This window comes from Gossypium raimondii, chromosome 5, assembly GCF_025698545.1.
Source record: "Gossypium raimondii isolate GPD5lz chromosome 5, ASM2569854v1, whole genome shotgun sequence".
Lineage (NCBI taxonomy): Eukaryota > Viridiplantae > Streptophyta > Magnoliopsida > Malvales > Malvaceae > Gossypium > Gossypium raimondii.
The window spans coordinates 8,562,369-8,623,316 of NC_068569.1; the positions used below are offsets into that span (position 1 = coordinate 8,562,369).

Genomic DNA, 60,948 nt, shown 5'->3' on the forward strand with positions numbered 1-60,948 from the left:
GAGAAGCCATAAAAATATGTGAACTCTTTGAGGGCCTTAAAACTTTCCAGCAAAATTTCAAGTCGCATCTCTTAGATGCCAAGATCACTCTTGAAGCAGCCAATACACACTTTTAATGGAAAAAGAATCCGTTGAGATACAAAGCCAAGCAACCGCTATTTTGTGTCTTTAGTAAATATAATTTAGTAGTAAAATATCAAGAGGCTAGTTAAAGAGTTAAAAAATATTTTAATTTATGTTTATCGTGTTAAAATTTTACAAAATGAATTATTTATTTGTATAAAAGTAATGAAGAATTTCACTATATTTAATGAACTTCAAGATAAAATTTGAATATTTCAAAAAAATTCAAATTCCACCTAAAAAAATTCCTTTTAAGTTTTCATAATTTTATTTCATTTAATGTACATGAGGTAGCAATTGTCTCGTTTATTTATATTTGAATATAGAAGGAGTTTAAATCTATTTCATTTATCTATTCTCAATTTTTTACTTTTAATTTTTACCAAATTTAAATATAATAACTAACTCATTTTACAAATTGTCACAATATGGTATATGCAGTTTCTTAAATATTTTGTTTTGATAATATACTATAATTTTAAGATTGATATCTCTTAACCAATATGAATTATAATAGGAAAAATAAAGGAAAATTAGAATTTATAAGTATATAAGATCTAAATTCATTTTTTTACAATCTAATATTGTTAGAGTTGTGTGACCTAAATTCTAAGAGATTGCTTGCAAGTCAAGTTAAACAAAATATATATTCTTTCTAGAAGATTTAGTATTTATGAGTATAATATATTTAGCATTTATTAACGTAATATATTTGACTTTGATTAGAATAAGGTTTTTTCAACCTATAAATAGATGAAGTCGAAACTCCTCTTGTAATTATTTGAATTTGACATAATAAATTTTCTTCTCCTCTGCCCGTGGTTTTTTTCCTGAAAGAGTTTCCACGTAAAAATCTGTGTTTTTTTTTATTTTTATTTCTCTTTTCTTTGCGATATATTGTCATTACCGACGTTCTATTTTTACAAATTGGTATCGGAGATTCCGAGTTGTTCATCTCGATCACGGTAATGCGTCTTTGAAGTATGAAATTCTGCTGTTGGATCGCAACACCAGATTTACGTTGTGGCAGATTAAGATGCAAGCAGTTCTTGCGCAGATGGATCTGGAGGATGCCCTGCTACGGATAGATAAGATGCCTTCGACATTAACGGATGAAGAGAAGAAGCGTAAGGATCGAAAGACGTTAACACAATTACATCTGCATTTGTCTAACGAAATTTTGCAGGATGTGATGAATGAGAAGACTGCCGCTACATTATGGAATAGGCTGGAACAAATATGTATGTCGAAAACTCTAACCAGCAAGTTACATATGAAACAGCGTATTTATGTTCATCGTTTGAAGGAAGACGTATCTACGCACGAATAGTTAACAGTGTAATAGCCCGATTTTAGGCCTAGTCGGAACAGTGGTTTCGGGACTACAAATCCGACGAGAAAAAAAATATAATGGCCTGAATTTTCAGAGGTGTCGGAACGGTGATTCGAGATCACTAAATTCAAAAAATGGGTAGAAAATATTATTAATTTAGTAAGTATAAGTTAAATGTGAAGTTAGGAAAATTTTTGAAATAGTGAATAGTGCACTAGAAATAAATATTAAAATAATTAGAATCGAAATGAGGTATCAATACCTCGGGGATTTTAAACCGAGCCATAAACATTTTTATAAATATTTATGGAGTGTTAAAAAGTTAGTATTAAAGTTTCGTTAAGAAATTTTAAAGTTCCGATAATTAATTGAACAAAAAGGACTAAATTGTAACAAATGCAAAATTTTGGGAAATGATTAAATAGCTTAAATGATAAAAGGAAGAGGGCTTAAAAGGCAAATAGACCCAAGGTCTATTTGGGCTGGACGGCAGAGGCATGAAATCAGCAAGAAAGTAAGGAGAATTAAGGGCAAAATTGGAAAATTGGAAATTTTGCTTAATAAAGTTAGGACCCAAGTGGAATTATCTAGATTTCTCTTCATTTTTCTGAATTCTCATCAGCTAAAACACCATGGAAGGGCTTCTTGAGCTGGTTCTTCATATTTTTATTACAAGTAAGTTCAATTCTTGACTATTTCTTGAAATTTTGTACTTTTATGACTTTTACAACTAGGCCCACTTGTTAAATTCATTAGTTTTGATTTTATGAAAGAATTTGAAAGTTGATATGAATATATGCTGGAATTATATGATGATTTAGCATGAAATTAGAGTTTTAAATTGTTCATATGCTGATTTTATTGAAAGAATTGAATAGAAAGTGAATGTTTGGGACCTAATAGTAAAAGATTTTGAAGATAGAGTTATATGTGGAAATTCTGAATTTCAATAGTTGTGTAACAACTTATAATGTCTAGTAAATTATTAATTGAGAAAATTAGATTAATTGAGGGGTTAATTGAGAAAGGACCGAATTGTATAAACTGTGAAATTTGGGGCAAAATGGAAATCAACATTTTGCATTAAAGCAGTTTTGGACAGCAACAGTTGTGTGACTTTGAAAAATCACCAAAAATGGTGGAAATTTAATTAGAGGCTGAATAATATATGAAATTGAAGCTTAATGAGTCTATTTTCACATAAAAGAAATAGAAAAAGCAAAAGAGTTATATATTTTGAGATATTTGAAGTTTAATTAGACAGAGTCAAAATGAGTTTGGAATCCCCTGTTTTGACTTTGGAAAATTGTAAAAAATTGTACAAAAATAATTATGGGATAAAGTTTATATGTTTAGAATTATCAGTGAATCTATTTTTAGGAGAAACAAACAGAAACTATATCCGAATTCTGTACAGTGAGATAATTATTTTTTAGTGAAGAGAGGTCAGAACTGTCAAACAGTGAAACAGGGGAAACTTTAAAGAATAAACTGTACTATTTGGCTAAACCAAAAATTATGAAAATTTTATGGTAATAATATATGTGAATCTAGTTTTGGAAAAAATTTACGGATCTTAATTTGGAGTTTTGTATCTCCAGGTAAAAATAATTTAGTGACTATGACTCAAATAGACAGCTTTGAATATACATGTTAGTGAATAGTGAAATTATAGTTAATGTTGTTTAAATGTGATATACACATAAAGGATGTGGAATGGAGAGGAGGAGGAGGACAATAAAATGTAGGAAATAATTGTGTATAATGGTCATATGCCCGATTATAATCGGTAAATGTTAAATTGAATGGTAAATACGTATTGGTACCGAAGGAACTATTGCGGTTTTGAAAAGCAATTGACCAAATGTATAAGAAATTTAGTCTTGATATATATATATATGATAATAATGATATATGGATGATTATATCATTGAGTTGCATTGATTAATTCGGTTTATGTGATGGAAATGTCAAGAACATTTGTCTTTGATATGTGATGATCATGGTTTAAGCTCATATGGGAAAATAAAGTTTCATAGTATAAGAGTGTGGTATTGAAATATATATATTGGATTGAGAAATTAATTTGAATTGTGAACACGAAATATTGTGAATTGAATAAAATGGAAATGGAGCTTTGAATTACATAAGTAAGTATCGGGTCTCGTAGGCCCTATTTGTTATGAATATAATATTTTGAGGATATGTTATAAAGAATTATAAAAGCATGTTAAAAATTTGAAGAGTTTAAATTTGAATGAAATTTTGTAACTCGGTTTAATACGTTTACATGTGTAAGTGTTCTAGTAATGCCTCATACCCTATTCCAGAGTTGAATACGGGTAAGGGGTGTTACAAACAGTGTTTAAAAAAATTCTCTCAAACTTGGAGGCCATGGAGGTTCATTATGATAAGGAAGATCTAGGGTTGATTTTACTTTGTTCGTTATCCTCGTCTTATTTAACCTTTAGAAACACGATTTTATATAGCCGCGAGTCTCTCACAATTGATGAGGTTTATGATTATTTGACCTCGTATGATAAGATAAGCATCTTATGGTTAAACCCGACTTTAAAGGAGAGGGTCACATTGTTCATGGGAGACAAGATCGGAATGTTGATGATGATCGTGGAAGGACACAAGAACAAAATCCTCGCGATAAATCTAAGGGTAGATCGAAGTCTTTAAACAGAGGTAAAACTTGTAACTTCTACAAGAAGAAAGGGCATATTAAATCTAAGTGCTATAAGCTACAGAACAAGATCAAAAGGGCTACGAATCAAAAGGGAGGCTGCGAATCAAAAGGGAAAACAACCAAAAGATTCCGGTGAAGCTGATGTTGTAGAAGACTATAGCGATGGTAAACTTCTAGTCGCTTCTGTCAACAATTCTAAAGTGAGCGAGGAGTGGATCATTGATTCGGGCTACACCTTCCACGTGAGTCCCAATCGGGAATGGTTTACAACTTACGAAATAGTGTTTAAATGTGTTATTTTGATGGGAAATAATGCTTCGTGTAAAATTGCAGGTGTTGGAACGATTAAAGTTAAGATGTTTGACGGAGTTGTCAGAATACTTAGTGATGTGTGACATGTTTGAAGAGAAATTTAATTTCGTTGAGTACTCTTGATTCAAAAAGGTACAGATACACAGCTGAAAGTGAGGTTTTGAAGATTTTCAAAGGTTCCCTCGTTGTGATGAAAGGGCAAAGAAAGACTGCCAAGTTATATGTTTTGTAGGCTTCTACTGTTACTGGTGATGCAACTGTCACTTCCTCTTCCTTGTCAGATGATGATATTACTATACTTTGGTATATGCGCCTAGGGCATATGAGTAAGAATGACATGGCAGAATTGAGCAAAAAAGGACTTCTTGATGGGCAAGGAATTTTCAAACTAAAGTTCTGTGAGCACTGCGTTTTTGGGAAGTAAAAGAGAGTTCGATTCATTAGAGGAATCCATAACACGAAGGAAACGTTGGAGTATATTCATTCTGATTTGTGGGGGTCATTCAGAGTGCCTTCGAGAGGTGGAACTAATTATATGCTAACTTTTATTGATGATTTTTCCAGAAAAGTTTGGGCGTTCTTCTTAAAGCAGAAAAGCAATGTGTTTTCCGCATTTAAGTCTTGGAAAACTATGATTGAAAAATAGATGGAAAAAACAAATAAAATACCTTCGCACAGACAATGGCTTAGAGTTTTGTTCTGATGAGTTTAATAAATTGTGCAAGTTAGAAGGGATCGTGAGACACTTGACAGGTCGTCATACTCCACAGCAAAACGGCATTGTAGAATGAATGAACAGAATGATCATGGAAAAGATTCGATGTATGTTGCCAAATGCCAACTTACCAAAGTTGTTTTGGGCCGAAGCAACCTCTACTACATGTTTTTTGATCAACCAAGCTCCATCCGTTGCCATTGAGAAAAAGACTCCACAAGAGGTATGGTCTGGTAATCCTGCTGACTATTCTGATTTAAAGATCTTTGGGTGTCCTGCGTATGCTCATATTAATAATGGAAAATTGGAACCGAGATCCATTAAATATGTTTTTCTTGGTTATAAAACTGGTGTAAAAGGTTATAAGTTATGGTGTCCTGAAAATAGAAAAGTTGTGATTAGCAGATATGTTGTTTTTTATGAAACTGCTATGCTACCTAACTTATCTCTTAAAGACTCTTCCAATAAAGAAAATTAAAAGCAGGTGGAGCATCAAATTAATCCAGAATCTACAACAAAGTCGACTCCTCAAGCTAGTACAAAAATTCAGAATAGAGTTGCTTCTTTACCACAATACTCTATCGCTAAAAACGGAACTAGAAGAGAAATTAAACCTCTAAAGAAGTATACTGAGGTTGATCTAGTTGCTTATACTTTAAATGTGGCTGAAGATATATATGCAAACCAAGAGCCATCTAATTATTCTGAGGCGGTTAGTTGTGAAGACTCAAAAAAGTAGATGTTTGCTATGCAAGAGGAGATGGAATCACTCCACAAAACAGAATATGGGATATTGTAAAACTTCCTAAAGGTAAAAAAAGTTGTTCGTTGTAAATGAGTATTTAAAAAGAAATAAGAGACTTCAGGAGTTGAAGAACCCAGATATAAAGTAAGGTTTGTTACAAAGGGTTATAGTCAAATTCCAGGAGTGGACTTCAGAAATGTGTTCTCCCCAATTGTGAAACATAATTCGATTCGAGCTTTGCTTGGTATTGTGACCATGCATGATTTGGAGCTTAAGCAGTTAGATGTAAAAATTGCATTTTTGCATGAAGAACTTGGGGAGGATATTTACATGCAACAACCAGAGGGTTTTACAGTCTCAGAAAAAGAAGGCTATGTTTGCTTGCTGAAAAAGTCCCTTTACGGTTTGAAACAGTCGCCAAGACAGTGGTACAAGAGGTTTGAGTCCTTTATAACATCTTATGATTTTAAAAGAAGTAGTTTTGACAGTTGTGTTTATTTTAAGAAAAATAGTGATGGTTCTTTTGTGTATCTACTCCTTTATGTTGATGGCATGTTGATAGCAGCAAAAAATAAATGAGAGATAAGAAATGTCAAAGCCCAACTAAGTGAAGAATTTGAGATGAAAAATTTGGGACCAGCAAAAAAAAATACTTGGTATGAAGATTCTCAGAGATAGAAAAGTAAGTAAATTGTACCTAAGTCAAAAAGGGTACATTGAGAAAGTTTTTTGCAGGTTTAATATGCAGAGTGCTAAGCCTGTTAGTACTCCTTTAGCAACCCATTTTAGACTTTCATCGGCTTTGTCTCCACAATCAGATGATGAGATTAAGTACATGTCACATGTTCCATACTCTAGTGCAGTGGGATCTCTCATGTATGCTATGGTTTGTTTACGTTCAGATTTATTATATGCAGTCAGTGCAGTTAGCAGATACATGGCGAATCCCGGTAAAGAATATTGGAAAACAGTTCAGTGGATTTTAAGATACTTATGAGGTACTACTGATGTTTGCTTACAGTTTGGAAGAACTAGAGATAGAGTCACTGGGTATGTTAATGCTAATTTTGCTAGAAACCTTGATAGAAGAAGATCTCTCACAGGTTATGTCTTTAGAATAAGAGGTTGTACAATTAGTTGGAAAGCCACTTTACAAATTACAGTCGCTTTGTCTACCACTAAAGCTGAGTACATGGCGATTATTGAGGCTTGTAAATAAGCTATTTGGTTGAATGGACTGTTTAGTGAACTCAATGAAGACCTTTAAATCAGTACAGTATTTTGTGAAAGTCATAGTGCCATCTTTCTTACAAAAGATCAAATGTTTCATGAGAGAACAAAACACATTGATGTTCGGTATCATTTTGTTCGTGATAATATTGCTTATGGTGATATTGTTGTGAGCAAAATTAGTACTCATGAATATCTTGCAGATATGACAACTAAGTCACTTCCTATAACCAAGTTTGAGCATTGCTTAGACTTGGTTGGTGTTCATTGTTGAAGTCAAAACCTTAAGGGGTTTTATGAAAGAGGTGAAAAACTTGTTCATTGAGAACTTATGTTAAGGTGGAGATTTTTAGAGTTGTGTGACCCAAATTCTAAGAGATTGCTTGCAAGTCAAGTTAAACAAATATCTCTTCTTTTTAGAAGATTTAGTATTTACGAGTATAATATATTTAGCATTTATTAACATAATATATTTGACTTTGATTAGAATTAGGTTTTTTCAACCTATAAATAGATGAAGTCGAAACTCCTCTTGTAATTATTCGAATTCGACATAGTAAATTTTCTTCTCCTCTGTCAGTAGTTTTTTCTCGAAAGGGTTTTCACGTAAAAATCTGTGCGTTCTTTATTTTTATTTATTTATTTTTGCGATATATTGTCATTACTGACGTTCTATTTTATAAATCTAGTATGATAATGACAAATAATGTCTTAAATAATCCCTCATTTCAATCGTATTATGGATCAGTTTAGTATTGTTTCTAAGAAATATTATTGGGACACAAAACACTTTGGAGATAAAAGCATTGTTAAATAAGACGTTTTGAGCTGTTCAAAAGTATTTTTAAAATTAAAAATACTTTACAAAAAATATAATATGAGGTAAACAAAAGTGACCATGGGTTTAATTTACTTTTTAAAAGAAATTAGAGACCATCAACAATTAAAAACAATAATAAGTAAATAATTGGAGGGTAAAAGTGCAAAAATCCTGACAGCACAAAGCGCAAGGCTTTTTGCGTTTTGCTTCGGTGTTTCCAAGTCGGCCGAATCCTAACGACAGTTTTATGAAAACCAAAAATTCAACCAAATCTCCTAATTGAAGAGAGGAAAAACGTAAATTTACAGGATTCCTAATTTACGCGGATCTCATCATATTTGTAAATTTCCCCCTTTTCAGAACATTTTTCTTTTCCCCTGATTTCAACCTCTCCGCCTTCTTCAAGGTAAAAGTTAACCTCATTATTTATTTATACATATTTTTAAAAAATTGCCTCTTAATTACTTTTAATATTTGTTTTTAATTTGTCTGGCAGGAGCTTTAAGTCTCAAGTGGTTTGCTCCTTGAAAGATCGGAATTGGTTTCTTGTTGAAGGAGGTGAATTCGGGTATATCTTTTTTTTTTTCGAATTCAAATTATAGTATTTTAATAAAATTCATATTAGGATTTTAATTGAAAATGAAAGAATTTTAGAAATGCTGTACTAATTTTGCCGACGTGTAACGAATACACGATTAAAGGGACAAAAAGAGGAAAAAAAATACTTCAGGGAAAAAGTGGCTAAAGAAAAAGACTATGCACCAGATAATACTATTTCTATTTGAATGCTTGTTATTTTGAATCTCTTGATCTCGATTTTTGTTCTATAGTGATTGCGATGCATATTGCAGTATATCTATTATTGTACTTTTAGGTTGCCATTGAATGCTAGTTGTTAAACGAATCTTGCGCCTTCTTTGATACATATTTTTATATCTATTCGATTTATTTTTACTAGTAATTTTGGCGTTTTTGAATGTTATGGATATTGACCTCTAGATGTCGTGTTGCTACGTGGAGGTTGCCTAGCAATTGTAAATTGCTATAATGAGGTTTATGAAGAGCAGCTTTACATCTTTCTTTACAATGATTGCAGATATGCAGAGCGAGGTCGTTTGTAGTCGGTGTAGGAACATTCTTCTTTATCCTAGAGGGGCTACAAATGTGTGCTGTGCATTGTGCAATACAATTACCCAAGTCCCTCCTCCTGGTAAGCTTGAGTTCTCATTCTTATAAATTGACAATTTAAAATCATCATCAGTTTTCTGAGGTTGTGACTTGTTAATAGTTGCTAGTTTCCGGTATTTTCAACATGAACATGATTATTATAAGCTGAAACTCAAAAGAGATGTACATAGTAAAATTAGTAAATTTTTCTCTCGGCTGTAGCTATGATCTGCGAGTGGCATTGAAAACTACTTCATGTCAGAAAGAATACTTGGGCTTACCGGGTCCCTTTTTACCCCTTAATAATTTCACCTAGTTATTCCTATGCATTAGGCTGTCTCCTTGAATAGTCCTCTTAGAAACTACTGTACCTCTTCATTAAATAAATAATGACTTTGGTTATCAAGACCATGGACATCTAACTGACCATATTTATAATCGTACTAGAATCTTATTTGAAAATTAAAAATTTACTAAATTTGCCCCCTTGACAAAATATTGGTCATTGGCGTTATAACGAAATGTGGGCCTAAATGCTGAAATGAGAAACGAATTGATTGGTACAAATGATGGAGCTGGGTTTTTGTTTTCGCTATGGTTGGATTTAATCTGTTGTGAGCTACGCATAGCAGCTATAGTATAAGTTTGCTTGAATGCAATTTATCAATGTAGTAAGCCACAAGCCTTGTTCTTACTTATTGTGCAATTTGAGATCGCATTGCCTTACTTGTAAGTTGATATATGTTTGTTACTATTATCACTGATATGTATGTGTCAAACCTGAGAATAACTTAGTACTGACTTCTTCACCCTCCAACGGCCTATAAACTGTCAGAGGCCTATGATTCCTGATTCTATTCTCTTCCTTTTGTTCATTAACCATTGGATGGTCACCTATTTTGCGGAATTGCCAATGTGTTTGATTCCTGCAATGATTTTCCGACACTTCCTGTATTTCTCTAATCACTTAAGCTTGTAGGATGCCAACATTTGTTAGTTCTTAATTTTGTAAGTTATCTTCTGGTTCATACTTTTGCTATTTCAATTTTGCTTTCAGAGGAGAAAAAGCAAAGAACATATTCTGAAGAAATAAATACTATGTAATCTTTTAGATACCAAAATTTATTGTTTTACATTTATGCAGACTAGAAATGTTAGACTGGTGAGACATTTTAGGCCTTTGTTCATCTTTTAATCAATTATCCTCTGGTTTTTAACCATTTGTTTTTGCTTTATAGAAGCTTTTGGAAAGTTTACCCAAAAGTAAATAGTAAAAAGGAAGTAGAAAAGCAAAGCAATTACTGAAGAGTTCTTAAGTTTTTTCTTAGCTACACTTTTAATAACTGTGATTGGATTTGGGTGGGTTGGCTGCCCAAGAATTCATTAAGAATTTCGAATCCAATGCCATACTAAACAAGCTAACATATTATATACCTCAATTTGGTACAATCTGAATTGTTAACTTGGGAGTGAAGCATTGACTCCACTAAACTCAATTCAACTTGATAATAAAACATAGTAAAAGCAAACTTGTGACAGTTCATTAGTGAGAACTTACTGCTATTTGTTTTAGGGATTTTGATGTTATGTTCTTGGGTAATTGTTCAATATACTTTTAGTTAGACATAAGTCATTCCATTGTAGAGTTTCTTTCTTCTATAGTTACTTCTTTATGTAAACTTCATTGTGTATATGCTAGATAACAATTAAGTTTGAATGGCATGAGCACACCCAATAAACCTCAAGCATTTTTTGTGGTCCCTAAACCATACTCCATCGGAACTGTTGTTAGCATGACTCCATCTTGGCAAGCTGCTAAAATCTACCATTCAACTTGGTTTGATTGTAGCCCACCCATATTAAGGTTGTTACCCATAACATTTGGCCATTTTGGCAATATTAACTTCCTTTTATCTGGTACTCGGACATCAACATGCAACTGGCTTTGGACTATAATATCTAAAGGTTTGTTTATCAGAACAACTTGTCCAGATTAGTGATGACATTCTTTAATTTCAGGGTGATAATCTGCTAACTAGTATGGCAGTTCTCTTGGCACTAGTTTTCCTTGTCCTTTTAATAGACATCTGATTGCAATCCACTGTATTTTATATTTAAATGAGTTATCTTTTTTCTTTTTCATCGGGTTGCCTTGATGTATACAAACAATCTGGTAATGCTAATAGTATTGGTGGTGTTATATAGAATTTTCTACAGAAATAATAAATTAATTTAAGGCAAAGAAACAATAATATAGGGTGAATGAGTAACAGTCCTCTTATTTAGATATGTAAACAAAGTAAGTTCAGCATCTGATAAAAATCTTATGGCTTGATAGTCCATGTTTTAAAATTAAATCTTATGGCTTGATAGTCCATGTTTTAAAATTAACTCTGTAGGAATGGAAATGGCTCAACTCGTATGTGGAGGGTGTCGAACATTGCTAATGTATACATGTGGAGCAACAAGTGTAAGATGCTCTTGCTGTAACATCATTAACCATGTGACAGGTATACTATACTTATATGTGTATATGATTTAAATTTGTGGTTATAACATTTGGAAGTGCACAAATGTTGCTATTAGGGGTGAGCAAAACTCGATTCGACTCGAAAAAATCGAAAAAAATTCGAATTTCGAGTTAAACGAATCGAGTTATTCGAGTTAATCGAGTTATTCGAATCAACTCGAATTTTTTTTTTCGAATTTCGAGTTCGAATCGAGTTGAATTTTCAAATTCGAATAACTCGAATAATTCGAATATCAAACTATAATATTTTACATTTTTACCCCAAACTCCTAAACCTTTTTACTTTTCCCTCAAAACTTTTACTCCTTCCCACTTTCCCCCCAAAACTTTTACTCCCCTCTCCTCCCAACCCCCCAATCTACCCAAAATCCATTTCCCACCAAAATTTTACTCTCCCATTTATTTTTTCTCAAAATTTTACTCCCAAAAGGCAAAAACCCTCAAAACCTTTTATTTTCTCCCAAAATTTTACTCCTCCCACTTTTCCCTAAAACTTTTATTCCTTCCCATCTCACCTCCCATCTACCCCAAACCCTCCCCTCCAATTTTTTAATATTTTTCCTCCAAAATTTTACTCCCCTATTTACTTTCCTTAAACTTTTATTCTCCAAAACTTTTATTTTCCCCTAAACTTTTACTTCTCACCTTTACCTCAAATAAAAATTAAAATTATTCAAAAAATTCACTAAACATAAATAGTAATAATTTTATTTATATCTGCTATTTATATTATTAAATTAAATTTCACATTTTATATTATTTATATTATTTATATTATTGAATTGTTTAGTCATATTGAATATTTATATTAAAATTGAATTATTAATTATGCCATAAAATATTCGTGTTAAAATTTTATATTGATATCAATTTCACATTTTATTTTTAAAATAACTTTTATTAAAAAAATCATATTTTTACATTTAATATATTTTTAATTCCAAAATACATAGTGACAAGAATCAAGATAATTGAAACAACTAAGCAAGCAAAAAAGCTAACCAATATGTAAAAAATTAATAAATAAATTATGAGGTGATGAAAGTTAATAAAAAATTTGATTAAGGTGGACAATTTTTATTATGATGGGTGACAGTGGTTACAAGGACCCAAAATTATTTTTTAAAATTTAACTCGAACAAATATATTCGATTCGATTCGAATTCCATCTCACTCGACTCGATTCGAGAAAACTTCAAATAAAGTTAGGATGATAAAATGAGATTCGAAAACTCGATTAACTCGAAAATTTTCGATTCGATTCGATTCGAACGAATGCTCACCCCTAGTTGCTATTAAATGGTAAGTCATTTTGGGCTTTGATGAAAGTTTAATACTTGTGGATCGATCCTTATACTACTTTCTCTAATCTAAACAAGTTTAAGAGTGTTGCTCGGTTTATTGGAAAAAAGTGAGTTGCTCTGTTTGCTGATTAGTGCTTCCCCATCCTGTATTCTGTTTCCAGGCATCACAATGCATTCCTCATGGATCCATTTTATATTATCATTTTCTTTTACTAGCAGTCTGAGCTGCTTCAAGTAGTTAAAGATCTTAGAATGTTACTAAACTTTGTCTGCCATCTGGAGTATTTGCTGTTCTGATCATATTACGAACACACCTTACATCATTTAGCATACGATTGCAGTTTTATGTGCTGTGGATTTTTTCAGTTGGACCGTGCACTTTTAGGTTCTGTGTTTGTGGTTGTTAATCATAGGTTTGTTTGTGACAATTTAAGCTATTTCAGTAACTAAATGATCTTAATATGCTTCTTTTCGAAAAGTAGCTAGATCATTTTGGACTTTATTTGTCTTTTTTATTCCCCGAAGTGGAACTTTTATTTTGAAAGAATATCGGTGTAGTAAAGTTAAGTCCTGAAGGTTTTTAGTACCAGCTCAAGCATTCCCCTTTTGTTAACGAGAATACTATCCTGAAGCTGTATATCTCCTATGAACTTTGGGATTGAGTATGTACCACACAGTATTTTCTTCTTTGGTTCCTCATTCAACCTTTTATCAGTGCATTTCCATGTTGCCTGGTAGTAGTTTGTTCTATATGTTTATTCAAATTTTCTTCCCCTCTTTTATGGTCCCCATTACTGACTTTTTTTTCTTGTATCTCATTACCATGGAAAAAGCATCCAACCCGATGGCTCACATCAACTGCGGGCACTGCCGTACAACACTGATGTATCCATATGGAGCTCCATCAGTCAAATGTGCTGTCTGTCATTATGTTACTAATGTTGGTGTAAGTGTATGATTGAATTGACTCAACTTTTCACTAGTCCATCTATTATTAACATTGAATATATTTCCAAGAATTTGCAAAGATTTAGTGATTTACTTACGTTTCACAAGTGGCTGAAAAAAGACCATATTAATTTATAAATTGCTTGAAAGCAGCAATTCTGTCACTTCGTATATTATTGCTTGTTTTCTGGTAAAAGGTCACATGATGCCTTTTTTTTCCTCTCAAAATCTTTAAATTCTTTACAATATCTCTGAATGTATTCGGACTATTTCTGAATGTCTCCATTTATCTGGTTTGAAAGTGGTTGTTCCAAACTTCTTATGCTTCTTGTTTCTGGGTTTTCTGTCCATGCCTCTTCTCTCTAAATTATTCAACTCGGGGGCAATATCTCTCAAACTTGATCTTACTTTCCCCGGTGTAGTGATTGATTCAAGGCTGAAATCAGTTAGTGGAAATAGTATTAGGTCCCTTTCCTGAAACAGCCTTTTGGTGAGTTTATATGTTGGGTCTCTTTGATGTGCAACATTTCACTTCTTGTCATTCAATGTCATTCAATGGAGTAATTTTTCTTGAACATCATGTTCAGAAAGCAATAATTTAAAGTTTAAACTAATTAACATTTCTATGGCCTTGATTACACCTTGTATAGTATTCACATTATTGATTCTCGAAAGCTGTTTTCTGGTTTATTTTCCCGTTTGAAAGTGAATTAATTATCCTTAATCGGAAGGATTAAGTACTTATTCCTCTGCTTATGTGTCCATGCAATAAATAACTTTGACACCCAGTGGCATTGTGTGAGACATGGCATATACATTTATGCCTAGAGAAGTTGTTTTTGGAGGTTTACCTATTCACTCGATTTCTCATCTATGTTTCAGACGGGAAATGTAAGGTGTCCACTTCCGGCAAGCAGACCGAATGCCACAGGGACTATGCCATCTACTTCAACAGTAAGTTCTCTAAGTTAATATCCTCCCCCCCCCCCCCCCTTCCCTTTTTTTTTTTAAATGTGGATAGTTTCAAGTTATTTCCTGAGTCTAACCTTTTGGGCGATCCCTCATTCTCAGAGCCAAACAGTAGTTGTTGAGAATCCCATGTCAGTTGATGAGAGTGGCAAATTGGTAAATATAGTTTAACTGCATATATATCTACATGAAGTGTGTTCTTCATTGTCACGAGCATTTATACTATAAAAGTTGGAACATGGGTGGTGAGGAAAAAGGGTTTTCTGATAGAAAGTTATGATATTGCAGGTGAGCAATGTGGTGGTTGGCATAACAACAGACAAAAAATGATCCAATGCTGCTTTTTTTCTTTTCTTTGTTCTTTTTTTGGATTTCATTGGAGGAGAATGCAAACAAACATGGTTATGAATGCAGCGCCATTAGTGGTGTATATTATATTGAAAATGGAAATCATAAACACTTTGTTCAAGGAACTGTGTCCATTATCCATGTTCATATCCATATCCATACCCGTGTCTGAGCTCATGAAGTGGTAGGGAAATGTGTAATGTTTGCTCACATGTATGTAGTTTAGCTAGAGCTGACTGAATGGTCGGACGGATTTTTTTTAATATTCTTTTAATTTTTTGAAATTTTAATACTCGAAATTGGTTTAAACGGTTGGGTTGGGGATCGATGGCATGACAGATTCGGTTCTAAAAATAGGGCTTATTTGTGTTAAATAAATATGGACTTTCAAGATTAAATAAAGCAAGGTTTTTTTTTTTTTTTGGATATAGAGATTGCATACCAACATTGAATTCGTCCGCGGGCTGGGTTGCCGCCCACATTTTTTTTCTGTGCTCAGGCCAATTTTAGTTCGACAAGTCGAAATCCACTATTTGTGTTCAATATTAAGTGTGTTTTAAGAGTATTTTTATAATTAAATTGGTTAAAAGTATTTAGTACGTTGAGTCGGTTTGAGTTGCAAACTTATCTGGTCGAGCAAGTAGCTTAACCTTTTGATGGCTTTACTAAAACTGCCAAAAAAAAAAACCCAAAAACTTATTGGAGTATGTTTGATTATATTTGATTTCTATTTAGTTTGATTCACAAGTTAAAATTGGATTATTAAAATTAAAATTAAAATTAAAATTAAAACAAATTTAATTTATAATCAATTTTAGGTAGATTCTATTGTAAGTTGCTTAAGTTTTTTAATCACTTAATTATAAAAAATTCAAAATGATTACTCACATTCATTTCAATCATCTTTAATATTCAGTTAATTTCAGTTCAATTTTTTAAAATAAAACACATAATAATCACAATTTTTCAAAAACAAAATGATTGAAAATGTTATCACTTCTAAAATGCACTCAAATAACAAAAATAAAGGAAAAACATAGGTGAAAATAGAACTGAAATGGAAAAATCGTAATAAAGCAAAATAGTAGAAATATATTAATGAGTATTTCGATTATAATAGTGTTTAAATTAATTTATATTTATATGAGTTTTAATAATTTAAATTATATAAAATTTTACATTCATTTAATTACTTTTTTAGTGTTATGTACTGTAGGATCTAAAATAAGATTAGTAGAAGTGAAGTAGAAGACAAGTAAGCACACTCGGTGGTGGTTTTGTTAGTTGTTTGCGGGATTCCGTTGAATACTGCGTGCGTTTCGGTTTTCGCGCTTTCTATTCTACTTTTCTCTTTATTTATTTATTTTTATAATGTACATATTTATATATTTTCTTTTTATATTACAGTTTCTAAATTAATTATTGGTTTTATTTTATTTTAGATTTATAGTAACAAATAAAACATATTTCAATTTGGAATTTAAGCTTTTGAATTAAAAATAAATAAAGAAAATATAATAAACAACAAGAAATTTAGTTCGAATGTAAAAAACAAGAATATTATTATTATTGTTTTTACTTTGAGATTTTAATAAAAGCAGGGAATACAAACTTTGCTTCCTGGAATTGGTTTTGGAGTTACAGTGAAATTGTACTGAGAATTAAGGTTCGCTTTTAGAGCAACGGTGAGTTTTTCAATTCCTTATTTCATAAGTAAATTTTAAAAAATATATTAATAACCCTTATATATTTAAAAAAAAAAAACTCATGCCAATTTCTAGGGTAGATCATGTATTTTTTGTTAGGCAATTTACCAGAAAGATTTTGTTAAAAATTTATTTATTTTTCATAATTCTTTCTTTCCCAACTGAATGTAACAGTTGAATAATAGCAACGGATTCTCATTCGAAAGAGGTTAGATTGTCTCTTTTCTTTGTTCATATAATTTTGATTCGCTTTTTCTGAGATGTGTTGATCTGTTTTTTTTTTTTTTTTGCGCTCACACGTCAATTACATATGATGTTTCTTTTTATTTTTGGAAGTAATTTTTGTTGATATTTTTTTCAATAAATAGGTAATGTTTCGAGTGAATATTTACAGGCATTATGGATTTCTTTGTTTAGAAAGTTTTGATGTTGTTCATCAGATCATTCAGTTATAATCAGTGTTGCTTAAAGTTTTCCCTTCTTTTAAAACAGATGGAACTGATATAAGAAAATTTTACATTCTCAATCATCTGTTCTACTGCATCAGTTTGGGCCTTCTTTGATTAATTTCATTTTAGATGGAATTATTTCACTTATTTTGCTTTTCGTGTATGTGTGAAGTATTGTATGGGAACTCGTAATCTATCACTCTATCGTGAGTACTATTGTTGCTGTTGATATAGAATGGATTCAGGTTGTATACGTTATTCAGAAAATGAAAATATTTCTTATTAATGAACACTGGAACCAATCAGAAGTTGCCAGAAACAAAAGCTACTCATTCTTATAGTAGAAGGTAAGACCGAAGATCAAATTGTTAGAACCGATCGTGGATAGTACATCCATCTCTGGAAAATTTCTTGTCAACTTTCATCAGTAGTCCTCCTTAACTTGATTTCTTGATATGCTTCATAACTTGGTTGAAATCAACTTTTAGTAACTGCCTTAAAGAGTGCTGAAACCAGGGCATACTTTTTGTTATCTTCTTTATATTGGTTGATGTCACACGATGTTTGTATTGAGGGAAGGAACCATATTGATTTGACACTGTTCTTGTTCTTGTAAATTTGCATCTCTCTTGTGTTCGTATAAATGCATGAATGAAAGTATATAAATTTGTATGGATTTAAATTTAAATTTTGATATGTGCGTGTCTGTTTACATTGTTAACATGGGTCATCTTATGTCATTTGCAATGCAATAATTAGTTCAGGCTAAGATTAAGAAACAGAAAAATACATGAATTCCTAACAAAAGATTATTTGCAGGACCATTCTTCACAACTTTCCATGAAAAGAGATAATAATATAGAGCCTTCAGGCAGTCCTCGAAGTCGGAAGGTAATTTAGTGCAGTTTTTAGTAGACTCAATGTAACTAATAGGGCAAAATGACCTCTTTGTGCTGACATATTTGTTCTACCACAATAGTCTGACCATAAATAATTTCTGTTTTTTTCTGGGTTACAAGGCAACATCTCAAAGTAGGCATTTTGAATCTAGGAAGAGTCTAGATTTTCTGCATGGATTTTGATGGCCATTTGAACTTTCAGGCCTCATTATGTGTAATTCAAAAGTTAGTGGAGGAAAATTTCTGCATCATACCTGAAAGACTGAAGTTATAAACGTCCTAGCAGAAGTGTTAAGACTCAAACTTTTGCAACAAGAAACAAAATTTATCTTCTTTAAAGTTCTCCACATTTGACTACATTGACTACATTGTTTAGTTGGAACCATCTGATAACCCTTTAGCTTTATCCTCCAAAACTCCTTTGCTTTAAGAAATTGTTGCTGGTATATTTTAGGTTTCAGCAAGATGGGACCCAGATGAAGCATGCAGGCCTACCATTGATGATGCTCCAGTCTTTTATCCAACTGTTGAGGTAATCTTCTCTTTTAAGAGTAAAGGTCTGGTGTCAGCTTTTTCTCTTTTTATGTTATTTTATTTTCCTGAAACTTAGAATTTATGATGTTCCATTTACTAGGAGTTTGAAGACACACTTGCCTATGTAGAAAAGATTCGTGAAGAAGCTGAATCATTTGGTATATGTCGGATTGTTCCGCCTCCTTCTTGGACTCCTCCTTGTCTTCTTAAAGAGAAAGATATATGGGAACATGCCAAATTTTCAACACGAATTCAGCAAGTTGACTTACTTCAAAATAGGGAGCCAATGAGAAAGAAAACTAGAAGCCGAAAACGTAAACGGAAGAGGCAATCAAAAAAGGGAGCCACTAGAAGACGTGCCAATTCTAGTGTAGAATCTACTTCTGCGAGCAGTGAGAAGTTTGGCTTCAGTTCTGGATCAGACTTCACACTCGAAGAATTTCAGAGATATGCAAATGAATTCAAGGAGGCATACTTTCAGAGGGACCGTGATGAGGATTTAAAGCCTGGTGTGGTTGAATACTCGAAATGGGAACCTTCTTGGGAGGATATTGAAGGTGAATACTGGAGGATAGTTGAGCAGCCAACTGATGAGATTGAGGTATGGTTAAATATTGTCTCCTCTTCCTTACAGATTTCATTCATGGAAATCTCTATTTACTTCTACTGGAGTTTGCTATCATATTGCAGGTATATTACGGAGCTGACCTGGAAACAGGAACATTTGGCAGTGGGTTTCCTAAGGCATCATCTATGTTAACTGGAAATGATGCAGATAAATATGCAATGTCAGGTTGGAACCTAAACAATTTCTCTCGCCTACAAGGTTCTGTGTTATCTTTTGAAGGATGTGATATATCTGGAGTTCTAGTGCCATGGCTCTATGTGGGGATGTGCTTCTCATCATTTTGTTGGGTAAGGACTAAAAACTGCTAGAAATAGAGTTCTAGTGCATGGATTAGGGATGGGAATAACTCTCTTTTTGAGGGCATCACCATCCCACCTTTATTCCCTGTGTTTTAGGTTTGAAATTTGGAACATCTTTTTGTTATTATACACATGCAAGTAATTGGTTGAATTTAGTATGTGTAGAGTAAAAAGTGGCTACTCATGTTTGACAATTTGAATGGTATCCAAGCCTTCTTTTTTCTTTTTATGTTCTCATTTGTACTGTATTATGGTTCAAGCAGCATGTTGAGGATCACCATCTTTATTCACTAAACTATATGCACTGGGGTGATCCAAAAGTATGGTATGGAGTGCCTCAAAACCATGCTTCCTCTTTGGAGGCTGCAATGAGAAAGCATCTGCCTGATTTATTTGAAGAACAACCAGGCTTACTCCATGACTTGGTGAGACATATTTGTTTTACTTTTTCCTTTATTTTATTTTGTTGGACTTTGCATATTTTCTACACTCTTTCATTGCTTCTTGGAGCCATGCTTGTTTTCTTAAATGTGGAACAATTATTCTCAAATTAAAATTCCAATTCCTCAAGCACCTTCATCCTGCTTAACTAGGCTTTTGTACATTTTAAAATATTAATAATGTTGAAATTGTACTGTTGAACACTAGAATATGCACTCTGGTGTCAATCTTAATAGGTCATAGATGTATAAGTGTTGGACCCTGGGTTCCAAGACATTGAGGGATCTCTAAGAGAATCAGGTATAAAAGAGAAACACATCTAGGTTGTTTTATCAGCTGGCAGTTTATTTTTTGTATAATTCTTGTTCATAGCCTAAACTGTTAGTTACCCTGATGTGATTGTAAAACTGTACCTTTTGATGTAATCCTAGAGGGTCAGGTCAGGTTGTGTTGGTGCCTGGTGATATTCATACATATTCACCACCAATGTGCTTAATCAAAGACTACACCGATTAGAACACCATTAACTCAGCTCTAACTGAAATTTTTAAACAAATGCCCATGAAATGATTTCTTAATATCTTAAAGTTAAAAATCTCATTATTTCTTTCATTTCATTCTTCTTCCTAGATGTTGAATCCGTTCCTTGTCTTTCCTCCAGTTGCATTTACCGTTTTATGTTTCATTAGCTTATTACATGCATGAACTTTATGATCCATCTTTGGGCAGGTTACTCAGCTATCTCCATCAATTCTGAAAGCTGAAGGTGTACCAATCTATCGAGCTGTACAATACTCTGGGGAGTTTGTTCTTACCTTTCCAAGGGCATACCACTCTGGGTTTAATTGTGGCTTCAACTGTGCAGAGGCAGTGAATGTTGCCCCTGTTGATTGGCTAGAACATGGTCAACATGCAGTGGAGCTCTATAGTGAGCAGCGTCGCAGGACATCACTGTCCCATGACAAGCTGCTCCTAGGATCAGCTCGGCAAGCCATCCAAGCTCTCTGGGAGATATTTTTTGCTGGCAGAGAAACTCCAGGAAATTTGAGGTGGAAACATGTCTGTGGAAAGGATGGAATGCTTACGAAGGCCGTTAGGGTAGATTCTTCTCTCTCTCTCTCTCTCTCTCTCTCTCTCTCCCCATTTGATAACAGAAAGACAAAGAGCTAAATTTTATTAACTTATTTAAATACATATGCACATTATAAATGAAAAACTTATTCATGCTAAGATTATCACTGTTAACAGATGAGAGTGCAGATGGAGGAGGAAAGAGTGAATTGCCTTCCACCTCACTTACCCTTACGAAAGATGGAAAAGGACTTTGATTTGGAAAGTGAGAGGGAATGCTTTTCTTGTTTCTATGATTTGCATCTGTCTGCCTGCAGCTGCAACTGCTCTCCTAAGCAATTTGCATGTCTAAAACATGTAAAGAATTTCTGCTCATGCCAAATGGAAGACAGATTTGTCCTCCTTCGCTACACCATTGATGAATTGCAAATGCTAGTAAAAGCCCTGGAGGGAGGAGTAGATGCTGTTAAAGTATGGGCATGCAAAGATATTGGGCTGCTTCCTGGTAAAGATTGTGATGCTTACATGCCTAATTTGGTTCAGGATAGTGAGGCAGTAAAATTAGAACCTTCTGAACCAAGCGGAAGTTGGTCTTGTTCCTGGCGAATGGAAGAAAAGGCGAATATTAGTTCTTCCTCATATGGTCATGTTTCAGAAGTATTGCACCAGCATGGGACTAAATTAAAAGCTTCTCCTTCCACCGTAGGTTGTGAAAACAATGCCTATAATATTGGAGTTCTGATTATGGAAAACAGAGTGAACTTGGAGCAGGATGCCTGCATGAAGTTGAATCTTGATATTTTAACTGATTATCCTGCAAGCAAGTCAGTAAATGCTTTGGATAGCCCTAATAACAAGAGTGATGTGGAGATATTTTTGCCCTCCTTTAATCAAGAGAAAATTTGTGGCTTTGATGAAGTAAGAAAACCTGTTCTAAAGAGACTCAAAAGTGATTGTGGTTCATCAGTTTCTCAAGAATCTCCCAACAAGTATCAGCATTCAACTTCATGTGTTCATCAGGATTCTGATGGCTTTGATGGCAAGAAATTGTTTGATGTTGAACTTCATCCAGGACAATCTAATACATTCTGGAAGACAGCAACTGTCAATAGCTCAGATTTAAATGCATCTATTGTTGCCCGAGGTGATCCATTGTTGATTTCTTCTGTAGAACCTTTAAGTTTTGGATCTGTCATGTTAGGAAAACTTTGGTGCAGCAAGAAAGCCATATTCCCAAAAGGTACATTACAATAGAATTTGATCCAATATTTTACTAATTAATCAGATCTTTCTTGCTGGTAGAAGGATTTTGTATCCACAATTGAGTTTTACAGGATTTAGAAGCCGTGTTAAGTTCTTTAGTGTGATCGACCCAACAGAGACTTCAACCTACATCTCAGAAGTCTTAGATGCTGGGCCCCTTGGCCCTCTATTTAAGGTGAGATTACTTCTTGCTCTTCTACTTTGGGCATAAAGGTTCACTTGTAAAACTCCAGTAATCAGTCAATGAATTTTTCGCTGAGTTGGCCTGCTAGTAGAACCTTACGTTCCTCACATCTGTTATTGTATATTTCAGGTCACTTTAGAAGGCTGCCCCACCGTAAGCTTCTCAAATGTGTCGGTGGAGAAATGCTGGGAATTGGTAGTGCAGCAACTAAAACAAGAAATTTTAAGGAGCAACCTTGGGGAAAGAGGCGTGCTTCCCTTACAATCACTGAAGAGAGTCAATGGACTCGAAATGTTTGGATTTCTCTCACCACCCATAATTCAGGTATAGTTGCCATTATAAAACTTAAATCTGATTCATTTGACTGCTAGCTTTTTAGATGCTTTCTCATAATTACATCTGAAATGGAATACAGTTGCTAATACATTGCTTACACTAGCTGGCTTACCAATAGAATCCTCATGATTCTTATCATGATACTGGAATATGGCTTACCAAATATAATGATGCGATAATATTATTTATTAATCCTTAGTTAGCATTAGCACCACTGCCACTGTGCCTTTTAACTAAAAAACAATTTTATCTTATCAAAGCCTTTTGATATCATTTAATTCTTATTACTCGAAGCGTACTTTTATCAGAATAACAAACAGACTGACTCATAAATTTTTGTCTCACAGTTTGTCTTGTCAATTTTAGTTGTGATATTTGAATTCAGTTATATGGTTCTTAACAAATTGCTGTCTTCCAGGCTGTTGAAGCTCTTGATCCAAATCATCAATGCTTGGAGTACTGGAATCACAAGACTAGTAGTGATAAGAATGAAGTTAATAAGGATTTAGACTGAGTTGACCGGCAGGATAGGGGAACCGAAAGCAAACATTTTTGGTGTCGTTTCGAGAAAATAGGAAGAGGTAGACAGGTAGTTGTAAGAAGAGTTGAACATAATGCGTAGTGAGGCAGAAAGTGGCATATAGATGAGATCCTCAAAAGATGTAGATTAGTCGAAGACGGTGGAGATTTAACAGTTTTTATCTTTCGTACAAAGAGGGCGTGGATGTAGGTTAAAAGGAAGGGTTTGGTTGCTGAGTTGATTCTTATTGGGACTAGTTGTTTTAATCTTCAACTTGAGTTTTGGATTATCAGCTTTCACCTGGTCCATATGCCTTAATCATGAGAAATTATTTTATGAATCCTTTCTACATCATCATTAATGGTCCCTTCAATTAAAAAAGAATACATTTATCTTTTTTTCTATATTATATGCACATTTAGACTAAACTTTCATATCAAAGATGATATGTCCTTTTTTAATTGGACGAGATCATAGATGATGTAGTAGAAAATACCTATAAAATAATTTCTCCTCAATCATAAGTCCCCACTGTCGATGCTACCAAATTATCATAGAATAGTAATTTATATAAAATACCTGACTTTATATTTTTAAATATGTTTAATTATTAAGCAAAATGTAGTAACACTTTGGAACAAATCAATCAACCAAGAGGTAAAAGAAACTATGAGTTGATAAATTATTTTGATTTCTCTCTCTAATTAATCTGGTTTTCAATTACTACATAATTATAAATTAATAAGAAATTGATTTTAGTATTACTCACCCAAAAAGGGAAAAAAAGCCCCATATTATTTCAATTCTCTCCATCTCCGTAAGTGTACCAAAAACTAAAATAGCTTACTTGGTCTCAAATTTATTTATACCGTACATGATCTCAATTTTCACTTCTTAGATTGAATTTTTTCATTTCTTGTACAATTTCAACAAAGACACCAACACTTTGAAGAAAACAGCTAAATTAAATTAGATAAGTATAGTTATTTATGTATATAACAAGATAAAATGATCTCATCTAAAAATGATGCAGTAATATATGAAAAAATTTAAATTTAAAATTTTATTTTAAATTTAAATTTTATGTATAATTATATTGAATAAAAATTATAATATCACATTATATAACAAATTTAATTAATGAAGCATCTAATTAAATTAATGTTAAATGCCTCTCAATTTTGCCCGTGACCCTTACTTTTAAAGAAAAATTAGCTCAAACTTAAATCCATAATTTAATAGAAAATTCAACTCCGACCAATTTAATTTAATTTAATTATTTTATTTTTAATTTTGAAGTAAAGAAGATTAAATTTTTTGAGTTTAAACTTAATATTTATTTATTGAAAGTAAAAACTTAATATCAGTAATATTTTTGTAAATATTTTGAGGCAAGTGTAATAGATTTACTTCAAATTTAACCCAATTCTAACTCAACTTGGACTATTTTTTTAAATTCACCTACCTCTCCTTAACTCAAACTCAATTTTTCAAAATAAAAAATTTGACCCTCACGAGTCGGATCAAACCCTTCGAATTTGATTTTTCCCATCCCTACACTCTCTAATGTTTATCAGTAACTGAATTGATTTCAAATATTGTAAAATATAATAACTGATAAAGTAGAGGATGAAATTTATATTAAATATTTTCTTTTTACCTATTCGGGTCGGGTAGTGTGGGTACTTTATATATATTTCTCTCCCTATAGGTCATTTACTCGGAATTTCTCTCTCATTTCTGGTCTCAAGAGCTTCGAAAAGAAGATGCAGGTAAAGTATCCCCTATCAAAACCCTAATTCCCTTTTTCTTGATTAATTTTAAAAATTCCACCGAAGTTCTAATTCCCCAACTCTAAACCCTAAATTTGGTTTATATGTTTGTCTCTTACTCTTTCATAAATGTTGTCAGGCAAGCGATAGGTTTAACATCAATTCCCAGCTCGAGCATCTCCAAGCCAAATACGTTGGAACTGGCCATGCTGATCTCAACCGATTGTCAGTTTCTAATCCTTATTTTTTTTGTCAACTAAAAAAAGATGTGTTGCTCTTAATATATATTTCCTTGGTTGAATTGATGGCAGTGAATGGGCGGTTAATATTCAACGCGATAGCTACGCATCATATATAGGGCATTACCCGATGTTGGCTTACTTCGCTGTGGCTGAAAATGAATCCATTGGAAGAGAGCGCTACAACTTCATGCAGGTAAACAATATTCTTTCCTTTTGTTTGGTGTTTTAGGATTTACGAGATTCATGTTTCAAATTCCTTTTGTTAGGTTCCAAAATAGTTAGCTTTGTGTGTTCCACAAGACCAATATAGCTTTTACTACTTGAAAGGGGTATCCGAAGGATATATGTCTTGAAAGCTTGCGTTACATGGAACAAAATATAGGACTTGATTAGTTTTGTTCATTGCCAGTACTTGGGATATGTTTTCTTTTGAGTTTTGTGGAGACGAGGGCTTTGGGGGGGGTCGTTCTGTTTCTACCATTGGGGGTATGCTTAGAGAAGATATCACATATTGCAAAGTGAGTGGGTGCCACGTTGCGCTTTGCTGGTTAGACTTATTAACAAATATTTGAGGTGTATCCTATGCCATAGATGAGACTCTTGGATACATTCTGTACCTACTAATGACTTTTCAGAATAATAATCAGTCTCTTTTAGGGTGTTGGTCCTCAGTTCCTGGTCAGTCTCTGTTAGTTGTAAGAATGAGTCTTGATTTATATTATCCTACTAAATGACAACATCTTGGGTGGCTAAACGAGGTTCAAGGTATAATTGTTTCTGATCTTAAATTGTGCAGAAAATGCTTCTGCCTTGTGGTCTGCCTCCAGAAAGAGAAGATGATTAAGAACTACTGGTTGGGCTGTGAAGTGAAATGTTAGGAATTCTAAGCTTTCCCATCAGGCTAGAGATTTTCTTAATTGAATATCCCTCGAATATTGTGTTTATCTTGAACTTGAAATATGGAGCTTATGTCATAGTGGTATCATTGTAACCTCAACTTTATCCCTAGCAAGATTTGTTCAATTGTAGTACGTATTTAGTTCTTAAAATGAGCCTACTCATCTTGCTGAATGTGTCTGCTACTACAGAATATCTTGAACAGTTCTTTTAAAATTTTTGATTGTGTAGTGTCAAGGTTTGTTTGTTTCCATGTTTGCATGGTTTCCATGGCCAACAAGCTAAATAATAGAATGAATGAAGACAGATGAACCAATATGGAAAGAGAAGTGGGAAATTAAGTCAAATATGCCAACAGACAGAATCACTTGCATATTTATTTGTTTCTTAATATTGGATTTGATGACAAAGCATGATGAATGTGTTGGTAAAGAAAATGCATATTATTTCGTGTTACTTTCAACCTACTCTACAACAATCACTCTTTATAAACATTTCATTATAAATGTCAATTTTGTTATAGAACTGATTCTTTTCTATAGTAGCATCTTGACTCAAAGTTTAGTCGAGTTAATTTAATTTTACTCTTAAGTGAAATAAAAATAATAAATTTTAATTAAGATATTATTTCAATAAAAAATTAAATTTTATATAAAAATATAAAATAATATTTTATTAAATGAAAATGAATTTTGATAAATGAAATTATATTTGTAAATCTCACTAATTAATATTGTTATTAATATATTATAGTTTTTATTTCAAAATTAAAAAAATATATAATATGAATCTTAAATGTTATTGTAAATGTCTCCTATGTTTTAGGTGTATAACAGTTACTTTTTGACAGATAAGAGTTTTTATAGGGGGGTTAATAAGCAATGGACTCTATTACTGTTGATTTATTTATTTGTGAAAATCTTTTACTATAAGGTCCTTTGGAGACTTCTAGATGTTGTCTATTATTAAGGGGGATAGATGTAACAATGTAAGAGGAGAAAGAACAAATTTTCAACAATGGCCAATGGGCTACCGGTTGTGAAGACTACAGTCGTCTCCATTCATAAAACAGGCAACTCTTTACAAAATGAAATATCCCTTTAACATGACCAAGCAGAACCAATCCAAGATGCCTCTACGTAATTACAATGAGACAATTCCGAAGGTAAATTCTATCTATTTGAGGTCATTCTCATCCAGGGCTTCTTCCTCACCTATAGCAGCATTGGTCTTAAACGCAGCCACGTCACCTGTAGGCAACTTCCTCGCAAGCTTTATGATCTGCACCCACTTTCATTTCAGTCAAATGTCTTGCAATTGGCTATGTCTGCTTTGCAATATTAACATAGAACTGTAAATGGATAATTTAAAAGCAAGCCAGATTGTGAAAAAGATTTGTCTCAAATAATGATGCAACTTGAGGAAACAAACATAGAAATTACCCCAGTCCCCGTTACCAGAAACAGAGCTCAAATTCAGTACCCTCAACACCACCACATGTTTTTTCTTTAATGCCTTCCCAGCCATCGGCTAACTCAATAGAAGATAATATGCAGAATGAAAAACATATTCTGATATCTTTTTTGAACACCAAAAGATAAATGTTAAGCAAAGGAAAGGAGGGTGGGAGCGCTCTCGTTTGTGCATCCCACCATCCCATTCCACATTTTAGAAATATTTTTAAAAAAAAATTATGTACTCAACTTCACCAGGAGAATGTCAAAAGAAATGCAATTGGATTACATAGTTAGGACACAATAATGCCAAAGCTGCAAATGTTACCAAATTCTTTGCACTTGAAAGTTTAAGTGTAGCCTAAGACTGCACAGTTTTAGGCATATCAGATCTACCTTAGATGTGTGATTTAACCCAACTGTAACATGCAGAAAAAGATGTAAAGTCCTTACACTATCCTTCACATTGTTGTAAGAGAGGCACATGCATGTCCAAAAACAACAGTGCAAATGGTAAAAAATATTTACCACACTGTCAAGGTTGGTGATAGATCTTGACTGAGCCACACGTTTGATTTCTTCTACATCACCTTCTTTGTAAGCAGAAAGGAGTTTACCCGCAAAGCGGTTCTGATCACTTCTTAAGAAAGCATCAATCCTGAAAAAAAAATCCAAGGATAATACTATTTTAGATCAGCTTTTCTTAACCCAAAAGTCATAATTCAGGATAAAGATAGACCCCCAAAAAAAAAAAAATCAAAGTCCTTTTGATTTCTAGACGCTTTCTGCTACAGCACTAATATTAAGGATCATGTAACATATTTTCAAACGGCAGAGTCAACATTTGCATTAAACCCAACCATTCAAATGCATAAAAGTTTATTGAAGAAAAAGAAAGGGACAACATAATTGTTGAATTTTTTATAGTTAACAATCCAGAAACCAGTAGCTATCCCATTAGCAAAGCAGTATGTTTCACTATTCTTGTTCTACTGCTTTACTTCTTTCCCAAGCAAAGCATACAACCAAAACAAATGACATCCATGAAGATTCGTGTCTAGATTGAGGAATAAGAATAGAATCTGCACCACCATAATTTGGTGATAGTAAACACAAAAGTATCCCAAGTCATCAGTGTAAAGTGAACTGATAATTGGTTCTGCACTTCTCTTTCCTCTTCAGGGGAAAGGAAAGAACTGTATAAAAGGAAAAGAAAAAGGGAATTTACTATCCAGTAAGGTTCTAGGACCCCAGAGCAGATAACCGATGCTAGTGGTTAGGTGCCTTTGATTGACATGTAAATGAAATACATGTTGAGAAAAATCTCACATTAAAAACACAAAAATAACAACATGCCTTTGAGATAGTTTTATCATAGGTATTTAGGACATTGAGGGAAGGTTGTTTTCAGTTGCAGGGGAATCATGTTTAACTGCAATGAGTACCCATATATCACTTGAAAGATTGTTGTGCTAATAAGATCAGATACTTGTGAACCACTTAGCACATCACAAGATTAGTAGATACACGAGAACCACAAAACAACAATGCTTAGCGGTTCAAAAGAAGTTGAGAAAGAACTGTGCTTACTGAGAACAGTCATTGTAGCACTTCTCTGCTTGCTTTAAGTCATGAGCATAAAGATACACGATCACTGCACTAAGATACGCCTGAAATTAAAGAAGCCAGTAATGTCATTGATAAAGCAGCCCTTCAATAATAAGAAGAAAGCCAGTGCAAAACATGTAAATGGAAAAGTAGTCACTTGTGCAGCAGACAATAGCAAATGAGATCTACACCTATAATGCTTCATCGGATTAACTTAGTATCACACCTGTATAAGGATATTCTTTTTTCGATCCAAAAGAAATATAAAATATAAAATAAACTTAAGTAGAACTGTGTTGCATTCCGCATTATTTAAGTAAGAAGCATTCTATTAGGTTATGATTGTTCTCCGGCGTGGAAGCTTCACAGTACTTAAAAAATCTGATTAACAAGTCAGTTTGTTGGTGAAACAAGTATCTGACATATAATATACAAATTGGACATTTAATATGTAGGGAAATAATTTGGGTGCAAAATATGATGTCACACCTTGCATTGACTATTTGTAGCATTGCACTTATCAGCTGCTAAGCCCAATTTCAAAAGGAAAGCTACAGCATCTGTGTACCTGAGGATATCAAAACCATAAGTGACTCCTATCCCTACAAGGTTTGCTTATATGCCTATGAAAAGATTTCCCAAATTTACAGGCATTCCAACACATGAATCCAGCGCATGCTGCCAGTGGTAAACATAGACTAGTAGCATAACTAAACTCTACAATTAAAGGCCAACAATTGCTTGAAAAATAGTAGCAACAAAATGCCCTAGCTTCAGTCTACTCAACTAGAACTCCCTAGTTCTAGAGTGGGGTCAATGCAACATAAATGCATTTGGAAATCCTCTAGCGAAATACGAAAACAAAAAGAGTTTCTTGTTCCCTATTTTAACTATGACTTAATGTTCATATGCTTGCAAAAATAAAATTCATGGTCCAGTTTTTGTTCCTGCTGCTCTTTCATTTTAAGAAATAGCAGTATTAATGTTACGAATATATTGGAGCATAAGATGTAAAATGGTGTTACTTTCTTTTTCTCAATATCAGTATCTCAATATATTAAGAAGATGCAAAAGCTTACTTCTCAAGTTTTACATAAATATTAGTGACAGCATGATATAGATCAAGGGCCATCTGTTCCTTTCGATCATCTTCAAGAAGAACACAGGCATCACTATACAGTTTAATGGCATCACTAGGCAAAGCATCTTCCACAGCACTACGTAAGACCAAATAATTAAGAAAGAAAACCACATAAGTAATGGTCATTTCGATTCATTTGAAAATAATTCAAAGTAACAAATACACACATAACGAAGACAAAAAAATATTGACAACCCTCCTCGAATATTCATTTGAATGCATATTCATTTGAAATTTCAAAAAATGCTTCACATCCACAATGCTGGGGCTATGCACTGAGATTCTAATATTTCCTCTTTGTTTTCTCTTCCTCGACTCTTTACCATCCAATTATGGATTTCATGTTTTTCAATGGTGAGACTAAAAATGAATGCTACTGTTTCTGTTTTTTTCCATTTTCATGGCTATTCAGGCTTTTAATTTTGTAATTTGTAGCCTTCAAGGAACATTGTTCTAGCTTAGCTTGTAATTTTCATGGTATGTACCCTAGTGCCTGTCTTATAAAGGGGAAAAACGGAAGGTTGAATTATGTTATTTAAAATAACCAAGAAAATATCATGAAAAAATCCGGAAAAAATAGTGTAAAAGCAATGTCCATACCGGGCAGCTTTGGCGAGTGAATCCGATGCAAATTGTGGTCTGTCACACTGCATGTATAACTCGGATGCCTTTCTATAAAAGTCAATAACTTCAGTCCAGTTGCGTAGTTCCTTTGCTAGTGCAGCAGCAGACTCCATGCTTTTAGCTGCATCCCAGGGACTGATTTTCTTATAAAGGATGTCAAAAATGATAAATATTTACTTCTTCGGTACATTTGCAGATCCATTAACAAACCCTCTTTTATCTGGATTCGGAGACCTATCGAAGTCTTTCAAGTTATAATCGTTTGGGCTGGGCGAAGTACATATATGGTGAATTGCAAAACATGGATTATAATAATAAAGGATACGAGGATAGCATCTCTCGTCCTTTGGAAGCTTTCTCGAATGCCAACTTAGCCTTCTCATAATCTTTGGAAACTCGAAATCCATTGGCTACAAGGAACATGAACATCAATGAACAATGACATTTGCAGATTGGATTTTGATATAAAAACAACTAATGCTATTTTTAATGACAAAAATCTTAGATGTTGAATAATAGTAAAAAGATAGCATTACCAGCTTGTTCATACAAACGGGTAGCACTTTCCCAATCAGCACTCCACCTTGTAAGGCTTAGCGTTGTTCTATAACAATAACACACACACATGCATATATAAGAGTAATACGTTAAGTACGTTTTTTTGAATTCAAGTTGGAGGATAAAATTTGATTTTTCCATTTTTTTGCTTTTCCCCTCCAATTGATTTGATAAAATTAACACTACAAAGGATACGATTGGATTAAAATGTAAGAATTATGTAGAGGAAAGGAGGCTTACAAATTGTCGGCTTTGGAGATGAGCTTGCCGGGATCGGAACCGGACATTGCGTCGGAGTTTCTCTAAATGGAATTTGATTGGATTTCCTTTTATGAAATTACACCTACACAAGCATTAGAAGTTCATAACAAAAAAAAACAGTTAATGTAAATTTTAAATAGGTAGTTAAAAACATGTGTAATTAAATAGTTTTTTTTTATTGAATTCGCATATTTCTAACTATGTTCCAATTTAAATCATAAATTAGCATAATGATCTATTTAGCCCTCAATTTTTTTAAAAATGTTATTTTAACTTTCCATTTAATTTTTTTGTCCTTTTAGTCGTTGAACTTACAATTTTTTAAATCATACCAAAATGAATTGAAAAGTTAACATAGCATGCATGTGGATTGCACATAGATGATATGTTAGCATTTAATTAAGTTTTAAAATTTTAAAATATTTTTTATATTTTTAATATTTTAAAAAATATTGATGTGTTACCCACATGATAATTATGCTTATGTCACATAAACAAAATTAAAAATAGTTAAATTTTCTTTCATTTTAAGGTAATTTGATTAAAAACATAAATTTAATAGCCAAAAAGACAAAAAAATTAAATAGAAGATTATATGATTTTTATAAAATTTAAAGGTGAAATAAATCCTTATGTCTTTAAATAAAATAAATTTTAAAATATCAAATCAAAATAAATCCAGATAAACTCATTTATTGGCCCTATCTACATTTTCATTTATATTTTTATTTCAAGCTATAAATTATAATAAAATTAAGGGGTTTTTTTTTCAGAGACAAATGATGGAATGAAGAAAAAGGCAAAATTTAATGCGATACCAAATTTTAATAAAAAAATGCAAATAAAGTGAGACCTGAATGCAGATACTCTTCACTAATAATAGGAGAGACATTTAAAATAAGAAAGACATTTTTTTGAGAATAAAATAAGAAAGGCATTTAAATGTTGAACGCAAAGTATTTGAGTTTATATCCGTTAATGAGAGTCAAGTATCGATTTTTCTTTGGAAAGAATAATTTGAAAGCTTCAATACCATCATCGAGAAGCATTGAACGGTTGGAATCCTAACCTTGGACAAAAAAAGTGATTGGTCAAATTATTGTTTTAATAATAGAATAAAATTAATTTAATATTGTATTATTTTGAAAAAAATATAGAATTGGATAAGAAATTGGGAATATGAAAAGCAAATTCCTTATATAATTTAATTAAGTTATTAATCAAATAAATAAGTTACCGCGTAAGAAAGAAAGCGAAGGAAAAGAAAAGAAAAGAAAACAGTATACACAACACAAGACCCTCTGTGAGTCCGTTTGTTTGTTCGTTCGGTTTTTTGCAAGAATCGAATCGAATCAAAAGATGGTGAGCGTGTTCTTGGTTGGGTTGGTTGTTGGGGTGTTAGCAATTGTGAGCTTGGAAGTGGTGGTATTCTTTTTCGTGTTAAATCGATTGAATCGAAGGATCAAACAAGAATCTCTTGCTGCCCTGAATCCTCCTTCCCAACCTTCCCTCGATTTCGCTTACAACAAGCAGGTATCTCCCCCTCCACATCCATGGCGTCCTTAGTCTTTTTCTTTTTGCTAAGATTTTGAACTTGCTTGCATCTTGTGTTTGTGTTAGGGGACTGTTTGGGTTCTTGAATCAGAAAAAATTCCAGTACCCAGAGAGCAGAAGCGGAAAAAGGACGTGACTTTGGAGGTTTCCCCTGCTCGAAAACATGCCAAAATCCAGGAAAAGTGCTTAGTTTTCACACATTCTGATGCTTCCCGCACTTCTGTTCCCCTTAAGGGATGCGTCATTGAGGCTGTTTCCGCTACCAATTTACCCTCAAGAAAATGGTATTCTGCCCCTTTCTTTCACTTTCTTACTTAAATCTTCAATGTCCATGTATTTACTACAATGATTTTTTTTACTTCAGTCTCAACTCTCAAGCCTATCCGTCCCATCCTTTTGTTTTAGATTGTAAGTTCAAGTTTTGGGTTTTCAATCAAGCTTTTGCCAGCATAACAGTGTTCTCATTCTTAAGAGTTAAGAATATAGATGCCAGACTTGGTTTCTCTCCTTTCACATTCGTACAGTATCATTCTGGTATCATATAGCTTAATCAGTTGTTCTAAGTTATATGCTTCCAATATATTTTACTTTGCTTCATTCGTTTGCCCTTGTATGAATGGTTTGACAGGGCCAAGAGATTTCCAATAAAGGTGGAAAGCAAAACTTCGGCCATCTACAATGGAAGTAAAATCATTTACCTTTATCTGGAGACTTCTTGGGAGAAGGAGTCATGGTGCAAAGCTCTTCGTCTTGCTTCATGCGAGGATAAAGAAAAGCTGAGCTGGTTCACTAAGTTGAATGAAGACTTCCATGCTTACTTGTTATCTTTAAATGTTGGATATCCATCATTTATGAAACCCTCTTCAGGTTTCATTGCTGAGCCAATGGATAAGGGAAATAGAAGTGATGGATCTTCATCAAAAGTTAGGTTATTTTGGAGAAAGCTTTCCAAGAAGGCTAAGCCTGGAATGGAAAATAAAGGAATTTGGACATCTCAAACTGCCCGTGAAGATAGAAAGACTTATGATAAACAGCAGCCATTCCAAGATTCAGTCACAAACAAGGTACCAAACAGTTTGACTGAAGAAAATATGTCATGTCCATTTCCACAAGGTTTTTCTCGTTCAGTAAGTCAAAGTACTTCTGTTGTTTCTGATGCTGATCTGGAACAAGACAAGTTTAGTGTCGATGAAGGGACACTCTGCTGGAACTTGTTAATTTCTCGAATCTTTTTTGATATCAAAGGAAACGCAGGATTGAAAAGTTCTATTCAAGCACGGATTCAGGTTGGATGATCACCAAAATTAATCTCTTTTTTTTTTTTTTAATTGTGTTCGGTATTGCCTCTTCATGTTGCTTGGTGGTTCATGTATTGCATTTTGGGATTCAGTCCAATCTATTCTTTTGACTCCCTGAATGATAAAATAAACATATTTTCTGCTGCTAGGTATAGTTCTGTGTACATCTTTTATTATTTAAAAAAAATGTTTCTTGACTGCTCGATATGTTTTCCAGCCATGACAGGGGAAAAAGGAAACCTATTTTGTTTGCTTCAAGGGATTTATTTTGAGTTTCTTGATTCGACCTCTCCTTTATTAGTACAATTACCTGCGAAATTTGGTTTTTATCCAGTATTTTGGTGTCGATGTAGGTTACATTTTTCTTGAGTGTACTGTTATGCATCACTGTTTTTATTTATATGTTCAACGACTCTTTTGCCCTCTAGGTATTCATCTAATTAGTTCCTTTGAAAATGAATTTGAATGCACCTCGAAGATGGTTCTGATTATTTTTATGGTTTGATATAACAGAGAACATTGTCCAATATGAGGACCCCCAGTTACATAGGTGAAGTCATTTGTACTGATTTAGACATTGGAAGTCTCCCACCTTATATCCATGCAATGAGGCTTCTTGCTACAGACATGAATGAGGTATGGGCATTCGAAGTTGATGCTGAATATTCTGGTGGAATCCTGTTAGACGTTGAGACAAGACTTGAAGTTAGTGACCAAGATTTTCAAAAAGGCTTAGTGGACTCAAATTCAGAACCAAATTCTGTTGAGAATGTCTCTTCAGACCTTCTTGAAGGCTTTGAACGTTTTGGAAATCATTTGAATCTTCCTGAAGAGGATGAGGTCGACCCTAAAGTTGGTTAGTATAACAATGATTGTTAATTTATGACGTGATTATGAGAAATGTGGATTTCCATTTATGTTAAAAGCACTTGGACACAGACTGGTGAAGATCAAAGTTAGCACCTTCTGTAGGAACTGTAAATCACAACTTGAAAATTTTCCTAGTCAAAGGTCACCAACATAAGCCTAGTGGTCAGCTTTGTCGTTTGAGATCCAGTAAACCATGGAATAGTTATGCAAAGGAGAATTGGCAATTAATTGATATGAGAGGTTTTCCCTTAAAAGGATTTATACCTTTCAAGTCAAAGCTAAGGTGAGACTATTGTAGGGCAGCTTTGAGGGAAGGGTTTGAGAGTATGTAGCTAGCGTTTATAGCTGAACTATACTCTCAAGTTATTGTAAAAAACAGGAGAAATAGAATATGAAGGGGGAAAATAACAGAAATAAAATACCCTATGCTTCACACTAGTGCTCTTTGGTTGCATCATTTGAACAATATCAAAGAAAACCTAAGCATCACATGTAGGGTTTGTTAGGAGTCACCTAAGGTTGATTGTATAACAAAGAAAGAGTAATACAAACATAGGCTCCTGTCCATCCTAATGCTAAAAGAACTCGACCTGGCATTCGTAGTGTGGCTTTAAAGAAAATATTCTCTTTCAAATGTGCCTCTTCTATAGTTTCACCTGATTCATCAAAGTATAATTCTGATTTGATCCTCTGCTTGTCTGTTTCTTCTTTCTATTAATCTGGCCAGGGTAAATTCTTGCTATTTTTATCATTTGATTTCACTCTTCGGATTTCAGATGGTGTAAAAGGCTCTAAAGCTACACCAACAACAAGTTGTGTTTCTCGATGGAAAGCTGTTGTAAATTCCGTAGCCAAACAGGTTTCACAGGTTTGTGTATAATCTCTTCATACAGATAGGTGTTTTTGCTTAGAATATCTCATAAAAATGGCTTTCAAGGGTTATGAAGGTATTTATGTAATCAAAGAACAAATTCTGAATGTTAATGCAATCTTAGTTCCGTCGTCCCCATTTATAATTTCTCTAAAAATAGATAGTTTAAGATCCTGCAAACTGAAAAAAATGGAATATTATTAAAGCTGCCAATTGAAATACTGTCAACTTGGTATTTTAGGATCAAACATAACCTGTATTTGAAATTGCAGGTGCCTTTGTCTTTGTCGATAAGGATTTCATCCCTTAGAGGAACACTACGGTTATATATAAAGCCACCCCCTTCTGATCAGTTATGGTTTGGCTTCACGTCCATGCCTGATATAGAGTTTGACCTTGAGTCTTCTGTTGGGGAACACAAGATAACTAGTGGACATATTGCTTTATTCTTGATCGGTCGGTTTAAGGTATGAATATCATTTGTTGGATAGAGACATGTTACTTGGTGAAAAACATTTTTCTTCCTATTTCATTTTATTCATTGGACAGCTTATTTGAAATTTCTGCATGTTCGCTAGAATTTGGCACACCACCTACATGGAAAAGTAAAAATGGGTATTTTTGAAAAGGAGAAAAAATCATGTTTTGAAAGAGAAGAGGAAGTTATGTGATAAAACAATGTGGATTATTTTCTCAATTTTATTTGGTTTTAAAGTAAATTTATCTACTGAGTTGACATTATTTAACTTGTAATGAGGAACTAAGCAGTTGACAGTGACATCCATATAAATAAAATTCCTTCGCCAACAGCCTTGACTAACACACCTTATGTTCCCAAGTAAGGAGAGGTGTTTAACTTTTCACTGAATTTTATGAGCTCTTTTTTACCTGATACACACTTTTTTGACAAATAGAAAAATTCACGGTGAGTTTTGCTTTACCTCCTTTTAATTTGTCAGGGTGTTTTCTCCACATTTATAATCCCTTGGAACCATTAGTCTCTTTCTACTATGTTATTAGACTTTTTGGAATCTTAAGATTGAAGATGATATGATTCTTGATTCTGCATATTATTAGTTGTGTTGGCTAAAATTGCCCCTTCAATTATTTGTATAATATTATTTCATCTAATTACCTGCATCTTCTTACAAGTCCATTCATGCCTATCTCAAGTATGTTCCCTTGAGATATGATCTGATCATTAACTAGACCTACCTTTCAATCTCTGGGCATTGCTTCAGCCATCAAAAACATAGAATGAGCTATTTGCCACAATATTCTTGCTGAACTTTGGCATTAATACAATGAAAGAAAACTGCCAAGTGAACTTCAGCTGATGCCTCCTTCATTTGCGCAGGCAGCTATACGGGAAACAATGGTGCTCCCCAACTGTGAAAGTGCATACATTCCTTGGATGTTAGCAGAAAAAGATGATTGGGTCCCAAGGAAAGTTGCCCCATTTATATGGCTTAATCAAGATGCAGCTATGGATAACAACATTGCGCGTGCAGCTCAATGTCCTCAACCTACTGAAGCAAAGGAAAATAGTAGGAAAACCTCGAGTTCTCCTGCAGTCATTGAGTCCGAAGCCTCATCGAGCTCTGCAGCTTCTTCTTCTGCAAAGAATAGGTCCTCGCAAGATCTAAGAACTCCCCTACTTGCAACTGATGAACCACATGAAACATACCAGCAGAATAGAGCAACTCCTGATTCTCAGTCATCATCTAGGTCTTTGAGTGAGTTTGAAAGGCAGAGTGATGTGGGTGATGAGAATGATTCAAGGCCAAAGAAGATGGGGAGGAAGGCAAGAATGATTGATTTGACTAAGAAAATGGGAGAGAAATTTGAAGAGAAGAAGCGTCACATTGAAGAAAGGGGTAGGCACATTGTTGAGAAAATGAGAGGACCTTGAGACCAACTGAAACAAATAACTGATGGCATTCATTCTTTGAAGCTCAAAATGACTGTAAATGTGAACAGGAGGAAGTCAGGGAAGAACCATATCAATGGAATAGTTTTATTGTTATTATAGGATGGATGAGCTTTATGCGGGTTATTCCTTAGCTAATTCAATTACTTTTGTTCATCAAATACAAATATATATGTTGGGACTTGTTATACATTGTTTATTAGATGTGCTTCATTTTCTTACATTTTTAGTTCTATAATACCAGTACCTTCCCACCAACTTTTTTCAAACATAAATAATTTTCCTAGTAATTTACTCACTTGAGAATCATCTTCAGTATTTTATTCCCTTGCCTTGAAAAACTTTTGTTCTTGATTCTCATGCATGCCTTACGTGGAACATGTGCCAGAAGCAAAAGGATGGATAAAGTGGGCTAAATGAACCGTTACAATTTATTTGATCTTTGTATTTATAGATTACAAAGTAATTTTATGCATTTACAGGATAAATTGAATGAAAAAATTGGTTAAATCCATAGAAGCTGAAGGAGGCGAAGGAAAACCAACACAAAAGAACACCCCATCCCACACCAAAATCACAATTTTCTTATTCGTCAGCCGTTAAGAAAATTTTAAAATCACTGATAACGGAATGTTGAGTTTATGGCCTTGGTCTCCAAAAAGTCCAATCCTCCCAAAGCTGGCGACAGAGTTGTTCATTGTTGCATTAAACATTATGGTCAAGATCTGCTTCTCTCCCGTGCCAATAAAGAATCGAGTTGGAGTGACCTTCACTGACACCCCATACGGAGCACTCCAGCCCACTTTGTACGTTTCATTGCCAGCAATGTTGGTCACTGTTCTTTCAACCGTTTTAGATTGCTGCAGTCTAGAAATGGTGATTGATGGCAGGTTGAGGTCAGCACTACCAATCGTCGAATTATAGACCCAACAGTTTTGACCAGTGTAATTCAAGACCACTGGACCAGAACCATTGATGCCACAAAGAAAAGACATATAATCTTCATAAGCTGCAACAAGCAAGTATAGAAGATAAGATTGAGGTGCACATACAACTAGTGCAGAATGTCTCACAGAAAAGTTATTTTAAAAAAGCAGAATGGCTTACTTGAATCCAAGATCAGACCCGGATCGAGAGCTGCCGTAGCATTCACAAAACCACTGCCCATGTCAAATGGTGTTGCTGGAGACTGGTTTACATCAGGATTAGCATAAGCACGCTGAGCCATTATGGGGCCACCACTCTTGTCATAAAGAGAAGCTGTTGTCGAAAGTGCAGAGGCGATGGCTGCAGGACTGAAATGAGGAAACTTTTGCTTTATCAATGCAGCAAGCCCAGCAATATGAGGAGCTGCCATGCTTGTTCCAGACATCATTGCAAAGCTTTCACCTAAAAAGTCAAGTTAATTGTTTAAGAATAATGCAGCTAATATAGAATTTTAACTGAATTATCCATTACTTGTCTATTTTAATACCTTGGAATTCAACTGAATCTGTCCCAAGGGAACTCCAGGCAGCCCATATCAAATTTCCAGGGGCAACCAAGTTTGGTTTCATTATGTCTGCATCATCTAGAGAACTGTCTTCTGGATCTGGTCCTCTGGCCGAATAAAACATAACCTTTGGAGCAGTAATGCTGTAGTTTGCCTTCAGTCCACCTGAAATGCTTGCAACTGCCCCAAATCTAACAATTTTCCTTGAAAGCCCATCTCTTTCCAAAGATGAATTGTAATATTGGAGTAAAATCTGGTCACCACGATCATAATATATTAGTAAATTCTCTGGTTGCGTTTGAGAGAGTAGACCAAATTCTAACACTGCTAACAATTTATCAGATATTTTAGAAAGAATTCCAGATATCCCCCCCCCCATATGCAATTAAAAACAAAGAATCAAGACATTGAAAAATAATAATGATAAAACTGCATGTGTCTTCACGAAAGATATGTAGAACATGCACCTTTGAATCATCTGGGGATGGAATTATGATGCCAGGTATTTCCAATGGTGTGGGATTAAGCTGAAAACCAATTACGTAAGGATCCATGTAGAACACAACTCCAGCTGCACTGAGGTTTTTCGCAGTTTCTAAGGCCTGCTTGATTGTAGAGAGTCCAAGCACAAATCGGATTGAATAGCTACAGATTAACAGGTTTCCTTGGATAAGTTCCTCATTGAAGTTACTCGAGTCTTGGCATTCACCAACATACATATCATTGGCAAGTATTGTTTCATTGCATAGCGCATGAACTGCAGAAATCAGTGTATACATTTGATCTGTATCTGTCCCCGCTGCCAAAAAGAAGAGGAAGAATGTAAGCATTATGTAAGCTACTAATAATGGGTACACTGAATGGAATTTATATTAACAGCAATTGCATGCGTCAATCAATGCGTCAGTCAATCATAAATTTCAGGAATGAAACAATCAGTCAATGAAGGGGAAGAGAGGAATGTACAACAAAAGTCCTGCACAGAAGAAGAATATGCATGGAAAAAAAGCTAAAATAACAAAACAGTATAAGAAAAAATACTGAGTTTGGTATAGCCATAACTAGGCAATACCCCTTGTGATGGGTGCTCATACAAGTATTAGTATTAACTGTTCCATAACTGTTTGCATAATTGAACCAACTCCAGGATTCAACAATTTATTCTACCCATTGCACATGTTCATTTAAGCTGATCTGACATCTATATCACACCAGCATGTATAGTATCAACACTACAATGCACCATTCATATGAAGAGAGTACAAAATATTTTACTTGTATCAACAAATACAATTTGTAGAAAAGGTATAGATGAACCGTCGATTTCAACATCTCTAAAACATGGCCCTACTTTTGCCTCTTCTGTTTCAATTAAACACTTCAAAAATGATTAACTTCATAATATTTCAACATGGACCACAAATTTCCTACTCTCAAATAGCAGACCAAGCTCATTCAAACTAAAATTTGCCTGAAAATCCAATGCTTCTTTTTTCTTTCTTTGCTAATTTGTTAAAGCATGCATAACAAATAAAGAGCATATAATCCATCAGACAAGTAAAGGAGCTAATAGATTTAAAGGTGAACTTACGTGCAAGTCCAACTCCAGGAATAGTTACATTGTTTCCAAGGATGATGGAGTTAGCATATGCTCTGTCATGAGAGGCAGCACCAACAGTGAAGATCCATGGACTGAAAGAAGACATGCTCTTAGGTGATGGTCCAGTATTGCCAGCAGCTTGCACAACAAAAATGCCAGCCTTGACAGCTGATAGCAATGCCATATCAATGGGATTGAAAAATGTTGCAATACCAGGTGGACGCCTGTTGGGAGTTATGGATAAGCTTATTATGTCAATGCCATCTTGAGCTGCCTGCATTTGTATCATGATAATGCGATTATGGACATCAAAATGGTTGCAAAGAAAGGAAGGATTCCTTATTTTCTCTTTAGCTAAAAGAAAATCTTGCCCAAGAAAACCCCTTATTTCCAATTGAAATCCTGCCAAAGGACCTAAGAAAATATTCCTAGTTGCCTTAGGATGCTGCACTATGCCTTTCATTTCCTTTATTGGAACAGATTTAACAAAAGGGCTCCTTCCAAAACAAAGAAGCCATGTCAATTTGGTGCAAATGTAAAAAATGAGGCTTCTTGTAACAAAGGATATACTACGTGTATAGAAAGAAATTTTTGCAATATTTTAGGGGAAAAAAATCAGATAATGTGGTTCAAGGGTTTTAGCAAATCAAGTCCCTCTAAATTTTCATAATCCAAATACTACTCGGCACTTCCATTTTCAAACTATGACGCACCTGGTCTATGCCAGCAACTACATCTGCAGCAAATCCTCCAAAGCTCTTATACAAAGCCTTGTAAACAGCAATACTGGAAAATATGACCATATAATTAGTATAATTAAATAGAAATAACAGAAAAGAGTCCAATGCATCTTTATAGTAAACCTTGCTCAGAAAATTCTGCTGGAATCATGTCCAAGACTCAGCAGCCAAACTTCATCAGAATGAAATGACTCAGGAATTTGTTCAATTTGTTAAATAATAGTTCTATGACAATTGCAAATGACTCATGCTCAAAGCGTGAAGCATTATTTGCTCCGAATGGGAGGTCTTTTTCTAAAAAGTGGGGTTGGGTGTAGTGAGGTAGTTTTGGTAAATAATTGAAAACTGAGATTCAGTTTATAAACTTACTGTGAACGAGGAGCCATCCCACTAGCATTTCCAAAGTGGTGCCCAGCTACCACCACAGGAATCCCATGGTTTCCTGCAGCAACAGAAGCTGTGTGCCTGCGTTAATATTATATTCATTGCCAGCATTAGAATATTGAGTCAAAGCCAATAATCACCCATAAGCAGGTAACCAGAATTTATTGCATATCATTCAGCATTGACAATATTGTGGTGTTTTCCAACAACATAAGCCCGTTGTTCATACATTAAGTGACAAGAAGGTTGTCTATAGTATTTAACAATTATTCAAGAAAAACAACCATATTTCAGATTTCAACATCAAGCAATTTGATTCACGTTATCATATTGTGTAAACAACACAGACATTATTGCATCAGAAAGAAAATATGATATTTGTTAAAACAAATGGCACTAAAGTGGACAACAGGTGTGCAAAGTAAGTACTAAACTTAAAATTCTAGAGAAAAGTATGTCACTCTCATGAAATTATCCATAAGCGAGGAAGGAGGGAAGAATAACACATAATATATTCAAAGACAGTTCTTCCACCAGAAAAGAGAAGGATGATCAAACAAGTTTATTCGTCGCATATAGAGTTTACAAGGTTCTCGAGGAATTTGAGAAATGTATGGGAATCATGACCACAAGATTTACAACCCTGATAAGCAGAATTATATAAATTCTCATAATAGCATCTTTGGTCTGGCAATATAGAGAACTTGCAAGTTTTTTGTAGCATAAGGAGCTCACAAAGTTTCTACTATTTTTCTAGTAAATTCTCATAATAGCATGTTTTGTCTAGCTGAAAGCAGAATAATTAAATTTAGTCAGATCTGCAGTTATGATATAAATTTTCTAATGTTAAGTTTCTATCTAAGATCCAGTAGTTGAAGTTGTTCCTTCTCTCCCTTGCAACTTACAGCAATTTGATAATCAAACTCACAAAAGAGCAACAAATATTACTAACTCAACAATGATCCACAAAAATGAAAAAAGATTCACTCACGTGCCATGACCATCACCATCAAATGGTGATGCATAGTCCTGAGATGAATTGAATATTCCTCTTGTTATAGCAGATGCTGCAAAATGGCGTGCTCCAACAAGCTTCCTATTGCATGATCCAGACGGAAATTCCCGGGTCACCTCACAAACACCAGAAAAATGGGCTGGAACTGGGTATGAATGCTCAGATATGTCATCAGCAAAGCTGGGATGAGTTGGATCAATACCAGTATCAATGAACCCAATTACAATTCCCTCTCCAGCAGTTTCATATCCCCCTTGCTGGGACCATGCACCCTTTGGCAGACCCAAGAACTGTGGAGTATGAGTGGTTGCAGTTCTAACAGAGAAATCCAACACAACATTTGCAACTTCTCTTCTCTTTGAAAGCTTGTTCGCCTTAGAAATAGAAGAAAACAACTAAGTAAGATCATTCTGCCTAAATTATAAGAAATTTCTCAAAAATTAAATTAAAAGCTTATATGCATCTGGGACACCAAGAGCCTAACTGATGTGCGAAACTACACCAAGAATAAAAGTCAAACATATTTTTATGTACTTAAAATGTATAAATAAATATTATACTGAAATACAATAATATTCAAAAAAACACTCAAAAGCATGGTGATGACAGCATATGACAAAATGATGGCTAATTATGAGGAATGTTGATTGATACTATACCTGTTCAGGGGTGACAAGCACAGCAAAGCCATTAATCAAGTAGTGGTAACTATACAACTTCAGATATTTCTCCCCCCTCAAGGCTCTCCTTAATAAAGAATCATGAACTCGAGAAATATACGAACCAGAACTTGGATGATATCTTGAATTATTCCTAAATATAAAAGAATACGATCAAAACAAAGAATCAGTCAATTGTTTACATCTCCAAACAACCTATAATTATTCAAGAAGAACAAAGAGATATATGCAGCTTGAGAGAAGTGAAAAAAAGGAGAACAACAAACACAATAATCAGCATTCAGCAAATTATAGACAAATAATTGGTTATTTAAGAATGTCAAATGTCAACATGGTGAAGCTGAGGACTTCCCCTTTTTTTCACAGAATGTGTATCTGAAAAAGTATTTTGCAAGTACAAATAATAGTTTCCGTCTAAACAAAAAGGATGGAACTTTTTCTTTTGGGTTGTAATTAGTAATACTAATAATTTGACCAGAAAAGGGAAAACATTTGCTAGCTTTGACAATTACCCAAGTCCCACAGAAAGAAACAGAAGGACCCATTCTTGTTTAAAGAATAATTAACACTCAACACCCCCAAAAAAATAACACTATTAGAACACAGATTTACACTTCAAAAATACCAACCAAATATTTTAAATTGTTAAAACAAGGACAAAAAGAACAGTTAATTTCAGGGGGGAAACCCCGTTAAAGAAAAAGAAGAGTTAAATTCTATGCCTTGGTTTGTGAAGCCTGTTTAATCTCCCTGAAGAAGAAGAAGAATTATGGTGGAACCCATGACCATGACGATTATGCCTTCTTAGCTGTTCCTCAAAGTAATGAGCGGCAGGAGCTTGCTTGAGAGACACAATGTAAACAGCCGTAATTGCATCTGAACTCGAATCCGCCTGACTCAGAGTGTTCACACAAAACCCAAAACAAAACAGCAACAGCACCAAATACAGGCAATAAAAGTTGCCCATTTTGAGTGAAAACAAAATCCCAGATTTTAAACCAACCAAACCGTCTCACTGAAAGATGAAACAAGAAGCAGAAAGATCAGTAAGCAAAGAGGGACCTTGGTAATGTATGGGGTTTAGGGCTGTGTGTTGAAGAAGGCAAAACTAGCGGTGAAGAGGATAAAAAAAGAAAGCCTATCCTTCCTTTATGAGTGAGGAATGTGAGAACAGCTGTAGTTGAAGAAAGAAAGTGCAAAAAAAAGAAAAAGGAAAAAAGAGCCGTTAATTAAGAAATACTGGTAGTTCGATGGAAAGAGTTGAGAGGGGGCACTGACACCACCACTTGTTTTTCATAAATTTAATTATATGAAAGAAGGGAAGGGTTAGGAAATAGGATTATAACTCTGAGGGGATGGATGGAGACTGGAGAGAATCTATAACTTTTCTTGGATGCTGTGCTTTGTTTTTCTTAACGTTCTTTTTATTACTATTATTATTTCAACTAATGTAAACGTTGGTTTTCTTTTTGTTTTTCTCCATTTCCAATTCTTGGTGCATATAACTATGCCCTACCAACGTCACTCTAAACAAAAACCTTCTTCTAACCTGCTTTCCTTTTTCATTTTACTTCATTTATGCATCTGATTTGTTTACTAGTTTAAAATAAAAATCATTTTTATTTATTTTATAATTCATTTTAGTTTTTTACTATCAAAAATGTTTTTGTATTAAAATTTATTTAATAATTTAAAATACCATTTTGAATTAATCAGACTTCATGAATTTCTATTCTGTTCAAAAGTTTTGCTTTTTATTAGTAAATTATCAAATGAAATAGTTGGCTGTATGCTTAAAACATTAAATATTATTATATTTATAATTTTGTATTGATTAACTAATAATTCAAGTAGAAATTTGCGGACTAAATTCTAAAATATTTTATATCAAAAATGAACCTTTGGCAAATCTACTTACCATTTGATATAAATGATTAATATTAAGATATGCCATATTATGATTAATGTAATAATTTTTCTAATACTGACATATATCATAATATCATTTGTTTAAGTTGTTTGGGAGACATTGGTGTTGAGATGTAGACCTCAAAATAAAAATTATATATTACGCCTTTTTTAATTTTTACTTAGAATAATTATTTAATAGAAAATTATAGAAAATTTTAATTTCATAATTTGTAATTAGGTGCTTCTATTTTGTACAAAAATAATTTATGGTCAATATATCAAATAATTATCTCTTATTAAAAATTTAACAATAGTTTTCATCAAAATTAATTATTATAAACCTGGAATAATCAACTTCAAAATTTATGGGAACTCAAATTATCTCGTGCATATATAGCTCAAATATGGATGTTTAAAATCTTTAAAATTTCAATTTTACTTTTATCAATATACGAGAAAATTCCAATATATTAAATGATGATAGTGTTGTTTTCGATAACATATAAAACACATAGTTTCATTTGGTAACATTCACGGTTTCTTATAATAATAAAAAACGGGTTGTAATGGTAAGTAATGTAGAGAAGACATAGGTAGATAGGTCAATAAAATACTTTTTGTTATTTTATTGAATCACTGAAATTGACAAAGGTAAGGAAGCAATCATTCACTCATTTCGCATGCCGACCCTTAAAATTAGGGATTTTTGCCCATGGAAATAGGGAGCTTAATCAGTGTTTAAAGGCTTATTATGTAAAAGAAATTCCTTGATGTAAAACTATTAACAATATTACATTATATATTATTATCATAAAAATATATTAAAATGATAAACACATGGTTTAACCGACTTAATTTTGAAAGAATCGTGGGTTTAGCAGGGATCATAACACCTTAGGGCGGTGGTGCTTTCTCGCTCACTCCAATTCCATTCCATTCATGCTCTCTCTTAAAATTGGTCTAAAACCTCATTTTATTTAAATCTTTTCCCAGCATCTAAACTGGGAAAAGGTTGGAGATGGCACCAACAAGCAAATAATAATATAATAAAAAGGAAAAGGACAAAAAAGGTAAAGAGAAATAATCATATAATAAGAAGGAAAAAGATAAAAATGTAAAGAGAAAAAAGTGGAGGGATGGTGGGATCATGGCATCAACATGATAATGATGGTGGGTTGGCCTGCCCATCCTATGGTGGTCATTGCTCATCCACTTTCCCTTTTATTTTTATTCTGTGCTTCCCCCATTTTAGAGGTGCTCATGGGCCGAGCGGCCCGGCCCCCCGAAATATGGGAGGGTTTGGGTAAAAATATAGGCCCAAAATATGGGTTTGGACAAAAAAATGAGGCCCGTTTAGAAAACGGGTCGGGCCTCGGATAGTACTTTTTTTGGCCTGGCCCGGCCCGAATATAATAAATATTTTTATTTTTAAAATACTTTTTTTACTTTTTTATTTTTAAAATACTTTTTTTTTTAAATTTGTGTTTATTTAAAAAATGGGTCGGGCCAACCCAGGCCAGGCTTATGAATTTTTTCTCAGGCCGGGCCTGGACAAAATTTCAGGCCCATATTTCGGGCAGAGCTGGGCCCAAGCCTAGGACACAGGCCGAAATTTTTTTCTGGGCCCAGCCCGGCCCATGAGCACCTCTACTCTATTTGTTTCATCTATTCTTTTTAATCTATACTAGCCTAAAAGGCCCTAAACCCTTCTCACTTCAATCTTGTTTATTTTTTCTTTTTAAATTTCAAATTTAATCTCTTTATTTTTTGAGATTATATAAGAATAGTTAGAGGTGAATTTAATTGGGCGGTGTGTTTACCTATAGTTAGTATAAAAATAGCGGTGGCGGTGAGATCTGTAACGTAAGACAAAGAGTAAACTAAATACACCGCACTCCACTGCCCATCCAAACTCATCCTAATTTTCAATTATGATCTCTATACTTCGCTTAAATTTATGATTTAATCTAAATACTTTACTCTTATTAAAATGTTTATGTGAATTTTTAAGGATTATTAACACTATTAAATTGAAGTCCATTATAATATTATTTTATTGCAAGAATATCAAGTGAGTAATTTTTTAATTTCAAATTGTGATAGCAATAAATTTAACAAATAAAATTTAACAGTATTAATAAATAGACCTATATTTTTAAATTAAAAAGTAAAGACAATGAATTTTTAAAAATAAAAAATATAAAAACTAAACAAATATACTAATAGTACAAAAAAATCAGAATATATTGCAATCATTAAATTTTTATCTATAATTAGCAAAAATAAATAAATATTCAACCCAATGGAAATCATGAGGAAAATCATAGGGAATACATGAAGATGCTATAGATGTGTTGCCTTCGAATTATGTCGGTTGTTTTTCTTTTTTTGTCTTCTATTGTGGATGTTGAGTTTTGGCCTATGGAAATGGGAACGAACATAAGCACGAGAAAGAGAAACAGAAAGGAGAAAAAAAAAAGCTTTGAAAGAAAAATAGAATATTCTGCTTTTTTGTATTTTTATACTATTTTTTATATGTTTAAAGCATTATTATAAATTTAGACATTTTATTTTTTAGAAGCAATTTATTTGTATTTTATTCATTTTTGTGTGTAATTATTCTTACAAGTATTGTATCAATGCCTGTAATGTTTTTTAATAATATTTTCTAAGGCTAGAAAAAAAAGCAAGTCCATATTTGTGGTTTATAATTATAATGATATGATCTTAAAATATTTAAATAATTTTTCATTGTAATTAAACTTGAATTAAATATTTTATTATTTTAAATTTAAATTAAATATATAATTATAGCCTCTAGATAGAGTATTTAGAAAGGTTAGTTCATTCACTGATTGATTTAGAATCCAAGTTGGACTAGTTAGAAAAATTATCTAAAATATATAATTATTAAAAAAATAGTTCAATTTTAAATGATTTATTTAAATCATTTAACTTAACTTTAACCTTCAAAATTCGTACTTGATCTTCTTTATTTTTAAAACTTTTAAATGATATATTTAAGCCAGTTAGGTGTTGAGAATTTATTTACATCCTCCTAATATATTTATTTATTGAGATTCAACCCTATCTTTTGAAATAATCTTACTAATCATATATTCCCTCGATTTCTTTGTCGTGTATATTCTAATTATTTAATAAAATAAAATAGATTTTATTTATGAATTTTACGATAAACCATTTAGATAATCACTTAAGTTTTAGCACGATATTATTTTAATCATCGATTTTTTTATTAATTTAGTTACTCTTGTTAAATTAATTGCAACTTTTAGTCACTTTATTGTTAATGACTAAATTAATAAAATTTGTTAAAATTTTAGAATTAAGACTAAATTAATAAAATGTTAAGTGCCAAATTTATTATTATACCCAACCACATCAGCAGTCAATGTAATATAATTGGAAAATTTATAAATTAATGTAATATGAAAATGAAAATGATATGATATGATAAAATATGAAAATTAAATTAAATAAAAGCTTTGTATTCATTAACTAAAATACTGAAAAAGAATTGGAGAATTCTTTTATCTAAATTTGAATTTGAAAATGATTTGATAAAAAATGAAAAATAGCTTCATTTATATATATTGCTCAACCAAAATTAAATAAATTAATACAAATTTTGGAAAACATTTCACCTATAATGATTTTAGGTTGTCAATAATTATTATAAAACAATCACATCGTGTTTCTTCGTTCATTTCTCCCTTAATTACCTTTTTTGTTGAGATTATTTTTATGACTAATTTGTTATGACTTTTCAATGATTAAATTAGATCTACTTAATAGATTTAACAAAATAGTCAAAAAAATATTTACAAAACATTTTAATGTTATTAACAGTAACAGTGATTATCAAGTTGAGTTTTAAGATTGAATAATATTTTCGATTAAAGTGATTTTTGTGTATATTTAATGATATATATATTTCATAAAAATACCCACATTAATAATCATAGGTTGGATGTTAGCTTTTCCCCACTAAAGAATTGCGTACGTTTCCAATAAATTTTAATTTTGTAATTAATGATGTATTCGTTAATTAAAATTATATGTTTATGTATATTCATTAATTAAAGTTATATATTTATAAAAATTAACAAATGTAATACTATATAAAATTTTATAAACTTCACTTTACTTTACATATATTATTAATTAAATTTATAAAATAAATTAATATATTTTGATTATTATATACAATCAATCTATACATCATACAGGTAAGAAGACTATTTTATTGTTGAATGTATTAATATAAATAATTATATTTTAATAAAATAAAATAAAATTATTTTAATAAAATAAATTGTTTAAAACAAAGTTAAACTTAAATTATATTTCTAAACTAGTTACATAAATAAATAGCATATTTATAAATTAATAAATTCAATAACTACATAAAAACTTAAATTATAATTTTAGAAAGCAAAGAAATGTACTTTTTTTATAATTTATGAGACATTATAACTCTCTCTGTATATATATATAAATAGAGATAAACCTTAAAAAAACAACAAACTTTAATATAAAAAGACATTATTAAAATAATATAAAATTATTATTAGTTTGTTAATATTTGAACTAAAAATTTAACATTTAGATTAATTTGTTTTACTTTCTCAATCATATTATTTCTAAAACGTTGCAAATTTGGTAACAAATATTTAAAAAATAAATATAATACATTTTAGTTGATATATACAATTAAACTCATGCATAACATGAGATAAATAAATTAGTTAGTCTTTTTAGTTAACACTATTTGTTTTTTTTTTTTTGAACAATTGAGTGATATGGTTAAAGTGTCACGGGCCGCGGTTCAAAGCCCGTAACCATCACACCAAATGCATCCAATGGAGGTCTATTGTTTAGATGGGGATCATTTGACTTACGAGAACTGGCCCGATTCAAAAAGCTATTGGACAAGTCTGTCAGATTGAAACCTAGTTGGCCCGATAATGAAGAGATGTCAACTTAGGCTAATATGGTAACTAATCTTAGAAGATAGAGGGAATCATATCTTGTAAAGATTAGATTAGATTTGATAAGGCTTATCTTGTAAATCCCTAAAATTAAGCGATATGGTTAAATCTCATCCGTCGATGTAAATGTATCTTGACCGTCGGTTTTGGGGGAGCTCAACTATAAATAGAGAGCCTCCCCCTCAGTTGTACTCACTCCATCAATTGTAAGCTGAATTCTTAAGAGTAATAGAATTATTTGAATATTTACTCAAACACTTTGTGTGCATTCTTTCTTTGGCTTTCTGTTGTTCACTTGTAGCTTCTTTTAGCACAATCGCTTCCGCTATACAAATAAGTGCCTTGGAGGAGTTCTTAAAAGAATCCTCACATCGCCTAAGGCCGCACGGATTACGAGACGAAAGGTCTAGTCCCGTGACAAAAGTAGGATGTGACATGTAGGTAATTAAGGAATGACACATGCTTTTTCTCTAAAAAATCTTTAAATTAAAAAATAATTATAATAATTCTAAACAATTGATTTTTTTGAATTTTTAAAATTATTTTAAAATTTCAAAAAAAAAACAAAAAAAAACATAAAGTTAACAAATTAGAAAATTACAAAAAGGTAAAAAAATATAAAAAAATTTAAAATAGTTTAAATTAAAAAAAGTAAAATTTATGAAATTTAAACATTTCATTCGTGTTAACTGATGTTAAAGACACATTTCATTTTTTTTGTTTGCTCACACGTTACAGCCTAATTTAGTCACATCACTCAATTGTTCAAAAAACAAACAATGTTAAACGGAGCAATTTATGTAACGAATGCTAATCTCAATGACCAATTTGATCCAATAAAAAGTATAGATGTGGATAAGTTTAGTGTCGAATTTATATATTAAGCCTAATCATATATTTTATTTAAGGGTAAATTGCATCATTAGTTATTAAATTATGGGTAAATTTTTATTTAGTTCACATAACTAAAAAAAGTTACTTATTGAATTATTTAAAAGTTTTCATTTAAGTTACTGAACTATTTAAAAGTTTTTATTTAAAACATTGGATTGCAAAGTTTTTTTTAAGTTCTGCCAGCTAGGGGCGAAACTAGGAAATTTTGTTAGGGGGCTCGAAATTAAATTGTAATTGTTACAATAGCAAAAATATAATTTTACCATTTTAATAGCTTATATCTTTATAATTATTAAAAAATTAAATCAAAATTTTATATTTTCAGGGAGTCAGAGTGTAATTTTACCTTTACTAATTTAAAATATTAAAAATTTTAAAGGGTCTAAATGAAAAAAAAATCATTTTAGGGGGTCAGGGGCCTTGCTAGCCCCCTAGTTTCGCTTTTGCTGCCATGAAGCTCCAAATGACAATTACAAATTGTATGGTGGATTAGTATCAATTGACGAGTAGAAGAACATAGCTCAAATACAAATTGATTTGACGGTCAATGTGAGAGATCAGAGAAAAAAACTATTTAAATTTTGGTTTATAAATTTGTGAGTCTAAAGCTATTTCATGAAAAAAATAAAAACTGTAAAAAAGAAAGGGAAAGAGAGCTTTCGATTGGTGCAGACAGTAGTGAGAACAAAGAAAGCCATATAGCATTAATTTTAACTACTCCATAACTTAAATTTACACTTTTAAATAATTTAGTGATCAAATTATAACTTTTTTTAGTCAAGTGACTAAAACAAAAACTTACCAATTGTTTGGTGACTATCCGGTAGTTTACCCTTTGTTTAATTTGTAAATGTTAAACGGTGACGTGTAAGTATGAAAATTTGAAACAATAGAAATTGGACTCGGGGGTGAAACAAATCTGATTTGTATTGTCTGGTGTTAGTGAATAGAGATAATTGTTTCAGATCTATCGGTCGATCGAATATTGTAGCAGAGGAGACGGAAGAAAATGGCTGGAAGCCCAGATCACTTGTTCAATTTGAGGAACAATTTCTATTTGGGTTCGTACCAGGCTGCCATCAACAACAGCGATCTGCCCAATCTCTCCCCCGACGACGCCGTCGAGCGCGACTGTCTTGTCTATCGCTCTTATATCGCCCTCGGCAGCTACCAAGTATTTCCAGCCCCCCCTTTTTTTTTAATTTCAATTTCATTTATTCTTTCTAAACAGTTTATAAACTCTGAAATTGCAGCTGGTGATCAATGAGATCGATTCCTCTGCTGCCACTCCTCTACAAGCCGTTAAATTGCTCGCTCTCTATCTCTCCAACCCTCATGATAAGGTGAAAGTTCCTGTTAGATCTGCCTCATTATCATTTTGTTATATGGAAGATCTGTTATGAGAATACCCGGGGACTAACATGTTTGATTGATTTTGGGTATTACGATTTAGGAATCGACGATTTCTAGCTTGAAGGAATGGTTGGCAGATCCAGCTATTGGGAACAATCACATCTTAAGGTTGATTGCTGGAATCATTTTCACGCACGAAGAAGATTATAACGAGGCTCTTAAACACACCAATGCTGGTGGCACCATGGAACTGTGCGTTTTCCCTTTCGTCTTCATTTTTTTACCTGTCTCATCCTTGTCTATATTTCTTCTTTATTCGTAATTTCTGATTTTACTTAATCTATTTGTTCTTTATATTTTCAAATTTGTGGAAATTTGTTGTATACTGTTACTTTATCAAGCCTGCTTAACCATCGGTCTATCCATTTGATCTTTAGGCTTTTGGTCTCAGTGTCCTAGGTATAGAACTAAGTATTGGTTTTCTTAGATAGGGTAAAGATTACCTTCCATTGTCTAACTAGTAAGGGGAAATAAAAACAAAATGGAAAAGGAAATATGGGGGGGGGGGGGGGTTGAAATTAACTGACAGAATTCCATGTTAATCGGCTAAATTAAACATTGTACAGCCTTGCTGATATTTAAATTCTGTGCTATTTCTTGTTGGTCCAAAATTGCCAGTTGCCTAATTCAATTCAATCATTCTACATCCAGGCCAAAGATAATAGGGCATGCCATTGTTCTTTTTTCATCAAAGAGAAAACCCCTTGAAGTTGTTGCATATATTAACATTAAAATGATTGACATTGTAAAGCACTTTACTAACCTATTCTCTTGGGGGAAAATATCTTTAGACTGGTGTAAGTTTAGGGATTAGGCTTTACATTGTAACAAAAAGGTGATCTGTAACTGGTTTATTACACAAATATCGGCTGCTCCTGTTTCCAGTTCACTGAAGATAGCAGAACATTCTAAGTGATGAGCTTTACTCCTCTCTGCAAAGAGAAAAATGAGTGACCCACCTTGATTTAATGGATCAAAATAGATGCAGTTGCCACAAATTTGAGTTATACCAGTTTATTTTATACCAGCCAGACATTGAAAGTTTTATTTTAAATGCAAAACACATATTAGAAAAGACTTTAGATCCAGACAAACAGATGGTATTTGTGAAAAAGTGTCAGCTGGTATATCTCTTCAAGGTCCAAACTACAAGGTACCACAGGAATGGGTTAGCAAAAACTACTATAAATTAATTTTTGCTCTTATATGTTGTTGCTGGCCTACAGGCTTAATGTATATATTTAGAAATTGAAGGAACTATAGCAGTATGATTATTCTTTTCTCATTTGTGTTTGTTGGGCTGAAATAATGGGGTCTTGTAGTTTCAGGCTTGTGACACCCTGATGTTGACTTGTAAATAAGGTTAGTTATAACAAAAAGCCAATATTGACCATAAATTCCCTCTAATAGTGGTTCTATTGTTGATATTGAGTTATTCTAGAATATCTTTTTGCCAAATATACTTATTCCCCATAATCCCCTCTATTAGTGGTTCTGTAGTTGATATTGAGTTATTGTAGAACATCTTTTTGGCAAATTTACTCTCAGATATAAATTAGGAGTTGATCCAATTCCTCTAGAAAATATGTTCCTTCTAATGATCACCTTAACTGCTAAAGCAAAAAATTGAGTAATTGATGTATGTACTAAGCAAATTGGAAGCTCTACGCCCGATGAAGTCGTTGTGCTCTCTGTTTTCAGGCATGCACTGAATGTGCAAATATTTATTAAGATGCACCGGTCGGACTATGCAGAGAGACAGCTGAGGGTCATGCAGCAGATTGATGAGGATCATACATTGACACAACTAGCAAATGCATGGTTGAACCTGGCAGTGGTATGGCATATTTTTCACTTTAATAACGTTATTAGAAACCATGGGTGATTTAATGACTTTATCTTCCCAATCAGGGTGGTTCCAAGATACAGGAAGCCTACCTGATCTTCCAAGATTTCTCTGAGAAATATCCTATGACTGGACTAATCCTCAATGGGAAGGCTGTCTGCTGTATGCATATGGGGAACTTTGATGAAGCTGAAACACTTTTGCTTGAAGCACTTAATAAGGCAAGTTTAGACAGTAGCAACTTTTGCTTTCTCATATTTAAACATATGATTTTGCGATTCTTTTGGTGGTTGTTTATAACTCCGGGAACAGGATTGGCTACGGCTATTGTGTTTCATGATCATAAATTGTTTCCTTAGATTTTATATTCATCAAATTTCAGTTGGTGTAAATATAACCTCTGAATGGCATCAAATGATAACGAGTTTGAGTCTTAAACTTTCCTCCAGACCCTTGCATTCTTGATTCATCATGAAACTGAATATTTTTCTCCCAAGTTTTATCGCTTCAAAGCAATTAGTTGATTCTCAAGTGATAAGGGTTTGCTTTGTAAATGGATATAGGATGCAAAGGATCCTGAAACTCTTGCCAACCTGGTTGTATGCAGTCTTCACCTTGGTAAATCATCTTCACGTTACCTGAGGTAAACTAGCTATTCATTTCCTCCAATTTTTTCCCCTTTTAATAACATGGCTCTGTAAAAGAGTACAAAATGGCTAGTTTGGTTGATCAAAAAGATTCCAACATGTTCAATAGTTTATGCTTTGTAACTGGATTAATGGGATATAACACACTAAGAGGAGTTTCCATTTATTATTCATGTTAGCATACTTTATTTCTATCAGATACTGTAGAGCACTACAAAAATAGCTTGTCTCTGAACCTGCTAGCCAAACTGCTACGTTTCTAGTGTGGTCTGCCTGGTTGGCTACATTTGTTAGCCATGTCTTTGTAAACTGAGATTTGACTATCCTTTTCAATCGTCACAGTCCTTATTTTCATTGAATTTTTTCCGAAGATATATTTGTTGTCATGCATTTTGACTTTTGAAGCCAAGGTATGGCTTGGAAATTAGCAATTTTATGGGTTTAGGGCAAATGGTGTTTGCTGGTGCTGAGCAGGATTTTGCTTATCAATTTATTTTAAAATCAGCCTTTTTTTGTTTGCTCATTGCTCTGTTTGCTTTTCCCGGCTTCTAATAATGGGTGATGTCTGTTGGGGGAGAGGTATGGTTCCCATCATAGCAGTATCTCATCCACCAATTAGTGGACTTCTGAGCCTTCAATGCGCATAGAACACTTCAATTTGCATTGATTTACCCTTTTGCTTTGAAGAGTATGTTGAGTCAACATGCAAATTACTCATAGTGCAGTATGCACCCAGCTGAGTTGTGAGTGCTACACAATCAGCTTCACCAGATAGAGTCAAAAAAGAACATGTAGTTTTCCTTGGGAAAAATATTAGGGAATTTTAGTGTCCCTGTATTGAGTGGATTGAAGTAATATGCATGCGTTGTTCAGATAGGGATTCATGTATCCTTAGTGTGCAAAGCTACTTATTAAAGTTGAGGTGGCATTTTTTGGGCGAGGTGGACAAAATGTTGGATGTTTTCTTGATCTGAATGTAGTTTGAATGGTATCTTTGCTCCTTAAGTGCTTTGGAATTTGATTGTTGACCATATTCTTCTGCCTTTGAGGCTTGATATTTCAAGTCATATAAAGAAATTACGAGCAACACGTATTCAGTTACAAAGTAGACTAATTGAGTGTGTAGTAGATATATCTTATTTTTCTGCATTTGCTGTTTAACTGAGGTGGTGCGTTCATAGTTGATTATTTTCGCAAATACTCCAATCTGTACCTAGTAATGATTAAATATGCATACTGCAGCCAATTGAAACTCACACATCCAGAGCACATTCTTGTGAAGCGTGCATCATCAGCAGAAGACAGCTTTGAAAGAGCAGTGCAGTCGGTTGCTTGAAGATGTGGAGTCTGTTGCGTGGCCGCAGTTGTTATGATTATCTTCTGGGTTTTGTAACTTACCAGAATGAATACATACATATATATGAACCTGCTGTTGAAGAAAGGTGTAGACTAGATTGGTATTGTTTGGTTTATTATTGGTTGGCTGGATAAGGCAAAAAAGTACATGCTAAATAAATGTTTCTATTTCCTTTCCTCCGTTTACTGTTATTATTATTTTATATTGAGTAATAGGACAATTATTTAGTATACTTGGGATTGAGAATGATTACAAAATAATTATCCATCTATGGGGAAGAAAGATTGGCTAGCCTTAGGCTTCATTTTATTAAGCTAATATCATAATAATCGTTGTTCAAAGTTGAAAGACAGGCCATTTAACTAATTGGTTTCCCTACATATTACCAAAAATTAAAATTTTATTTCAAAGTTTCCGCCCCTCTTCTCCTGCTGGAACTCGGTTCAAAACTCTCGAATTTGATTTCTTAAATTCATGTTCTGTGAGTTTGATTGTTATGCTGACCAACGGTCAGATATCCAGATACAATAAAACAGAGAAATAGAGCAAAGAAGAGTCGAGAGAGAGAATTTTAGTATAGTTGGGTACGGATTGAGTTGTTCGATTTCTGAAGCTTAATATATAATTTTAGATCCTAAAAATTAAGCTTCAATAATTTGTGCAGAAAAAAAATAAATCTGAAATCTAATTATTTTTAATTTTTATTCAATTTTTGTAAACCATTAACAGACATCATATTATTTTTTATGTACAGCTTATATTTATCTCAGAAAAAAGTAATCGAATTTATATAATTTAATCTAAATCAAATATCATTTGTCAGTCAAAATAAAATTTTAATTTACACTAGGTTTAAGCTTAAGCATTAGATTTACCCATTAAATTAAAATTTTATGGAAAAAATATAAGCAGCAGCAAATTAAGATGCAAATGGGTGGGAGAAGTTATTTAGGTTATCTGCCTCCCTCATCTTGTGATATAGTGGGAGTGAATGACTGAGAAGAGTGATAAAATCTGAGCCACAGATATTTTAACAACAACAAAAGAAAAAACACCTAATTTATAAGTCGAGTCGACAACATTGCTTTGCTCCCATCCCTTTCCTTTCCACCCATCATCACTGCTTTCTTTTCCTTTTCTTCCCCTTGGATTCTTAATTTATTGTTCTCCCTTTTTTTTTCATTAATCCACCTAGCCTTAAATATTCTCTTCTCCCTATATATTTCCTAATATCTCAATCTTAAATATTGTAAAATTGTTTTCTGATACCAAGGAGATAATGCTCTATTATTATTATGTAGTTTTCTTGCTAGATTTGTGATATATTCTATAAAGATAAACACCTATATTTTTTAAGTTTTAAAGTCACGCTTGCTGTTATTTTTTTCAAACTATATAGTATAAGTTTAAAAATTTTATTTTTTATTTTTGATTTTATCAATTTAGATCCAATTTATAATTTTATTTGTATTTTTATGTTAGTGTAATATTTTAAAATTAAAAACAAAACTCACTTACTAACAATATAACAACAAAAAATATGACCTTACAATCAAAGGAAAGCCAAAATTTTTGTTTAAAAGAGTCGAGATAAAATTATAAAATTTGAGGGATCAAAGCTAAAAATTTTATATTAAAAATTCTTAAATTAAATTATCAAATTTTCAAGAGGACTAAAATTATAAATTTTCTTTTAATCAAAAGTTAAAAAGACCCAGATTCATTTTATTTTATTTTGATAGGGTCTAAAAGCAATTTAGTCATTTAATTAAGGAGAGTCAAGCTTCCATCAGCCTTTTAGCTATGCCTTTAGCTACAATGAAACTGAATTTAACAAAGAATTTTAACAATATTAATAAATTATTTTAACAACATATAAAATTTGATAAAACTTATATTTAACTAAACTGATTTAACTCTATTTCAAAACAGAACTGTTAAATAAATAAAGAAGGAAAAATAAGAAGATGAACACTCATTGAAATAACATTTTAGGTTAAATTTGCTCATATTGATGTAACAATATAGTTGAAATGAGTACTAAAATTGCGTCAGCTTTACTTCTCTATTTTGATCAAAATAAATTTCATTAATTTGCCAGTCCTTCATCTTGTTTATTATTTTATATTTAAAACTAAATAATTTGATAACATAAAATAATTAATTATCTGGTCACTAATTATTACAGTTAGTCTGCTCTTTTCCTGTCTTTAACATGAACTTTATCCTTGCTTAGTTTTATACCGTATGCTTTATAATCAATAAAAGTGCAATACCATCTAATATTATATTATTATTAATTCTTTTTAATTATTCTCATTATAAATTTTATTCATAATTAAAATATTTTACAAATTTTTTAAAAAATTAAGGGATTTAATTTTCAAAATAGAAATATGTGAATACCAACAGAAGGGCACAAGCTAAATTCAGGTGAAGCCATATTTTAGAATTATAAACTTTACGAGGTTCTTTTTTATATATATAGTAGTGTGTTATTTTCAAATTTGAGTACAATCAAAATCGAGTCTTTGAGTTGTTTAATTTATTTTGTTTTGAAAGTTGTTCAAAATAATGACTGATTTTATGAGTTAGTTTTATTTCATATTATTTTAAATTTTAAGTGCTAATTTTTAAAATAATTCTTTAAGGAAAATGTTGGAATTTTTTGTAAACTTTTGTCAGTTTTATATAAGTGATTTTAAGAATGAATTGTTGCCGTCTTTTTTAAATTGATAAATTGAATTCCTTTATTTAAAGTAATGAGCAAAATACAAAAAAAACTCACTTTTTTTTTTAATTTATCGAAATGGGCCTGGTATTTTATTATTTACCGGAATGGGCCATTTTCTCCTAAAGCGCGTCCATGTTAGCGCGAAGTCAGGGGACTTGTCAGCAAATCGCGTCAGCAAAGTGCGCTTACGTGGGCGCGATTTATTGCAACGTCAGCAAAGTGCGCTGACGTGGACGCGATTTGCTGACACGTAGCGCGCCTCTGGGGACGCGTTTTTCCCACGTTAGATTTTTGGTTTTTAGGGTTAAGGTTTAGGGTTTTTAGGGTTTAAAGAAAAAAGTAAACAAATAAGGGATTAGAGTTTAGGGTTTCCTAATTAAATTAATTATAATTTATTCGAAATTGGATTACGTTTCGTGTTTATGGGTTTTTAAGATAAAATCAAAGCAGGATGCTTTATCAGAAGAATTTCAAGTCGCTACATGCGTATCGTGCTTTTTTGCTCTGATGAGGTCCTGCAAAAATAATTTCAAGTTGACATTTCTGAGCAAATAGTATAAAAAAACGCTTCAAG

General features: G+C 32.8%; 7 protein-coding genes across 7 annotated transcripts; 5 read left to right on the forward strand and 2 right to left on the reverse strand.

Annotated features, from left to right (window-relative positions):
* The first annotated feature begins 8,164 nt into the window (after positions 1-8,164).
* Positions 8,165-15,360, forward strand: LOC105770289 (protein LSD1). The gene is made up of 8 exons (XM_012591419.2): positions 8,165-8,379; positions 8,470-8,541; positions 9,070-9,183; positions 11,540-11,650; positions 13,808-13,920; positions 14,805-14,876; positions 14,994-15,047; positions 15,180-15,360. Exons 3-8 carry the CDS (start codon positions 9,072-9,074, stop codon positions 15,219-15,221), a joined length of 504 nt encoding a protein of 167 aa, XP_012446873.1. The 5' UTR covers positions 8,165-8,379; positions 8,470-8,541; positions 9,070-9,071; the 3' UTR covers positions 15,222-15,360.
* A 1,157-nt stretch (positions 15,361-16,517) lies between these two features.
* LOC105770204 (lysine-specific demethylase JMJ18) lies at positions 16,518-23,955 on the forward strand. Its single transcript, XM_012591297.2, has 13 exons — positions 16,518-16,551; positions 16,841-16,924; positions 17,120-17,153; positions 18,214-18,285; positions 18,748-18,825; positions 18,928-19,428; positions 19,518-19,742; positions 20,018-20,179; positions 20,925-21,293; positions 21,444-22,506; positions 22,601-22,704; positions 22,843-23,037; positions 23,468-23,955. Exons 4-13 carry the CDS (start codon positions 18,235-18,237, stop codon positions 23,561-23,563), a joined length of 2,844 nt encoding a protein of 947 aa, XP_012446751.1. The 5' UTR covers positions 16,518-16,551; positions 16,841-16,924; positions 17,120-17,153; positions 18,214-18,234; the 3' UTR covers positions 23,564-23,955.
* Positions 23,956-25,180: 1,225 nt separating this feature from the next.
* LOC105770744 (uncharacterized protein At4g14342) lies at positions 25,181-26,731 on the forward strand. The gene is made up of 4 exons (XM_012592074.2): positions 25,181-25,341; positions 25,481-25,566; positions 25,653-25,776; positions 26,380-26,731. Exons 1-4 carry the CDS (start codon positions 25,336-25,338, stop codon positions 26,425-26,427), a joined length of 264 nt encoding a protein of 87 aa, XP_012447528.1. The 5' UTR covers positions 25,181-25,335; the 3' UTR covers positions 26,428-26,731.
* Positions 26,732-27,364: 633 nt separating this feature from the next.
* Positions 27,365-32,233, reverse strand: LOC105765985 (gamma-soluble NSF attachment protein). The gene is made up of 9 exons (XM_012585276.2): positions 32,106-32,233; positions 31,844-31,911; positions 31,633-31,717; positions 31,284-31,442; positions 30,622-30,759; positions 30,032-30,110; positions 29,525-29,604; positions 28,463-28,592; positions 27,365-27,761 (listed from the first exon to the last, which is right to left on the reverse strand). Exons 1-9 carry the CDS (start codon positions 32,150-32,152, stop codon positions 27,657-27,659), a joined length of 891 nt encoding a protein of 296 aa, XP_012440730.1. The 5' UTR covers positions 32,153-32,233; the 3' UTR covers positions 27,365-27,656.
* Positions 32,234-33,358: 1,125 nt separating this feature from the next.
* LOC105768763 (uncharacterized) lies at positions 33,359-38,872 on the forward strand. Its single transcript, XM_012588918.2, has 7 exons — positions 33,359-33,659; positions 33,747-33,964; positions 34,309-34,966; positions 35,492-35,834; positions 36,625-36,716; positions 36,992-37,186; positions 38,077-38,872. Exons 1-7 carry the CDS (start codon positions 33,486-33,488, stop codon positions 38,629-38,631), a joined length of 2,235 nt encoding a protein of 744 aa, XP_012444372.1. The 5' UTR covers positions 33,359-33,485; the 3' UTR covers positions 38,632-38,872.
* Positions 38,873-39,057: 185 nt separating this feature from the next.
* Positions 39,058-45,877, reverse strand: LOC105768762 (subtilisin-like protease SBT2.2). The gene is made up of 10 exons (XM_012588917.2): positions 45,283-45,877; positions 44,540-44,693; positions 43,857-44,254; positions 42,851-42,946; positions 42,455-42,527; positions 41,733-42,015; positions 40,609-40,940; positions 40,124-40,394; positions 39,757-40,038; positions 39,058-39,658 (listed from the first exon to the last, which is right to left on the reverse strand). The coding sequence occupies exons 1-10, from the start codon at positions 45,525-45,527 to the stop codon at positions 39,249-39,251; spliced, it is 2,544 nt and encodes an 847-aa protein (XP_012444371.1). The 5' UTR covers positions 45,528-45,877; the 3' UTR covers positions 39,058-39,248.
* Positions 45,878-53,290: 7,413 nt separating this feature from the next.
* LOC105769796 (coatomer subunit epsilon-1) lies at positions 53,291-57,817 on the forward strand. The gene is made up of 7 exons (XM_012590669.2): positions 53,291-53,551; positions 53,631-53,720; positions 53,831-53,982; positions 55,492-55,627; positions 55,702-55,857; positions 56,200-56,279; positions 57,526-57,817. The coding sequence occupies exons 1-7, from the start codon at positions 53,387-53,389 to the stop codon at positions 57,617-57,619; spliced, it is 873 nt and encodes a 290-aa protein (XP_012446123.1). The 5' UTR covers positions 53,291-53,386; the 3' UTR covers positions 57,620-57,817.
* The last annotated feature ends 3,131 nt before the right edge of the window (positions 57,818-60,948 follow it).

Excerpts from the sequence above, each read along its gene's own strand:
- LOC105768763 (XM_012588918.2), top strand. The coding sequence starts at position 33,486 with ATGGTGAGCGTGTTCTTGGTTGGGTTGGTTGTTGGGGTGTTAGCAATT. Across the intron at positions 33,965-34,308 it reads AATTTACCCTCAAGAAAATG|GGCCAAGAGATTTCCAATAA; the intron begins GTATTCTGCCCC and ends ATGGTTTGACAG. Across the intron at positions 34,967-35,491 it reads CTATTCAAGCACGGATTCAG|AGAACATTGTCCAATATGAG; the intron begins GTTGGATGATCA and ends TTGATATAACAG.
- LOC105768762 (XM_012588917.2), bottom strand. The coding sequence starts at position 45,527 with ATGGGCAACTTTTATTGCCTGTATTTGGTGCTGTTGCTGTTTTGTTTT. Across the intron at positions 44,255-44,539 it reads TGCTTGTCACCCCTGAACAG|GCGAACAAGCTTTCAAAGAG; the intron begins GTATAGTATCAA and ends TCTATTTCTAAG. Across the intron at positions 40,395-40,608 it reads CATCCCCAGATGATTCAAAG|ATTTTACTCCAATATTACAA; the intron begins GTGCATGTTCTA and ends CGTGGTGACCAG.
- LOC105770289 (XM_012591419.2), top strand. The coding sequence starts at position 9,072 with ATGCAGAGCGAGGTCGTTTGTAGTCGGTGTAGGAACATTCTTCTTTAT. Across the intron at positions 9,184-11,539 it reads TACCCAAGTCCCTCCTCCTG|GAATGGAAATGGCTCAACTC; the intron begins GTAAGCTTGAGT and ends TTAACTCTGTAG. Across the intron at positions 15,048-15,179 it reads TTGATGAGAGTGGCAAATTG|GTGAGCAATGTGGTGGTTGG; the intron begins GTAAATATAGTT and ends ATGATATTGCAG.
- LOC105770204 (XM_012591297.2), top strand. The coding sequence starts at position 18,235 with ATGAAAAGAGATAATAATATAGAGCCTTCAGGCAGTCCTCGAAGTCGG. Across the intron at positions 18,826-18,927 it reads TCTTTTATCCAACTGTTGAG|GAGTTTGAAGACACACTTGC; the intron begins GTAATCTTCTCT and ends TCCATTTACTAG. Across the intron at positions 22,705-22,842 it reads CCCTTGGCCCTCTATTTAAG|GTCACTTTAGAAGGCTGCCC; the intron begins GTGAGATTACTT and ends TGTATATTTCAG.
- LOC105769796 (XM_012590669.2), top strand. The coding sequence starts at position 53,387 with ATGGCTGGAAGCCCAGATCACTTGTTCAATTTGAGGAACAATTTCTAT. Across the intron at positions 53,721-53,830 it reads TCTCCAACCCTCATGATAAG|GAATCGACGATTTCTAGCTT; the intron begins GTGAAAGTTCCT and ends ATTACGATTTAG. Across the intron at positions 55,858-56,199 it reads TGCTTGAAGCACTTAATAAG|GATGCAAAGGATCCTGAAAC; the intron begins GCAAGTTTAGAC and ends AAATGGATATAG.
- LOC105770744 (XM_012592074.2), top strand. Across the intron at positions 25,567-25,652 it reads CATGCTGATCTCAACCGATT|TGAATGGGCGGTTAATATTC; the intron begins GTCAGTTTCTAA and ends AATTGATGGCAG. Across the intron at positions 25,777-26,379 it reads AGCGCTACAACTTCATGCAG|AAAATGCTTCTGCCTTGTGG; the intron begins GTAAACAATATT and ends TAAATTGTGCAG.
- LOC105765985 (XM_012585276.2), bottom strand. The coding sequence starts at position 32,152 with ATGTCCGGTTCCGATCCCGGCAAGCTCATCTCCAAAGCCGACAATTT. Across the intron at positions 31,443-31,632 it reads GGACGAGAGATGCTATCCTC|TCCCTGGGATGCAGCTAAAA; the intron begins GTATCCTTTATT and ends TAAGAAAATCAG. Across the intron at positions 28,593-29,524 it reads TGCTACAATGACTGTTCTCA|GATTGATGCTTTCTTAAGAA; the intron begins GTAAGCACAGTT and ends TTTTTTTTTCAG.